General features: G+C 47.3%; 1 protein-coding gene and 1 pseudogene across 1 annotated transcript; one reads left to right on the top strand and one right to left on the bottom strand.

Moving 5' to 3' along the window:
• Positions 1-1,789: 1,789 nt before the first annotated feature.
• LOC140389323 (ATP synthase subunit gamma, mitochondrial pseudogene) lies at positions 1,790-2,809 on the top strand (annotated as a pseudogene).
• A 52,316-nt stretch (positions 2,810-55,125) lies between these two features.
• Positions 55,126-59,899, bottom strand: LOC140389904 (RING finger protein 228). The gene has a single exon (XM_072474538.1). The coding sequence runs from the start codon at positions 59,344-59,346 to the stop codon at positions 58,594-58,596; it is 753 nt and encodes a 250-aa protein (XP_072330639.1). The 5' UTR covers positions 59,347-59,899; the 3' UTR covers positions 55,126-58,593.
• Positions 59,900-71,476: the final 11,577 nt, after the last annotated feature.

The raw sequence follows: 71,476 nt of genomic DNA, 5'->3' as shown, positions 1-71,476 counted from the left end.
TATAAAGCTTTTTCCTTTTATGCTGTCCTTGTTCTCCCCTTAGCATGTTTCCTTCTCCTTGGGGTGAATTTCTGTTTTGCCCCCAAATAACCCAAAAAAGCTCCTGTCATTGCTGTTCCACTGTAAAGAAGACTGTCTTCCCTGCTGGGTTCTCCTTCCAATCAAGTCTGGCCAGCTCCTCCCTTATGTCTTTGTAGTTAGCTTTATTCAATTGTTACATCTGATTCCAGGGGCGGGATTCTCCGCCCCCCCCCCCGCCGGGTCGGAGAATCGCCGGGGGCTGGCGTGAATCCCGCCCCCGCCGGTTGCCAAATTCTCCGGCACTGGATATTCGGTGGGGGCGGGAATCGCGCCGCGCCGGTTCGCGGCCCCCCCCCCCCCCCCCCCCCGGCGATTCTCCAGCCCGGATGGGCCGATGTCCCGCAGCTGGAATGACTGTCCCGCTGGCGTGGATTAAACCACCTCTCTTACCGGCGGGACAAGGTGGCGCGGGTGGGCTCCGGGGTCCTGGGGGAGGGGGAGCAGGGTGATCTGACCCCGGGGGGTGTCCCCAAGGTGGCCTGGCCAGCGATCGGGGCCCACCGATCCACGGGCGGGCCTGTGCCGTGGGGGCACCCTTTTCCTTCCGCCTTCGCCACGTTCTCCACCATGGCGGAGGCGGAAGAGACCCCCTGCACTGCGCGGGGATGCCGTGAGCGGCCGCTGACACTCCCGCACATGCACCGCCCGGCAAAGTCATTTCCGCGCCAGCTGGCGGGGCACCAAAGGCCTTTCCCGCCAGCTGGCGGGGTGGAAATCAGTCCGGCGCGGGCCTCGCCCCTCAAGGTTAGGGCTCGGCCGCTCAAGATGCGGAGCATTCCGCACCTTTGGGGCGGCGCGATGCCGGACTGATTCGCACCGTTTTTGGCGCCGGTCGGCGGACATCGCGCCAATTGCAGAGAATTCCGCCCCACGTTCTCCCTCTCAAACTGCAGGGTGAATTCTATCGTATTCTGGTCACTGCCCACTAAGGGTTTAAACAAATCCATAATTGCTTGTTCCGTAGTAGGTTCTACCACAATCTACACCAAAAAAAATCTCGTAGACATTCCACAAATTACTTTTCTTGGGATCCGCTACCAACCTAATTTTCCCAGTTCACCTGCTTATTGAAGTCCCCTGTGAATATTGTAATATTGCCTTTCTTACATAACTTTTCTGTCTCCTGATTTATCTTCTGCCCCACATCCTGACTACTGCTAGGGGGCCTGTACATAAGTCCCATCAGGGTCCTTTTACTTTTCACAATTCTTCAACTCCACCCACAAATATGCTATGCCTTCCGACCCTATAATGCTTCTTGCTATCAATTTAAGTTCCTTTCTTACTCACAATGCCACCCCACCTCCTCTGCCCATCTGCCTGCCCGTTTGATAGGACACATATCCTTAGATATTTACATCCCAGCCCTGATCCTCTTGCAGCAATGTCTCTGTGATGCCCACAACATTGAACCCGCCAATTTCAATGTGCGCAACAAACTCATTTATCTTGTTTTGTATACTGCACACAGCCCTCAGCCCTGCGTTGACCGTCCCCCTTCTCATAATTGTCTCCATTTTTGCTGTGCCTGAAGTTGGATTCCTGCCGCTGTTTGTACTTTCTGTTCTATTACGTGTTCTGGAAACTTTACTAACCTCTCCTGAGCCCTCTGCCCCTTTAACTCATTTAAAATCCTCCTCATTAACCTTCTCCTTTAACTTGGTTTTCTAATTTTCCATACAACTGAACTCTCTCCGGAGGATTCACCATGTTTGCGCGAAGCGGCTTCGCTCTGCTCTTTGAGCCCCAATGGGACCAAGTCTGAAACATGGCAACTCTGAAGAACATCACCAGGAGCTTGAAATCCATCAAAATAATCCAAAAGATTACCCAATCCATGAAAATGGTGGCTGCAGCAAAATATGCAAGAGCAGAGAGAGAACTGAAGCTCGCAAGACTTTCTGGAACAGGAGCTCTTGCTCTTTATGACAAGGCAGAAATTCAAGCTCTTGAAGACCAAGCCAGGCACCTGATCATCGGGGTGTCCCTGACCGTGGTCTCTGTGGTGGTATCTATAGTAGTATTGCTAAGAATATAAGACATCAAATAGTGGAATTGACTGCTGCAGGAAAAGAGGTTAAGATTGCTACTATTGGGGAGAAGCTGAGAGCACTGCTGTGTAGAAACTATGGAAGTCATATGCTGGTGCTGTTCAAGGAAATTGGCTGGAAACCCCCAACATTTGGTGATGCCTCAATTATTGCCTCTGAGCTCCGGCTTTGAATTTGATAAAGGTACTGTTATATTCAATAGGTTTCAGTCCATGATTTCCTATAAGAATGAGGAGAAACCAGTCTTCTCTTTAGACACACTTACAAATTCTGAGAACAATAGTATTTCTGACGACATTGATGCTGATGTTCTGCAAAACCACCAGGAGTTCTCTCTGGGAAACATTGTTTATGTGAGCTTAAAGGAATCCACTACAAGCGAGCAGAGTGCGAGGATGACGGCTATGGATAGTGCCAGCAAGAATGCTTCTGAAATTATTGAGAAGCTGACATTGATATTCAATCGCACCCACCAAGCTGTCATTACCAAGGAGCTGATTGAGATTATCTCCAGTGCTGCTGCTCTGTAAACATGATGTTCCAGAAAGATGCCAGTGGAAATGAATAAAAATGTGTTTCTGTTTGAAGATGATGGACTGTATTTCAGTTAAATTCGTAGGATCTTCTGCAGTTTGTAAATCATAATACAATTAAAAACCTAACACAGGAAGAAAAAACGGAACCCTCTCCTCCCACTATTTAGTTTAAAGCCCTATCTGCAGCCCTAGTTAAGTGATTCATCAGGATTCTGGTCGAAGCTTGATTCAGATGAAGGTTGGCCCATCGGAACAGCTCCCTCCTTCCCCAGTACTGGTTCCAATGTGCCATGAATTCAAACTCATTGCTCCCACACTAACCTTTCAGCACGCATTTACCTCTTTTATCTTTTTGACCCTTTGCCAATTAGCTCATGGCTCAGGTATAATCCAGAGGTCATTACCTTTTGTATCTGCTTTTTAATTTAGTCCCCAACTCCTCATATTCCTTAAGCAGAATCGCTATTCTTGTTCTACCTATGTTGTTGTTATCTACGTGGACCATGACAATAGACCTTTTAAAATCTCCACTCTGACTCCCAGCTCCCGCTCTTTATAAATCTCCGCTCTGACTCTCGGCTCCTGCTCTTTTTAAATCTCCGCATTGACCCTCAGCTCTTGCTCTTTTTAAATCTCCGCTCTGACTCTCGGCTCCTTCGCTTTTTAAATCTCCACTCTGACACGACTCCCGCTCATTTTAAATCTCCGCTCGGATCTCTTCTCCCACTCATTTTAAATCTCTGCTCTGATCTCAGCGCCCGCTCAATTTAAATCTCCGCTCTGACTCTAGACTCACGCTCATTTTAAATCTCCGCTCTGATTCTCGGCACCCGCTCATTTTAAATCTCCGCTCGGATCTCTTCTCCCACTCATTTTAAATCTCCGCTCTGGTCTCAGCGCCCGCTCAATTTAAATCTCCGCTCTGACTCTAGACTCACGCTCATTTTAAATCTCCACTCTGATCTCAGCTCCCGCACTTTTTAAATCTCTGCTCTGTCTCTTGGCTCCCGCTCTTTTTCAATCCCCGCTCTGATTCTTGGCTCCCGCTATTTTTAAATCTCTGCTCTAGCTCTCGGTTCCCGCACTTTTTAAATCTCCGCTCTGACTCTTCACTCCCGCTCTTTTTAAATATCCGCTCTGACTCTCAGCCCCTGCTCTTTTTAAACCTTCGCTCTGACTCTCAGCTCCTGCTCTTTTTAAATCTCCGTTCTGACCCTCAGCTCCTGCTCTTTTTAAATCTCCGCTCTGACTCTTAGCTCCTGCGCTTTTTAAATCTCCGCTCTGACCCTCAGCTCCTGCTCTTTTTAAATCTCCGCTCTGACTCTCGGCTCCTTCTCTTTTTAAACTTCCACTCTGACACGACTCCTGCTCATTGTAAATCTACGCTCGGATCTCTTCTAACACTCATTTTAAAGCTCCGCTCTGATCTCAGCTCCAGCTCATTTTAATTCTCTGCTCTGACTCTAGACTCACGCTCATTTTAAAACTCCGCTCTGATTCTCGGTTCCCGCTCATTTTAAATCTCTGCTCTGACCCTCGGCTCCCGCACTTTTCAAATCTCCGTTCTGACTCTCAGCTCCCGCACATTTTAAACCTCTGCTCTGACTCTCGACTCTCGCTCTTTTTAAATCTCTGCTCTGACTCTCGGTCCCGCTAATTTTAAATCTCCGCTCTGACTCTCGGCTCCCGCACTTTTAAAATCTCCGCTCTGACTCTCGCCTCCTGCTCTATTTAAATCTTCGCTCTGACTCTCGGATCCTGCAGTTTTTAAATCTCCGTTCTGACTCTTGCCTCCTGCTCTTTTTAAATCTCCGCCCTGATTCTCCGCTCCCGCTCTTTTTAAATCCGCGCTCTGACTCTCGGTTTCCGCTGTTTTTAAACTCCACTCTGACTCTCAGCTCCCATTCTTTTTAAATCTCAGCTCCGACTCTCGGCTCCCACACTTTTTAAATCTCCGCTCTGACTCTCAGCCCCTTCTCTTTTTAAATCTCCACTGTGACTCCAGCCTCCCGCTCATTTTAAATCTCCGCCCAGATTTTCAACTCCCGCTAATTTTAAATCTCCGCTCTGACTCTAGACTCCCGCCCTTTTTAATCTCCGCTCTCACTCCGGGCTCCTGCTCTTTTTCAATCTCTGCTCTGATTCTCGGCTCCTGCTCTTTTGAAATCACTGCTCTAACTCGCTGTTCCCACTCTTTCTAAATCTCCGCTCTGACTCTCGGCTCCCGCTCTATTTAAATCTCTGCTCTGACTCTCAGCTCCCGCACATTTTAAATCTCCGGTCTGACTCTCGGCTCCCGCTCTTTTTAAATCTCCGCTCTGACTCTCAGCTCCCGCACATTTTAAATCTCCGGTCTGACTCTCGGCTCCCGCTCTTTTTAAATCTCCGCTCTGACTCTCAGCTCCTGCTCGTTTTAAATCTCCGCTCTGACTCTCAGCTCCCGCACATTTTAAATCTCCTCTCTGACCCTCAGCTCCCGCTCTTTTTAAATCTCCGCTCTGACTCTCAGCTCCCGCTCTTTTTAAGTATCCGCTCTGACTCTCGGCTCCCACACTTTTAAAATCTCCGCTCTGACTCTCAGCTCCCGCACATTTTAAATCTCCGCTCTGACTCTCGGCTCCCACTCTGTTTAAATCGCCGCTCTGACTCTCGGTCCCGCACATTTTAAATCTCCGCTCTGACTCTAGACTCCCGCTCTTTTTAAACCTCCGCTCTGTCTCGCAGCTCCCACTCTTTTTAAATCTCCGCTCTGACTCTCAGCTCCCGTTCTTTTCAAATCTGCGCACTGACTATCAGCTCCTGCTGTTTTTACATATCCGCTCTGACTCTCAGCCCCTGCTCTTTTTAAACCTTCGATCTGACTCTCAGCTCCTGCTTTTTAAAATCTCCGCTCTGACCCTCTTCTCCCGCTCATTTTAAATCTCCGCTCTGACTCGAGACTCCCACTCATTTTAAATCTCCGCTCTGATTCTCGGCTCCCGCTCTTTTTAAATCTCCGCTCTTACACTCGGTCCCGCTTATTTAAAATCCCTGCTCTGACTCTCGGCTCCCGCCCTTTTTTAATCTCCGCTACGACTCTGGGCTCCTGCTCTTTTTCAATCTCCGCTCTGATTCTCGGCTCCCGCTCTTTTGAATTCTCTGCTCTAACTCTCGGTTCACGCTCTTTTTAATTCTCCGCTCTGACTCTTGACTCCTGTTCTTTTTAAATCTCCGCTCTGACTCTCAGCCCATTCTCTTTTTAAATCTCTGCTCTGACTCTCAGCCCCTTCTCTTTTTAAATCTCCACTGTGACTCCAGCCTCCCGCTCATTTTAAATCTCCGCTCAGATTTTCAGCTCCCGCTAATTTTAAATCTCCGCTCTGACTCTAGACTCCCGCCCTTTTTAATCTCCGCTCTCACTCCGGGCTCCTGCTCTTTTTCAATCTCTGCTCTGATTCTCGGCTCCTGCTCTTTTGAAATCTCTGCTCTGACTCTCGGCTCCCACTCTTTTTAAATCTCCGCTCTGACTCTCAGCTCCCGCTCTTTTTAAATCTCTGCTCTGACTCTCAGCTCCCGCACATTTTAAATCTCCGGTCTGACTCGAGTCTCCCGCTCCTTTAAGTCTCCGCTCTGACTCTCAGCTCCCGCACATTTTAAATCTCCTCTCTGGCCCTCAGCTCCCGCTCTTTTTAAATCTACGCTCTGGCTCTCAGCTCCCGCTCATTTTAAATCTCCTCTCTGGCCCTCAGCTCCCGCTCTTTTTAAATCTACGCTCTGGCTCTCAGCTCCCGCTCTTTTTAAGTATCCGCTCTGACTCTCAGCTCCCGCTCTTTTTAAATCTCTGCTCTGACTCTCAGCTCCCGCACATTTTAAATCTCCGGTCTGACTCTCGGCTCCCGCTCTTTTTAAATCTCCGCTCTGACTCTCAGCTCCTGCTCGTTTTAAATCTCCGCTCTGACTCTCAGCTCCCGCACATTTTAAATCTCCTCTCTGACCCTCAGCTCCCGATCTTTTTAAATCTCCGCTCTGACTCTCAGCTCCCGCTCTTTTTAAGTATCCGCTCTGACTCCCGGCTCCCACACTTTTAAAATCTCCGCTCTGACTCTCAGCTCCCGCACATTTTAAATCTCCGCTCTGACTCTCGGCTCCCACTCTGTTTAAATCTCCGCTCTGACTCTCGGTCCCGCACATTTTAAATCTCCGCTCTGACTCTAGACTCCCGCTCTTTTTAAACCTCCGCTCTGTCTCGCAGCTCCCACTCTTTTTAAATCTCCGCTCTGACTCTCAGCTCCCGTTCTTTTCAAATCTGCGCACTGACTATCAGCCCCTGCTCTTTTTAAACCTTCGATCTGACTCTCAGCTCCTGCTTTTTTAAATCTCCGCTCTGACCCTCTTCTCCCGCTCATTTTAAATCTCCGCTCTGACTCGAGACTCCAACTCATTTTAAATCTCCGCTCTGATTCTCGGCTCCCGCTCTTTTTAAATCTCCGCTCTTACACTCGGTCCCGCTTATTTAAAATCCCTGCCCTGACTCTCGGCTCCCGCCCTTTTTTAATCTCCGCTACGACTCTGGGCTCCTGCTCTTTTTCAATCTCCGCTCTGATTCTCGGCTCCCGCTCTTTTGAATTCTCTGCTCTAACTCTCGGTTCACGCTCTTTTTAATTCTCCGCTCTGACTCTTGACTCCTGTTCTTTTTAAATCTCCGCTCTGAATCTCAGCCCATTCTCTTTTTAAATCTCTGCTCTGACTCTCAGCCCCTTCTCTTTTTAAATCTCCACTGTGACTCCAGCCTCCCGCTCATTTTAAATCTCCGCTCAGATTTTCAGCTCCCGCTAATTTTAAATCTCCGCTCTGACTCTAGACTCCCGCCCTTTTTAATCTCCGCTCTCACTCCGGGCTCCTGCTCTTTTTCAATCTCTGCTCTGATTCTCGGCTCCTGCTCTTTTGAAATCTCTGCTCTGACTCTCGGCTCCCACTCTTTTTAAATCTCCGCTCTGACTCTCAGCTCCTGCTCGTTTTAAATCTCCGCTCTGACTCTCAGCTCCCGCTCTTTTTAAATCTCTGCTCTGACTCTCAGCTCCCGCACATTTTAAATCTCCGGTCTGACTCGAGTCTCCCGCTCCTTTAAATCTCCGCTCTGACTCTCAGCTCCCGCACATTTTAAATCTCCTCTCTGACCCTCAGCTCCCGCTCTTTTTAAATCTCCGCTCTGGCTCTCAGCTCCCGCTCTTTTTAAGTATCCGCTCTGACTCCCGGCTCCCACACTTTTAAAATCTCCGCTCTGACTCTCAGCTCCCGCACATTTTAAATCTCCGCTCTGACCCTCGGCTCCCACTCTGTTTAAATCTCCTCTCTGACTCTTGGTCCCGCACATTTTAAATCTCCTCTCTGACTCTAGACTCCTGCTCTTTTTAAACCTCCGCTCGGTCTCGCAGCTCCCACTCTTTTTAAATCTCCGCTCTGACTCTCAGCTCCCGTTCTTTTCAAATCTGCGCACTGACTATCAGCTCCTGCTGTTTTTACATATCCGCTCTGACTCTCAGCCCCTGCTCTTTTTAAATCTCCGCTCTGACCCTCAGCTCCTGCTCTTTTTAAATCTCCACTCTGACTCTCGGCTCCTTCTCTTTTTAAATCTCCACTCTGACACAACTCCTGCTCATTTTAAATCTCCGCCCGGATCTCTTCTCCCGCTCATTTTAAATCTCCGCTCTGACTCGAGACTCCCACTCATTTTAAATCTCCGCTCTGAATCTCGGCTCCCGCTCTTTTTCGATCTCCGCTCTTACACCCGTTCCCGCTCATTTTAAATCCCTGCTCTGACTCTCGGCTCCCACCCTTTTTTAATCTCCGCTCCGACTCTGGGCTCCTGCTCTTTTTCAATCTCCGCTCTGATTCTCGGCTCCCGCTCTTTTGAATTCTCTGCTCTAACTCTCGGTTCACGCTCTTTTTAATTCTCCGCTCTGACTAGTGACTCCTGCTCTTTTTAAATCTCCGCTCTGACTCTCAGCCCATTCTCTTTTTAAATCTCTGCTCTGACTCTAGACTCCCGCCCTTTTTTAATCTCCGCTCTGACTCCGGGCTCCTGCTCTTTTTCAATCTCTGCTCTGATTCTCGACTCCCGCTCTTTTGAATTCTCTGGTCTAACTCTCGGTTCCCGCTCTTTTTAATTCTCCGCTCTGACTCTCGACTCCTGCTCTTTTTAAATCTCCGCTCTGACTCTCAGCCCCTTCTCTTTTTAAATATCCGCTCTGACTCTTGACTCCCGCCCTTTTTTAATCTCCGCTCTGACTACGGGCTACTGCTCTTTTTCAATCTCCGCTCTGATTCTCGGCTCCCGCTCTATTGAAATCTCTGCTCTAACTCTCTGTCCCCGCTCTTTTTAAATCTCCGCTCTGACTCTCAGCACCTGCTCGTTTTTAATCTCCGCTCTGATCTCAGCACCTGCTCTTTTTAAACCTTTGCTCTGACTCTCAGCTCCTGCTCTTTTTAAATCTCCTCTCTGATTCTCGGCTCCCGCTCTTTTTAAATCTCTGCTCTAACTCTCGGTTCCCGCTCTTTTTAAATCTCCGCCTGGCTCTTGGCTCCCGCTCTTTTTAAATCTCTGCTCAGACTCTCAGCTCCTGCTCTTTTTAAACCTGCGCTCTGACTATCAGCTCCTGCTCTTTTGAAATATCCGCTCTGACTCTCAGCCCCTGCTCTTTTTAAACCTTCGCTCTGACTCTTAGCTCCTGCGCTTTTTAAATCTCCACTCTGACTAGACTCCTGCCCTTTTTAAATCTCCGCTCTGCCCCTCAGCTCCTGCTCTTTTTAAATCTCCGCTCTGACTCTCGGCTCCTTCTCTATTTAAACCTCCACTCTGACTCGACTCCCGCCCATTTTAAATCTCCGGTCGGATCTCTTCTCCTACTCATTTTAAATCTCCGCTCTGATCTCTGCTCCCGCACTTTTTAAATCTCTGCTCCGTCTCTTGGCTCCCGCTCTTTTTCAATCCCCGCTCTGATTCTCGGCTCCCGCTATTTTTAAATCTCTGCTCTAACTCTCGGTTCCCGCTCTTTTTAAATCTCCGCTCTGACTCTCAACTCCCGCTCTTTTTAAATATCCGCTCTGACTCTCAGCCCCTGCTCTTTTTAAACCTTCGCTCTGACTCTCAGCTCCTGCTCTTTTTAAATCTCCGTTCTGACCCTCAGCTCCTGCTCTTTTTAAATCTCCGCTCTGACTCTCGGCGCCTTCTCTTTTTAAATTTCCACTCTGACTCGACTCCTGCTTATTTTAAATCTCCGCTCGGATCTCTTCTAACACTCATTTTAAATCTCCGCTCTGATCTCAGCTCCCGCTCATTTTAAATCTCCGCTCTGACTCTAGACTCACGCTCATTTTAAATCTCCGCTCAGATTCTCGGTTCCCGCTCATTTTAAATCTCCGCTCTGACTCTCGGTCTCGCTCATTTTAAATCTCTGCTCTGACTCTCGGCTCCCGCACTTTTCAAATCTCCGTTCTGACTCTCAGCTCCCGCACATTTTAAACCTCTGCTCTGACTCTCGACTCTTGCTCTTTTTAAATCTCGTCTCTGAATCTCGGTCCCGCTAATTTTAAATCTCCACTCTGACTCTCGGCTCCCGCACTTTTAAAATCTCCGCTCTGACTCTCGCCTCCTGCTCTATTTAAATCTCCGCTCTGACTCTCGGATCCTGCAGTTTTTAAATCACCGTTCTGACTCTTGCCTCCTGCTCTTTTTAAATCTCCGCCCTGATTCTCCGCTCCCGCTCTTTTTAAATCCGCGCTCTGACTCTCGGTTTCCGCTGTTTTTAAGCTCCGCACTGACTCTCAGCTCCCATTCTTTTTAAATCTCAGCTCCGACTCTCGGCTCCCACACTTTTTAAATCTCTGCTCTGACTCTCAGCCCCTTCTCTTTTTAAATCTCCACTGTGACTCCAGCCTCCCGCTCATTTTAAATCTCCGCTCAGATTTTCAGCTCCCGATAATTTTAAATGTCGGCTCTGACTCTAGACACCCGCCCTTTTTTAATCTCCGCTCTCACTCCGGGCTCCTGCTCTTTTTCAATCTCTGCTCTGATTCTCGGCTCCTGCTCTTTTGAAATCTCTGCTCTAACTCGCTGTTCCCGCGCTTTCTAAATCTCCGCTCTGACTCTCGGCTCCCGCTCTTTTTAAATCTCCGCTCTGACTCTCAGCTCCTGCTTGTTTTAAATCTCCGCTCTGACCCTCAGCTCCCGCTCTTTTAAATCTCCGCTCTGACTCTCAGCTCCCGCACATTTTAAATCTCCTCTCTGACCCTCAGCTCTCGCTCTTTTTAAATCTCCGCTCTGACTCTCAGCTCCCGCTCTTTTTAAGTATCCGCTCTGACTCCCGGCTCCCACACTTTTAAAATCTCCGCTCTGACTCTCAGCTCCCGCACATTTTAAATCTCCGCTCTGACCCTCGGCTCCCACTCTGTTTAAATCTCCGCTCTGACTCTTGGTCCCGCACATTTTAAATCTCCGCTCTGAATCTAGACTCCCGCTCTTTTTAAACCTCCGCTCTGTCTCGCAGCTCCCACTCTTTTTAAATCTCCGCTCTGACTCTCAGCTCCCGTTCTTTTCAAATCTGCGCACTGACTATCAGCTCCTGCTGTTTTTACATATCTGCTCTGACTCTCAGCCCCTGCTCTTTTTAAACCTTCGATCTGACTCTCAGCTCCTGCTTTTTTAAATCTCCGCTCTGACCCTCAGCTCCTGCTCTTTTTAAATCTCCACTCTGACTCTCGGCTCCTTCTCTTTTTAAATCTCCACTCTGACACAACTCCTGCTCATTTTAAATCTCCGCTCGGATCTCTTCTCCCGCTCATTTTAAATCTCCGCTCTGACTCGAGACTCCCACTCATTTTAAATCTCCGCTCTGATTCTCGGCTCCCGCTCTTTTTAAATCTCCGCTCTTACACCCGGTCCCGCTCATTTTAAATCCCTGCGCTGACTCTCGGCTCCCGCCCTTTTTTAATCTCCGCTCCGACTCTGGGCTCCTGCTCTTTTTCAATCTCCGCTCTGATTCTCGGCTCCCGCTCTTTTGAATTCTCTGCTCTAACTCTCGGTTCACGCTCTTTTTAATTCTCCGCTCTGACTCTTGACTCCTGCTCTTTTTAAATCTCCGCTCTGACTCTCAGCCCATTCTCTTTTTAAATCTCTGCTCTGACTCTAGACTCCCGTCCTTTTTTAATCTCCGCTCTGACTCCGGGCTCCTGCTCTTTTTCAATCTCCGCTCTGATTCTCGACTCCCGCTCTTTTGAATTCTCTGGTCTAACTCTCGGTTCCCGCTCTTTTTAATTCTCCGCTCTGGATCTCGACTCCTGCTCTTTTTAAATCTCCGCTCTGACTCTCAGCCCCTTCTCTTTTTAAATATCCGCTCTGACTCTTGACTCCCGCCCTTTTTTAATCTCCGCTCTGACTACGGGCTACTGCTCTTTTTCAATCTCCGCTCTGATTCTCGGCTCCCGCTCTTTTGAAATCTCTGCTCTAACTCTCTGTTCCCGCTCTTTTTAAATCTCCGCTCTGACTCTCAGCACCTGCTCATTTTAAATCTCCGCTCTGATCTCAGCTCCTGCTCTTTTTAAACCTTTGCTCTGACTCTCAGCTCCTGCTCTTTTTAAATCTCCTCTCTGATTCTCGGCTCCCGCTCTTTTTAAATCTCTGCTCTAACTCTCGGTTCCCGCTCTTTTTAAATCTCCGCCTGACTTTTGGCTCCCGCTCTTTTTAAATCTCTGCTCAGACTCTCAGCTCCCGCTCTTTTTAAATCTGCGCTCTGACTATCAGCTCCTGCTCTTTTGAAATATCCGCTCTGACTCTCAGCCCCTGCTCTTTTTAAACCTTCGCTCTGACTCTTAGCTCCTGCGCTTTTTAAATCTCCACTCTGACCCTCAGCTCCTGCTATTTTTAAATCTCCGCTCTGACTCTCGGCTCCTTCTTTTTTTAAATCTCCACTCTGACCCTCAGCTCCTGCTCTTTTTAAATCTCCACTCTGACTCTCGGCTCCTTCTCTTTTTAAATCTCCACTCTGACACAACTCCTGCTCATTTTAAATCTCCGCTCGGATCTCTTCTCCCGCTCATTTTAAATCTCCGCTCTGACTCGAGACTCCCACTCATTTTAAATCTCCGCTCTGATTCTCGGCTCCCGCTCTTTTTAAATCTCCGCTCTTACACCCGGTCCCGCTCATTTTAAATCCCTGCGCTGACTCTCGGCTCCCGCCCTTTTTTAATCTCCGCTCCGACTCTGGGCTCCTGCTCTTTTTCAATCTCCGCTCTGATTCTCGGCTCCCGCTCTTTTGAATTCTCTGCTCTAACTCTCGGTTCACGCTCTTTTTAATTCTCCGCTCTGACTCTTGACTCCTGCTCTTTTTAAATCTCCGCTCTGACTCTCAGCCCATTCTCTTTTTAAATCTCTGCTCTGACTCTAGACTCCCGTCCTTTTTTAATCTCCGCTCTGACTCCGGGCTCCTGCTCTTTTTCAATCTCCGCTCTGATTCTCGACTCCCGCTCTTTTGAATTCTCTGGTCTAACTCTCGGTTCCCGCTCTTTTTAATTCTCCGCTCTGACTCTCGACTCCTGCTCTTTTTAAATCTCCGCTCTGACTCTCAGCCCCTTCTCTTTTTAAATATCCGCTCTGACTCTTGACTCCCGCCCTTTTTTAATCTCCGCTCTGACTACGGGCTACTGCTCTTTTTCAATCTCCGCTCTGATTCTCGGCTCCCGCTCTTTTGAAATCTCTGCTCTAACTCTCTGTTCCCGCTCTTTTTACATCTCCGCTCTGACTCTCAGCACCTGCTCATTTTAAATCTCCGCTCTGATCTCAGCTCCTGCTCTTTTTAAACCTTTGCTCTGACTCTCAGCTCCTGCTCTTTTTAAATCTCCTCTCTGATTCTCGGCTCCCGCTCTTTTTAAATCTCTGCTCTAACTCTCGGTTCCCGCTCTTTTTAAATCTCCGCCTGACTCTTGGCTCCCGCTCTTTTTAAATCTCTGCTCAGACTCTCAGCTCCCGCTCTTTTTAAATCTGCGCTCTGACTATCAGCTCCTGCTCTTTTGAAATATCCGCTCTGACTCTCAGCCCCTGCTCTTTTTAAACCTTCGCTCTGACTCTTAGCTCCTGCGCTTTTTAAATCTCCACTCTGACCCTCAGCTCCTGCATTTTTTAAATCTCCGCTCTGACTCTCGGCTCCTTCTTTTTTTAAATCTCCACTCTGACTAGGCTCCTGCCCTTTTTAAATCTCCGCTCTGCCCCTCAGCTCCTGCTCTTTTTAAATCTCCGCTCTGATTCTCGGCTCCTTCTCTATTTAAATCTCCACTCTGACTCGACTCCCGCCCATTTTAAATCTCCGGTCGGATCTCTTCTCCCACTCATTTTAAATCTCCGCTCTAATCTCTGCTCCCGCACTTTTTAAATCTCTGCTCTGTCTCTTGGCTCCCGCTCTTTTTCAATCCCCGCTCTGATTCTCGGCTCCCGCTATTTTTAAATCTCTGCTCTAACTCTCGGTTCCCGCTCTTTTTAAATCTCCGTTCTGACTCTTGACTCCCGCCCTTTTTTAATCTCCGCTCTGACTACGGGCTACTGCTCTTTTTCAATCTCCGCTCTGATTCTCGGCTCCCGCTCTTTTGAAATCTCTGCTCTAACTCTCTGTTCCCGCTCTTTTTAAATCTCCGCTCTGACTCTCAGCACCTGCTCATTTTAAATCTCCGCTCTGATCTCAGCTCCTGCTCTTTTTAAACCTTTGCTCTGACTCTCAGCTCCTGCTCTTTTTAAATCTCCGCTCTGATCTCTGCTCCCGCACTTTTTAAATCTCTGCTCTGTCTCTTGGCTCCCGCTCTTTTTCAATCCCCGCTCTGATTCTCGGCTCCCGCTATTTTTAAATCTCTGCTCTAACTCTCGGTTCCCGCTCTTTTTAAATCTCCGTTCTGACTCTTGACTCCCGCCCTTTTTTAATCTCCGCTCTGACTACGGGCTACTGCTCTTTTTCAATCTCCGCTCTGATTCTCGGCTCCCGCTCTTTTGAAATCTCTGCTCTAACTCTCTGTTCCCGCTCTTTTTAAATCTCCGCTCTGACTCTCAGCACCTGCTCATTTTAAATCTCCGCTCTGATCTCAGCTCCTGCTCTTTTTAAACCTTTGCTCTGACTCTCAGCTCCTGCTCTTTTTAAATCTCCTCTCTGATTCTCGGCTCCCGCTCTTTTTAAATCTCTGCTCTAACTCTCGGTTCCCGCTCTTTTTAAATCTCCGCCTGACTCTTGGCTCCCGCTCTTTTTAAATCTCTGCTCAGACTCTCAGCTCCCGCTCTTTTTAAATCTGCGCTCTGACTATCAGCTCCTGCTCTTTTGAAATATCCGCTCTGACTCTCAGCCCCTGCTCTTTTTAAACCTTCGCTCTGACTCTTAGCTCCTGCGCTTTTTAAATCTCCACTCTGACCCTCAGCTCCTGCTATTTTTAAATCTCCGCTCTGACTCTCGGCTCCTTCTTTTTTTAAATCTCCACTCTGACTAGGCTCCTGCCCTTTTTAAATCTCCGCTCTGCCCCTCAGCTCCTGCTCTTTTTAAATCTCCGCTCTGATTCTCGGCTCCTTCTCTATTTAAATCTCCACTCTGACTCGACTCCCGCCCATTTTAAATCTCCGGTCGGATCTCTTCTCCCACTCATTTTAAATCTCCGCTCTGATCTCTGCTCCCGCACTTTTTAAATCTCTGCTCTGTCTCTTGGCTCCCGCTCTTTTTCAATCCCCGCTCTGATTCTCGGCTCCCGCTATTTTTAAATCTCTGCTCTAACTCTCGGTTCCCGCTCTTTTTAAATCTCCGTTCTGACTCTTGACTCCCGCCCTTTTTTAATCTCCGCTCTGACTACGGGCTACTGCTCTTTTTCAATCTCCGCTCTGATTCTCGGCTCCCGCTCTTTTGAAATCTCTGCTCTAACTCTCTGTTCCCGCTCTTTTTAAATCTCCGCTCTGACTCTCAGCACCTGCTCATTTTAAATCTCCGCTCTGATCTCAGCTCCTGCTCTTTTTAAACCTTTGCTCTGACTCTCAGCTCCTGCTCTTTTTAAATCTCCGCTCTGATCTCTGCTCCCGCACTTTTTAAATCTCTGCTCTGTCTCTTGGCTCCCGCTCTTTTTCAATCCCCGCTCTGATTCTCGGCTCCCGCTATTTTTAAATCTCTGCTCTAACTCTCGGTTCCCGCTCTTTTTAAATCTCCGTTCTGACTCTTGACTCCCGCCCTTTTTTAATCTCCGCTCTGACTACGGGCTACTGCTCTTTTTCAATCTCCGCTCTGATTCTCGGCTCCCGCTCTTTTGAAATCTCTGCTCTAACTCTCTGTTCCCGCTCTTTTTAAATCTCCGCTCTGACTCTCAGCACCTGCTCATTTTAAATCTCCGCTCTGATCTCAGCTCCTGCTCTTTTTAAACCTTTGCTCTGACTCTCAGCTCCTGCTCTTTTTAAATCTCCTCTCTGATTCTCGGCTCCCGCTCTTTTTAAATCTCTGCTCTAACTCTCGGTTCCCGCTCTTTTTAAATCTCCGCCTGACTCTTGGCTCCCGCTCTTTTTAAATCTCTGCTCAGACTCTCAGCTCCCGCTCTTTTTAAATCTGCGCTCTGACTATCAGCTCCTGCTCTTTTGAAATATCCGCTCTGACTCTCAGCCCCTGCTCTTTTTAAACCTTCGCTCTGACTCTTAGCTCCTGCGCTTTTTAAATCTCCACTCTGACCCTCAGCTCCTGCTATTTTTAAATCTCCGCTCTGACTCTCGGCTCCTTCTTTTTTTAAATCTCCACTCTGACTAGGCTCCTGCCCTTTTTAAATCTCCGCTCTGCCCCTCAGCTCCTGCTCTTTTTAAATCTCCGCTCTGATTCTCGGCTCCTTCTCTATTTAAATCTCCACTCTGACTCGACTCCCGCCCATTTTAAATCTCCGGTCGGATCTCTTCTCCCACTCATTTTAAATCTCCGCTCTGATCTCTGCTCCCGCACTTTTTAAATCTCTGCTCTGTCTCTTGGCTCCCGCTCTTTTTCAATCCCCGCTCTGATTCTCGGCTCCCGCTATTTTTAAATCTCTGCTCTAACTCTCGGTTCCCGCTCTTTTTAAATCTCCGTTCTGACTCTTGACTCCCGCCCTTTTTTAATCTCCGCTCTGACTACGGGCTACTGCTCTTTTTCAATCTCCGCTCTGATTCTCAGCTCCCGCTCTTTTGAAATCTCTGCTCTAACTCTCTGTTCCCGCTCTTTTTAAATCTCCGCTCTGACTCTCAGCACCTGCTCATTTTAAATCTCCGCTCTGATCTCAGCTCCTGCTCTTTTTAAACCTTTGCTCTGACTCTCAGCTCCTGCTCTTTTTAAATCTCCGCTCTGATCTCTGCTCCCGCACTTTTTAAATCTCTGCTCTGTCTCTTGGCTCCCGCTCTTTTTCAATCCCCGCTCTGATTCTCGGCTCCCGCTATTTTTAAATCTCTGCTCTAACTCTCGGTTCCCGCTCTTTTTAAATCTCCGTTCTGACTCTTGACTCCCGCCCTTTTTTAATCTCCGCTCTGACTACGGGCTACTGCTCTTTTTCAATCTCCGCTCTGATTCTCGGCTCCCGCTCTTTTGAAATCTCTGCTCTAACTCTCTGTTCCGGCTCTTTTTAAATCTCCGCTCTGACTCTCAGCACCTGCTCATTTTAAATCTCCGCTCTGATCTCAGCTCCTGCTCTTTTTAAACCTTTGCTCTGACTCTCAGCTCCTGCTCTTTTTAAATCTCCGCTCTGATCTCTGCTCCCGCACTTTTTAAATCTCTGCTCTGTCTCTTGGCTCCCGCTCTTTTTCAATCCCCGCTCTGATTCTCGGCTCCCGCTATTTTAAAATCTCTGCTCTAACTCTCGGTTCCCGCTCTTTTTAAATCTCCGTTCTGACTCTTGACTCCCGCCCTTTTTTAATCTCCGCTCTGACTACGGGCTACTGCTCTTTTTCAATCTCCGCTCTGATTCTCGGCTCCCGCTCTTTTGAAATCTCTGCTCTAACTCTCTGTTCCCGCTCTTTTTAAATCTCCGCTCTGACTCTCAGCACCTGCTCATTTTAAATCTCCGCTCTGATCTCAGCTCCTGCTCTTTTTAAACCTTTGCTCTGACTCTCAGCTCCTGCTCTTTTTAAATCTCCTCTCTGATTCTCGGCTCCCGCTCTTTTTAAATCTCTGCTCTAACTCTCGGTTCCCGCTCTTTTTAAATCTCCGCCTGACTCTTGGCTCCCGCTCTTTTTAAATCTCTGCTCAGACTCTCAGCTCCCGCTCTTTTTAAATCTGCGCTCTGACTATCAGCTCCTGCTCTTTTGAAATATCCGCTCTGACTCTCAGCCCCTGCTCTTTTTAAACCTTCGCTCTGACTCTTAGCTCCTGCGCTTTTTAAATCTCCACTCTGACCCTCAGCTCCTGCTATTTTTAAATCTCCGCTCTGACTCTCGGCTCCTTCTTTTTTTAAATCTCCACTCTGACTAGGCTCCTGCCCTTTTTAAATCTCCGCTCTGCCCCTCAGCTCCTGCTCTTTTTAAATCTCCGCTCTGATTCTCGGCTCCTTCTCTATTTAAATCTCCACTCTGACTCGACTCCCGCCCATTTTAAATCTCCGGTCGGATCTCTTCTCCCACTCATTTTAAATCTCCGCTCTGATCTCTGCTCCCGCACTTTTTAAATCTCTGCTCTGTCTCTTGGCTCCCGCTCTTTTTCAATCCCCGCTCTGATTCTCGGCTCCCGCTATTTTTAAATCTCTGCTCTAACTCTCGGTTCCCCCTCTTTTTAAATCTCCGTTCTGACTCTTGACTCCCGCCCTTTTTTAATCTCCGCTCTGACTACGGGCTACTGCTCTTTTTCAATCTCCGCTCTGATTCTCGGCTCCCGCTCTTTTGAAATCTCTGCTCTAACTCTCTGTTCCCGCTCTTTTTAAATCTCCGCTCTGACTCTCAGCACCTGCTCATTTTAAATCTCCGCTCTGATCTCAGCTCCTGCTCTTTTTAAACCTTTGCTCTGACTCTCAGCTCCTGCTCTTTTTAAATCTCCTCTCTGATTCTCGGCTCCCGCTCTTTTTAAATCTCTGCTCTAACTCTCGGTTCCCGCTCTTTTTAAATCTCCGCCTGACTCTTGGCTCCCGCTCTTTTTAAATCTCTGCTCAGACTCTCAGCTCCCGCTCTTTTTAAATCTGCGCTCTGACTATCAGCTCCTGCTCTTTTGAAATATCCGCTCTGACTCTCAGCACCTGCTCATTTTAAATCTCCGCTCTGATCTCAGCTCCTGCTCTTTTTAAACCTTTGCTCTGACTCTCAGCTCCTGCTCTTTTTAAATCTCCTCTCTGATTCTCGGCTCCCGCTCTTTTTAAATCTCTGCTCTAACTCTCGGTTCCCGCTCTTTTTAAATCTCCGCCTGACTCTTGGCTCCCGCTCTTTTTAAATCTCTGCTCAGACTCTCAGCTCCCGCTCTTTTTAAATCTGCGCTCTGACTATCAGCTCCTGCTCTTTTGAAATATCCGCTCTGACTCTCAGCCCCTGCTCTTTTTAAACCTTCGCTCTGACTCTTAGCTCCTGCGCTTTTTAAATCTCCACTCTGACCCTCAGCTCCTGCTATTTTTAAATCTCCGCTCTGACTCTCGGCTCCTTCTTTTTTTAAATCTCCACTCTGACTAGGCTCCTGCCCTTTTTAAATCTCCGCTCTGCCCCTCAGCTCCTGCTCTTTTTAAATCTCCGCTCTGATTCTCGGCTCCTTCTCTATTTAAATCTCCACTCTGACTCGACTCCCGCCCATTTTAAATCTCCGGTCGGATCTCTTCTCCCACTCATTTTAAATCTCCGCTCTGATCTCTGCTCCCGCACTTTTTAAATCTCTGCTCTGTCTCTTGGCTCCCGCTCTTTTTCAATCCCCGCTCTGATTCTCGGCTCCCGCTATTTTTAAATCTCTGCTCTAACTCTCGGTTCCCCCTCTTTTTAAATCTCCGTTCTGACTCTTGACTCCCGCCCTTTTTTAATCTCCGCTCTGACTACGGGCTACTGCTCTTTTTCAATCTCCGCTCTGATTCTCGGCTCCCGCTCTTTTGAAATCTCTGCTCTAACTCTCTGTTCCCGCTCTTTTTAAATCTCCGCTCTGACTCTCAGCACCTGCTCATTTTAAATCTCCGCTCTGATCTCAGCTCCTGCTCTTTTTAAACCTTTGCTCTGACTCTCAGCTCCTGCTCTTTTTAAATCTCCGCTCTGATCTCTGCTCCCGCACTTTTTAAATCTCTGCACTGTCTCTTGGCTCCTGCTCTTTTTCAATCCCCGCTCTGATTCTCGGCTCCCGCTATTTTTAAATCTCTGCTCTAACTCTCGGTTCCCGCTCTTTTTAAATCTCCGTTCTGACTCTTGACTCCCGCCCTTTTTTAATCTCCGCTCTGACTACGGGCTACTGCTCTTTTTCAATCTCCGCTCTGATTCTCGGCTCCCGCTCTTTTGAAATCTCTGCTCTAACTCTCTGTTCCCGCTCTTTTTAAATCTCCGCTCTGACTCTCAGCACCTGCTCATTTTAAATCTCCGCTCTGATCTCAGCTCCTGCTCTTTTTAAACCTTTGCTCTGACTCTCAGCTCCTGCTCTTTTTAAATCTCCTCTCTGATTCTCGGCTCCCGCTCTTTTTAAATCTCTGCTCTAACTCTCGGTTCCCGCTCTTTTTAAATCTCCGCCTGACTCTTGGCTCCCGCTCTTTTTAAATCTCTGCTCAGACTCTCAGCTCCCGCTCTTTTTAAATCTGTGCTCTATCAGCTCCTGCTCTTTTGAAATATCCGCTCTGACTCTCAGCCCCTGCTCTTTTTAAACCTTCGCTCTGACTCTTAGTTCCTGCGCTTTTTAAATCTCCACTCTGACCCTCAGCTCCTGCTATTTTTAAATCTCCGCTCTGACTCTCGGCTCCTTCTTTTTTTAAATCTCCACTCTGACTAGGCTCCTGCCCTTTTTAAATCTCCGCTCTGCCCCTCAGCTCCTGCTCTTTTTAAATCTCCGCTCTGACTCTCGGCTCCTTCTCTATTTAAATCTCCACTCTGACTCGACTCCCGCCCATTTTAAATCTCCGGTCGGATCTCTTCTCCCACTCATTTTAAATCTCCGCTCTGATCTCTGCTCCCGCACTTTTTAAATCTCTGCTCTGTCTCTTGGCTCCCGCTCTTTTTCAATCCCCGCTCTGATTCTCGGCTCCCGCTATTTTTAAATCTCTGCTCTAACTCTCGGTTCCCGCTCTTTTTAAATCTCCGCTCTGACTCTTGGCTCCCGCTCTTTTTAAATCTCCGCTCTGACTCTCAACTCCCGCTCTTTTTAAATCTCCGCTCTGACTCTCAGCCCCTGCTCTTTTTAAACCTTCGCTCTGACTCTCAGCTCCTGCTCTTTTTAAATCTCCGTTCTGACCCTCAGCTCCTGCTCTTTTTAAATCTCCGCTCTGACTCTTAGCTCCTGCGCTTTTTAAATCTCCGCTCTGACCCTCAGCTCCTGCTCTTTTTAAATCTCCGCTCTGACTCTCGGCGCCTTCTCTTTTTAAATTTCCACTCTGACTCGACTCCTGCTTATTTTAAATCTCCGCTCGGATCTCTTCTAACACTCATTTTAAATCTCCGCCCTGACCTCAGCTCCCGCTCATTTTAAATCTCCGCTCTGACTCTAGACTCACGCTCATTTTAAATCTCCGCTCAGATTCTCGGTTCCCGCTCATTTTAAATCTCCGCTCTGACTCTCGGTCCCGCTCATTTTAAATCTCTGCTCTGATTCTCGGCTCCCGCACTTTTCAAATCTCCGTTCTGACCCTCAGCTCCCACACATTTTAAACCTCTGCTCTGACTCTCGACTCTTGCTCTTTTTAAATCTCCGCTCTGAATCTCGGTCCCGCTAATTTTAAATCTCCGCTCTGACTCTCGGCTCACGCACTTTTAAAATCTCCACTCTGACTCTCGCCTCCTGCTCTATTTAAATCTCCGCTCTGACACTCGGATCCTGCAGTTTTTAAATCACCGTTCTGAGACTTGCCTCCTGCTCTTTTTAAATGTCCGCCCTGATTCTCCGCTCCCGCTCTTTTTAAATCCGCGCTCTGACTCTCGGTTTCCGCTGTTTTTAAACTCCGCACTGACTCTCAGCTCCCATTCTTTTTAAATCTCAGCTCCGACTCTCGGCTCCCACACTTTTTAAATCTCCATTCTGACTCTCAGCTCCCGCACATTTTAAACCTCTGCTCTGACTCTCGACTCTCGCTATTTTTAAATCTCCGCTCTGACTCTTGGTCCCGCTAATTTTAAATCTCCGCTCTGACTCTCGGCTCCCACACTTTTAAAATCTCCGCTCTGACTCTCGCCTCCTGCTCTATTTAAATCTCCGCTCCGACTCTCGGATCCTGCAGTTCTTAAATCTCCGTTCTGACTCTTGCCTCCTGCTCTTTTTAAATCTCCGCCCTGATTCTCCGCTCCCGCTCTTTTTAAATCCGCGCTCTGACTCTCGGTTTCCGCTGTTTTTAAACTCCACTCTGACTCTCAGCTCCCATTCTTTTTAAATCTCCGCTCTGACTCTCGGTCCCGCTAATTTTAAATCTCCGCTCTGACTCTCGGCTCACGCACTTTTAAAATCTCCGCTCTGACTCTCGCCTCCTGCTCTATTTAAATCTCCGCTCTGACTCTCGGATACTGCAGTTTTTAAATCTCCGTTCTGACTCTTGCCTCCTGCTCTTTTTAAATCTCCGCCCTGATTCTCCGCTCCCGCTCTTTTTAAATCCGCGCTCTGACTCTCGGTTCACGCTCTTTTTAATTCCCCGCTCTGACTCTTGACTCCTGCTCTTTTTAAATCTCCGCTCTGACTCTCAGCCCATTCTCTTTTTAAAACTCTGCTCTGACTCTCAGCCCCTTCTCTTTTTAAATCTCCACTGTGACTCCAGCCTCCCGCTCATTTTAAATCTCCGCTCAGATTTAAAGCTCCCGCTAATTTTAAATCTCCGCTCTGACTCTAGACTCCCGCCCTTTTTAATCTCCGCTCTCACTCCGGGCTCCTGCTCTTTTTCAATCTCTGCTCTGATTCTCGGCTCCTGCTCTTTCTAAATCTCCACTCTGACTCTCGGCTCCCGCTCTTTTTAAATCTCCGCTCTGACTCTCAGCTCCTGCTCGTTTTAAATCTCCGCTCTGACTCTCAGCTCCCGCTCTTTTTAAATCTCTGCTCTGACTCTCAGCTCCCGCACATTTTAAATCTCCGGTCTGACTCGAGACTCCCGCTCTTTTAAATCTCCGCTCTGACTCTCAGCTCCCGCACATTTTAAATCTCCGCTCTGACCCTCGGCTCCCACTCTGTTTAAATCTCCGCTCTGACTCTTGGTCCCGCACATTTTAAATCTCCGCTCTGACTCTAGACTCCCGCTCTTTTTAAACCTCCGCTCTGTCTCGCAGCTCCCACTCTTTTTAAATCTCCGCTCTGACTCTCAGCTCCTGTTCTTTTCAAATCTGCGCACTGACTACCAGCTCCTGCTGTTTTTACATATCCGCTCTGACTCTCAGCCCCTGCTCTTTTTAAACCTTCGATCTGACTCTCAGCTCCTGCTTTTTTAAATCTCCGCTCTGACCCTCAGCTCCTGCTCTTTTTAAATCTCCACTCTGACTCTCGGCTCCTTCTCTTTTTAAATCTCCACTCTGACACAACTCCTGCTCATTTTAAATCTCCGCTCGGATCTCTTCTCCCGCTCATTTTAAATCTCCGCTCTGACTCGAGACTCCCACTCATTTTAAATCTCCGCTCTGATTCTCGGCTCCCGCTCTTTTTAAATCTCCGCTCTTACACCCGGTCCCGCTCATTTTAAATCCCTGCTCTGACTCTCGGCTCCCGCCCTTTTTTAATCTCCGCTCCGACTCTGGGCTCCTGCTCTTTTTCAATCTCCGCTCTGATTCTCGGCTCCCGCTCTTTTGAATTCTCTGCTCTAACTCTCGGTTCACGCTCTTTTTAATTCTCCGCTCTGACTCTTGACTCCTGCTCTTTTTAAATCTCCGCTCTGACTCTCAGCCCATTCTCTTTTTAAATCTCCGCTCTGACTCTAGACTCCCGCCCTTTTTTAATCTCCGCTCTGACTCCGGGCTCCTGCTCTTTTTCAATCTCCGCTCTGATTCTCGGCTCCCGCTCTTTTGAAATCTCTGCTCTAACTCTCTGTTCCCGCTCTTTTTGAATCTCCGCTCTGACTCTCTGTACATGCTCGTTTTAAATCTCCGCTCTGATCTCAGCTCCTGTTCGTTTTAAACCTTTGCTCTGACTCTCAGCTCCTGCTCTTTTTAAATCTCCGCTCTGACTCTCAGCTCCCGCTCATTTAAATCTCCGCTCTGACTCTCAACTCCCGCTCATTTAAATCTCCGCTCTGACTCTCAGCTCCCGCACATTTTAAATCTCCGCTCTGACCCTCGGCTCCCACTCTGTTTAAATCTCCGCTCTGACTCTTGGTCCCGCACATTTTAAATCTCCGCTCTGACTCTAGACTCCCGCTCTTTTTAAACCTCCGCTCTGTCTCGCAGCTCCCACTCTTTTTAAATCTCCGCTCTGACTCTCAGCTCCTGTTCTTTTCAAATCTGCGCACTGACTACCAGCTCCTGCTGTTTTTACATATCCGCTCTGACTCTCAGCCCCTGCTCTTTTTAAACCTTCGATCTGACTCTCAGCTCCTGCTTTTTTAAATCTCCGCTCTGACCCTCAGCTCCTGCTCTTTTTAAATCTCCACTCTGACTCTCGGCTCCTTCTCTTTTTAAATCTCCACTCTGACACAACTCCTGCTCATTTTAAATCTCCGCTCGGATCTCTTCTCCCGCTCATTTTAAATCTCCGCTCTGACTCGAGACTCCCACTCATTTTAAATCTCCGCTCTGATTCTCGGCTCCCGCTCTTTTTAAATCTCCGCTCTTACACCCGGTCCCGCTCATTTTAAATCCCTGCTCTGACTCTCGGCTCCCGCCCTTTTTTAATCTCCGCTCCGACTCTGGGCTCCTGCTCTTTTTCAATCTCCGCTCTGATTCTCGGCTCCCGCTCTTTTGAATTCTCTGCTCTAACTCTCGGTTCACGCTCTTTTTAATTCTCCGCACTGACTCTTGACTCCTGCTCTTTTTAAATCTCCGCTCTGACTCTCAGCCCATTCTCTTTTTAAATCTCCGCTCTGACTCTAGACTCCCGCCCTTTTTTAATCTCCGCTCTGACTCCGGGCTCCTGCTCTTTTTCAATCTCCGCTCTGATTCTCGGCTCCCGCTCTTTTGAAATCTCTGCTCTAACTCTCTGTTCCCGCTCTTTTTGAATCTCCGCTCTGACTCTCGGCTCCCGCTCTTTCTAAATCTCCGCTCTGACTCTCTGTACATGCTCGTTTTAAATCTCCGCTCTGATCTCAGCTCCTGTTCTTTTTAAACCTTTGCTCTGACTCTCAGCTCCTGCTCTTTTTAAATCTCCGCTCTGACTCTCAGCTCCCGCTCATTTAAATCTCCGCTCTGACTCTCAACTCCCGCTCATTTAAATCTCTGCTCTGATTCTCAGCTCCCGCTCATTTTAAATCGCCGCTCTGACTCTTGACTCACGCCCTTTTTAAATCTCCGCTCTGACTGCCAGTTCCCGCTCTTTTTAAATCTCCGCTCACACTCTCGGCTCCTGCTCTTTTTAAATCTCCGCTCTGACTCTCAGCTCCTTCACTTTTAAATCTCCCCTCTGATTCTTGACTCCCGCTCTTTTTAAAATCTCCGCTCTGACTTTCGGTCACGCTGTTTTGAAATCTCCGCTCTGACTCTCAGCTCCGGCTCTTTTTAAATCTCTGATCTGAGTCTTGGCTCCCGCTCTTTTAAATCTCTGCTCTGACTCTAGACTCCTGCCCTTTTTTAATCTCCGCTCTGACTCCGGGCTCCTGCTCTTTTTCAATCTCCGCTCTGATTCTCGGCTCCCGCTCTTTTGAAATCTCTGCTCTAACTCTCTGTTCCCGCTCTTTTTAAATCTCCGCTCTGACTCTCGGCTCCCGCTCTTTCTAAATCTCCGCTCTGACTCTCAGTACCTGCTCGTTTTAAATCTCCGCTCTGATCTCAGCTCCTGCTCTTTTTTGACCTTTGCTCTGACGCTCAGCTCCTGCTCTTTTTAAATATCCACTCTGACTCTCAGCTCACACTCATTTAAATCTCCGCTCTGACTCTCAGCTCCCACTCATTTAAATCTCTGCTCTGATTCTCAGCTCCCGCTCATTTTAAATCGCCGCTCTGACTCTTGACTCACGCCCTTTTTAAATCTCTGCTCTGACTGCCAGTTCCCGCTCTTTTTAAGTCTCCGATCTGACTCTCGGCTCATGCACATTTTAAATCTCCGCTCTGACTCTAGACTCCAGCTCCTTTTAAATCTCCGCTCCTGATTCTCAGCTCCCGCACATTTTAAATCGCCTCTCTGACTCTCAGCACCCGCACTTTTTAAATCTCCGCTCTGACTCTCAGCTCCCGCTCTTTTGAAGTACTCCGCTCTGACTCCCAGCTCCCGCACTTTTTAAATCTCCGCTCTGACTCTCAGCACCCGCACATTTTAAATCTCCGCTCTGACTCTCGGCTCCCGCTCTTTTTAAATCTCCGCTCTGACTCTCAGCTCCTGCTCGTTTTAAATCTCCGCTCTGATCTCAGCACCTGCTCTTTTTAAACCTTTGCTCTGACTCTCAGCTCCTGCACTTTTTAAATCTCCGCTCTGATTCTCAGCTCCCGCTCATTTTAAATCTCTGCTCTGATTCTCAGCTCCCGCTTATTTGAAATCGCGGCTGACTCTTGACTCCCCTCCTTTTTAAATCTCCACTCTGACTGCGAATTCCCGCTCTTTTTAAATCTCCGCTCTGACTCTCGGTTCCTGCTCTTTTTAAATCTACGCTCTGACTCTCTGCTCCTTCTCTTTTAAATCTCCGCTCTGACTCTTGACTCCCGCCCTTTTAAAATCTTCGTTCTGACTCTCGGTCCCGCTCTTTTTAAATCTCCGCTCTGACTCTCGGCTCCCGCTCTTTTTAAATCTCCGCTCTGACTCTCAGCTCCTGCTCGTTTTAAATCTCCGTTCTGATCACAGTTCCTGCTCTTTTTAAACCTTTGCTCTGACACTCAGCTCCTGCTCTTTTTAAATCTCCGCTCTGACACTCAGCTCCTACTCATTTAAATCTCTGCTCTGATTCTCAGCTCCCGCTCATTTTAAATCGCGGCTCTCACTCTTGACTCCCGCCCTTTTTAAATCTCCGCTCTGACTGCGAGTTCCCGCTCTTTTTAAATCTCCGCTCCGACTCTCGGCTCCTGCTCTTTTTAATCTACGCTCTGACTCTCTGCTCCTTCTCTTTTAAATCTCTGCTCTGACTCTTGACTCCCGCTCTTTTTAAATCTCCGCTCTGACTCTTGGCTCCCGCTCTTTTTAAATCTCCGCCATGACTCTCGGTCCAGCTCATTTTAAATCTCCGCTCTGACTCTCAGCTCCCGCTCTTTTTAAATCTCCGCTCTGACTCTTGGCTCCCGCTCTTTTTAAATCTCCGCCATGACTCTCGGTCCAGCTCATTTTAAATCTCCGCTCTGACTCTCCGCTTCCGCACATTTTAAATCTCCGCTCTGACTCTAGACTCCCGCTCTTTTTAAATCTCCGCTCTGACTCTCGGCTCCCGCTCTTTTTAAATCTCCGTTCTGACTCACGGCTCCCGCTCTTTTTAAGTATCCGCTCTGACTCCCGGCTCCTGCACTTTTTAAATCTCCGCTTTGACTCTCGGTCCCGCACATTTTAAATCTCCGCTCCGACTCTAGACTCACGCTCTTTTTAAACCTCCGCTCTGTCTCGCATCTCCCACTCTTTTTAAATCTCCGCTCTGACTCTCAGCTCCCGCTCTTTTTAAATCTGCGCTCTGACTATCAGCTCCTGCTCTTTTTAAATATCCGCTCTGACTCTCAGCCCCTGATCTTTTTAAACCTTCGCACTGACTCTCAGCTCCTGCTCTTTTTAAATCTCCGCTCTGACCCTCAGCTCCTGCTCTTTTTAAATCTCCGCTCTGACTCTCGGCTCCTTCTCTTTTTAAATCTCCACTCTGACACGACTCCTGCTCATTTGAAATCTCCGCTCAGATCTCTTCTCCTGCTCATTTTAAATCTCCGCTCTGACTCTCGGCTCGCGCTCTTTTTAAACCTCCGCTCTGACACTCAGCTCCCGCTCTTTTTAAATCTCTGGTCTGACTCTCAGATCCTGCTGATTTTAAATCTCTTCTCTGACTCTCGGCTCTCGCTCTTTTTAAATCTCCACTCTGACTCTCGGCTCCCGCTCTATTTATATCTCCGCTCTGACTCTCGGCTCACGCTTTTTTTAAACCTCCGCTCTGACTCTTAGCTCCCGCTTTTCTTAAATCTCCGCTCTGACTCACTCACCAACTACCATCTACTCTCAATCATCAGCAAAGTGATGAGGATTTAAACACTGCTATCAGGTGGCACATACTCAGCAATAACCTGCTCTCTGTCACACAATTTGAGTCCCCACCACATTTATTAAGCTCAGTTCCTCATTACAGCCTTGGTCCAAAAGAGCTGAATTCAAGGGATGAGGTGAGAATGACTTCCTTTGACATTATGATAGCATTTGATCAAGTGTCACATCAAACAACCCTAGAAAAACTGAAATAAGTGGGTATCAGGAGGAAACTCATAACTGGCTGGAGTGATACCAAGTACAAGGAAGATAGTTGTGGCTATTGGAGGTCAATCACCTCAGTTCCAGGACTTCACTTCCTTAGGATGGTGTCCAAGGACCAACCATTTTCCATTGCATTATCCATGATCTTCCCTCCATCATAATGTCAAAACTGGGGCTATTCGCTGATGATTGCACAATGTTCAGCACCATTGTGACTCCTTAGATAATGCCCATAAGACCTGAAAAACATTTAGGCTTGGGCTGACAAGTTCAGCAAAGTGCCAAGCAATGACCATCTCCAACTAAAGATAATCTGTTCATCTCCTTTGACGTTCAATGGGATTACTCTCTGATGGAAATACCTACATCTTGAACATCCATGGGGGCACGATTCTCCGTCGGCCGATGCCAGAATCGCGAGATGCGATTGGGCGGAGAATTGGTTTTGATGCCAAAATCGTGGTTTCACGACAAATCACAATTCTCCGGTGCCTGCGCAATCCTCCCCCTCCACGGTGTGGGGGGGGGGGGGGGGGGGAATTCCCAACGGTGAGGTTCACTTGTGCTTTCAAAAATCGTGAAGCAGGCACCATGGCTGATGAGGGGGAGAGAGGGGGTACGGAAAATGTCCAACATCGCCATAATGCGCTGACAGTTGTGCCATTGACCGGGGGGGTGGCTTTTGGCAGCGCCACTGGGGTAGCAGGGGGCAGTCAGGAGGTGGGCCATGGGGTCTACGTGGCACTTGTGCTAGCCCCTCAAAAGTCGCTGAATCGATCCACCAAACTCCAACATTAAAGTCTAGAACAAGGAAACGTTTTCTTTTTTTTGAATTTAGAGTACCCAATTCAATTTTTCCAATTAAGGGGCAAATTAGCGTGGCCAATCCACCTACCCTGCACATCTTTGGATTGTGGGGGCGAGACCAACGCAAACACAGGGAGAATGTGCAAACTCCACACGGAGAGTGACCCAGAGCTGGGATCGAACCTGGGGCTTCGGCGACATGAGGCAGCAGTGCTAACCACTGCGCCACCGTGCTGCCCTAGGAAACATTTTCAATTGGATTCATATAATTTTTATTCGGGTAGCTTACATTATTATTGACTTTATTCCGAAATAATTAATCACAAGTTTACATACCTGTGGTAAAGATGGTAGCAAAAGTAGTACTTGTGTTGTCACCACTATGGGGTAATATGTATGCCTTAATGAATTATGGGAAAATTACTGTTTTCCTTTAATGGCACAATCAAAATTACACCAACTTACAAATGTATCTTCTGAGAATCTGATTTTGTAAATCACCAATATTGAGCAAACCAGGCATCCTCAAATTTTAAAATTAAGGATTTTACCTTCTTTATTTGCAGAAAGGTAATGAAGTAGATCATTGTTGTAACCCTCTGAGAGTCATGAGGTGTGGACTGTCATGTTCCTCATGACCTCGGATGGATAAGAGCTTCCGCATTAAAGGGTTGGGGCTTTCCCTTAACAAGGGAAGTCAGCCACACATAAAACCCCGACCCAGATGTGGGTCAGAGCAGGAGATCTTTTTGGAAGTGGAGTTGTATATTGTAGTTTATCGTGTAATTAAAACTTCTGTTGCTTTCATCATTGCTTCCTTGTGGTCGCTCTGTCTGGATCTAACAGTCATTAATGATGATACATTAACACACCTTGCACAGCAATGGCCAACCAAGACAACAAAATGCTTGAGATATTTTTATGGATTTATAAGTGATAACAACTGATTTGCAAACAAGTGTCTCCTCTGTACCTTAAACATCTTGCTTTCAGTTATAACGATATTCAACAATAGTGCGCAACAGTATAACCCAGTATAAAAATACACAAGGTGAATTGTATGTTGTTTTCTGCATAAATCAAACTAACCTAAATTATTTCTTTCCAATTCCTTCAGACTTTCGGGAATTGCCATTGTGTTAAATTGAAATTAGTTGAATAATTTTGCCTGTTTTGGTCCGCAGGAAAAATTTAATGGTTAGCGATTTTCTAGTCTACATAGTAATAATTTTAGTTTAGTTGTTTCTTAAAAGAAACCAGATGCATATACAGTAGAAACCACTTAATAGAATTCCCCGGGCAAACCAAACTTCTCCTTGTTCAATTAATCGAATTAAGGGAATGCTCCAGGGAAGGATCACAGAATAAAATCTTGCCCATATATCTGACAGCTCCTTAGGCAAAAAAAAAGTTCCTGCAATCTATCTTTTAGTTTTAAACATATAAGCGTCCATCCCAGGCATTGGGATGATTACAGTCATTAAACCATGTTCTTTTGTGGAACAACATGTACTGCTTGGAAATGACAGAAGATAGAAAAGTACTGGACCCCAAGACGGCACTCTGAATTTCAGCATTAAGCCAGGTGCTGAAATGAATACAAGATGGATGAACTGACCTCATATTGGATAGATCGTTTACAGTATCCATAAGATACACATTGACCATAAAATCTTTTCCATCAATTTCTTTTATACCACTCAGAGGTGACAGCCCCTAGGATGGTAAACGCTAAAGGGGGACCACTACTCACCAATGCCTATTTGGACCTTGCATGAAAAAAGGTTAGGATTATATAACAAGTATGTTGTTTGTCTTTCCCAGCATAGAGTTTGAGAGTCGTGTGCAAGATTTCAAACTGTGCATCCATTTTTTCTAATGTTATTCAAGAAATGGCTATGGAATCTCTTTTTCTACAGGATCTCAATGCCAGTTTAACATTTCTTTTATTTTATGACCCATATGTCAGGAGGTCATTTTTGTAATGTTTACTGTTCTTCAACATGAGTTCAACAGCAAAAATGATTTTACACTGAATAGTTCATTTGCCCTCTCCTGCAGACAACAACACTCAGAACATCTGAGGTTATGCTACATCTAAAGGCCTGTCAGATTAGAGACCCATAGTCATGCTGCTCAAATTCTTTACACAAATAATGTCTCATACATACTATACATTCACTGTAGTCCCTCTGTAGGGCAGCTGGATACAGACTAGACTGCATGTCCTTAAGGCAGACTTTCACATCTATACTAGGAATATGAGCTGTGCAGCACCATTTTAACATTCTGTATCAATCAAAAGGTCCATACGGAATATGAGACGTACACTCCATACACAGCTTCTTCTGTCTGTGGAAACATCTCCCAGCTGGTCTTGTTACCTGAAACTTTATACAGGTCAAATGTAGAGTTAATCATAATGTGGTGAACCAGAATGGTTGCAATATACATCTACAAATAATTTGTGATTTGCACATTCGTACCCTTATTTTTGAAAATCTTTTTATTGGCTTTTCTCGAATTTATAAACAGTTGTTACTTACATACATTACATTTTTCTTGCCCGCTCTAATTTTGCTTTATTTTACAGAGAGGTTTGTTTTGTCCTTCATTTGACTAACTGTACGTACATTTTGCTGCCCTCTGGATCGGTCTATGATATCCCCCATCCTCCAGATGGAGAAATTCCGAGAGGTCTGCGAGCCAGTCTGCAGCTTTGGGTGGTGCTGCCGATCGCCAGCCGAGCAGGATTCTCCGGCGTGCGATTAGGGAAGCGAAAGCAAGGGCGTTGGCCCCCTTCCCCATGTGTAACTCTGACTGCTCCGATACCCCGAAGATTGCCACTATTGGGCATGGCTTCACCCTCACCCCCACAACTTTGGACATTGCCTCGGAGAAGGCTGTCCAGAACCCTGCAAGTTTGGGGCAAGCCAAAAACATGTGGGTGTGGTTGGCCGGGCCCCTCTGGCACCGTTCACATTTGTCCTCCACCTCCAGGAAGAACCTGCTCATTTGGGTTCTGGTCAGGTGCGCTCTGTGCACCACTTTGAGCTGCATTAGGCTTAGCCTTGTGCAGGAGGAGGTGGTGCTCACCCTGCTCAGTGCTTCGCTCCAGAAGCCCCATCCTACCTCTATCCCCAGTTCGTCCTCCCATTTTTGCCTGGTCTCGTCCAGTGGTTTTCGGGCTCTGTCCAGTAGCTGTCCATATATTTTCCCACATAGCCCCCCCTTCTCACTGCTTGTGCCTATCAGGTCCTCTAGTAGTGTGCTTTCTGGAGCCTCAGGGTACCCCACTGTCTCTTTGCGGGGGAAGTGCTTCATTTGGAGGTGTCTCAATTCCTGTCCTCTTGCTTGTTTCCACTTCCTCGTCAGTTCGTCCAGTGTCGCCAGTCTGTGCCCTATGTAGAAGTCCCCGCCCATCAGTATGCCCCCGTCCCACCTCCAACTTTTGAAAGTGGTATCTAGCATGGCTGGGGAGGAATCTGTGATTGCCGCAGATGGGGGCCATAAGGGACATTTTGGTTATCCCGAAGTGCTGTCTCAACTGGGTCCACGTTCTCAGCGTGGCTGTTACCACAGGGCTCGTTGTGTATCTTGTTCAGGAGGATGGGAGTGTTGCTGTGGCCAGGGCCAAGAGGGTTGTTCCTTTACAGGATGCCTCCTCCATTTGTACCCAATCTGTGTCGGGTTCTTGTACCCATCCCCTCACTTTTTCGGGTATCAGTGAAATTGTGGCCTGCGCTAGCGTGGAGGGCAGGGTGCCCCCTGCCAGTGAGTCCGCGAACATGTCCCTTAGGTGTGGGGCCAGGACAGGTGCAAATTTTTTGTAGAGGTCTGCCGGGAACCCGTCGGGTCCCGGTGCCTTCCCCGTTGCTGTGCAGTGGTTGTATTGTAGGTTCGGTAGAGTCTGGCCCCCTCTGACTTTCCCTCTTTGCAGTGTCGGCTTGGGAATTCTCGGGTTCTTGCCCCCCCCAAATAAACGCCATGATTAGCTTGTCTACGTTTTGGAAAAAGGCTTTGGGGATGAAGATCGGGATGGATCTAAACAGGAAGAGGAACCTTGGCAGTACGTTCATCTTGATCGTCTGCACTCTTCCCGCCAGGGAGAGTGGGAGTGAGCTCCACCGTTGAAGGTCTTTTCTTACTTCCTCCACCAGGCTGGTCAGGTTCCACTTGTGGATCTGTGTCCAGTCTCTGGCTATTTGGATCCCCAGGTAACGGAATCTGTTCTGGGCCGTTTTGAACGGGTGCCCCTCAGCTCTGACCCTCCCCCTTTTGGGTTCACTGGGAATGCCTCTCTTTTGCCCAGGTTAAGTCTGTAGCCCGAGAAGGTTCCAAACTCTTTCAGTATTTGTAGTATTGCCTTCAGTCCCTCCTGTGGCTTTGAGACATAGAGGAGCAGGTCATCTGCATAGAGTGAAACTCTGTGCTCTCTGTCTCCTCTCCAGATTCCCTTCCAGCTTTTTGCGTCCAGCAGGGCTATCGGCAGGGGTTCGATGGCTAGCGCGCACAAGAGTGGGGACAGGGGGCAGCCCTATCTTGTTCCTCTCTGTAGCTGGAAGTATTCAGAGCTGGTGGTGTTAGTTCAGACGCTCGCTTTGGGAGCATTGTACAGGAGCCTCACCCAGGCGGTGAACCCCGCTCCTAGCCCAAACCGTTCCAGTACCTCGAGGAGGTAGCTCCATTCGACTCTGTCAAAGGCCTTTTCTGCGTCCTGGGAGACGATCACCTCTGGTGTTCTCTCCCAGGGAGTGGGGGTGGGGGTGGTCATTATCACATTCAACAGCTGCCTGATGTTCGCTGTGAACTGCCTACCCTTGACAAAGCCCGTTTGGTCCTCTGAGACTACCTTTGGTACACAGCCCTCCAACCTTTTGGCCAGGCCTTTGCGAGTATTTTCGCATCCACGTTCAGCAGTGAAATGGGTTGGTATGATCCACATTCCGTCAGGTCTTTATCTTTTTGGGGTATTAGTGAAACGGTGGCCTGCGCTAGTGTGGGGGGCAGGGTGCCCCCTGCCAGTGAGTCCGCGAACATGTCCCTTAGGTGTGGGGCCAGGATTGGTTTGAATTTTTTGTAGAAGTCCACCGGGAACCCGTTGGGTCCCGGTGCCTTCCCCGCCTGCATGGAGCTGATGCTCTCCCTGATTTCTCCCAGGTCTATTGGTGCTTCCAGCTCCCCCCGCCTGTCTTCCCCCGCCACTTGTAGTTCCAGTCTGTCTAGGAACTGTTTCCTTCCCGCATCCCCGTCGGGGGGCTCAGAGGTGTATAGTCTCCGGTAGACGGTCTCGAATGCCCGATTGACCTCTTTGGCTCTGTTACCAGTCTGCCTTTGCTATCCTTAACCTGCGCTATTTCCCTTGTGGCTGCCTGCTTTCTCAGCTGGTGAGCCAATAGGTGGCCAGCCTTGTCTCCGTGTTCGTAGAAAGTCCCCTGTGTCTGGCTGAGTTGGTACACTGCTGTCCTAGTGGATAGCAGGTTAAAGTCCATTTGCAGCTTTTTCCTCTCCGCCAGCAGCTCTACAGTCGGGGCCTCGGAGTATTTTCTATCGACTTCCAGAATGGAGTCCACTAGCTGTTGCCTGGCCACCCTCTCTTCCCTATCTCTACTTGCCTTGTAGGCTATGATCTCTCCTCTGATCACGGCATTCAGTGCCTCCCAAAACGGGGAGGCTGAGACCTCCCCGTTTTGGTTGTTACTAACGTAATCACCTATGGCCTGTGATATTTTTTGGCAGAAAGCCTTGTCGGCCTGGAGATTCGTGTCCAGCCTCCATATGGGGCGCTGGGCCCAGCCTGTCTCCAACCTCACATCCATACAGTGTGGAGCGTGGTCGGAGATAACAATGGCGAAGTAGTCCGTTCCCGTGATCCCTGGAAGTACCGATTTCCCCACTGCAAAGAAGTCGATACGGGTGTATACCTTGTGCTCCTGCAAAAAGAACGAGAACTCCTTTTCTCCCTGGTGCAGGAACCTCCATAGGTCCACTGCCCCCATCTGTTCCATGAAGGCCCCTAGCTCCCTAGCCATGCCAGACGTTTTCCCCGTTCTGGGGTTTGATCGGTCGGTCAGTTCGTCCAGCACACAGTTAAAGTCGGCCCCACGGTGTGTGGCAAGGTCGGGGATTTCTGCCATGGTCTTCTTTATGAATTCTGAGTCATCTCAGTTGGGAGCGTACACATTTACCAGTACGGCAGGTGCCCCTTCCAGGATCCCGCTGACCATGACGTACCTGCCCCCTGGGTCCGTAACTGTCTTGGTTCCTGTAAACCTCGTCCTTTTACTAATTAATATTGCTACCCCCCCCCGAGCCCTCGTCCCGTAGCATGAGTAGTACGTCTGTCCCACCCAGCCCTTGCTTACCAGCAGTCGGTCCTTCTCCCTCAGATGCGTCTTTTGTAGGTAGATTATGTCTGCTTTTAGGTTTCTTAGGTGGGCGAACACTCTGGATCTTTTCACTGGGCCGGTGAGTCCCCTTACATTCCAGGTAACAATCCTGGTGGGGGGTTTCTGACCCCCACCGCCCTGTGGGATTACCCATACTTACCTGGTGGACGCGCCCCTGCACTCCGGGGTTTCCCTTTGCTAGGGGGCCGTCCAAAATAGCCAGGGTCACCGCTCTCACCATGGGGTCAGGCCCCAGCGCTCAGGGGTTTCCCTTTGCCCAGGGGGTACCCAATGCAGCCACCAGCTGTGTGTACGGCACACGGATGCGCCCCTGCGCTCCGGGGTCTCCCCCCGCCCTGATGCCTGTTGCGTTATGTACTCTGGGATAACACAGGCTGCAACTCAATGCAGCTTTGACCAAAAGATACTCCAGACTTTGAGGTAAGTTCAATGTGATTTATTGAACCATTAGCACAGTTCTCTATGAGTTCGACTCTCCTGCTAATCTTGCTGTAGTAACTCAGTCTAACTAACCAGTCTGCTCTAAGCCACGTGGTGGGTGTGATGCTTCTGATCTGCTCCTGCCCTACTCTCTAAATGTCGCCTGTGGAAAGAGACAGAGCATGTGTGCCCTGTTCCAAATATATGTGTTGTGTAATGCCCCTTTGTGGTAGTGTCACCTCTGGGTGTCTTGACTGCCCATTGGGTGTCCTATCCTATGTGTTCATTAGCTGTATGTCTGCATGTCATGGCATCTCTGGTGCTCCCTCTAGTGTTTACTTAGTCATAGTGTATTTACATTAACCCCTTGTGTATTTCCAGTGATGCATATCACCACATCCCCCCTTTTTTCATGTTACATATTTTATGTACAGTGTTAAAGAAAAATGAACAAAAACAGCTAAATAATGTTGCTAACTTTGGTTGGCTCTTAATTCGTTGCCTGTTGGGTCTTTACTGAATTTGCTCTGTTTCTATAACCTTTGCTCTAGAGTCGCCAGATATCTTTATGATACCGCTACGAGGTTCAAGTTCAAGTACTGATCAATAACTCAACACACCAATTAGTACGATTCAAATCAAAACACATTTATTATACACAGTAAATCACTACTCATGCATATAACTCTACTTTCTCGACTATTTCTATAGCTAAAAGGCCTACACTTAGCTTCGGAACTGGCCCACCAGGTATGGGGAACAAATGGCCCTTTGTTCGATTCTGAGTCTGCAGGATTCCAAAGCTGGTATGGACTGGTAGCTAGGAGCGCCTATCTCGTAGCGAGCGTTGACTGGAGACTTACTTGGTTGTTGCGGCAGCTAGGCAGTTCACTGTCAAGGGTTGGTTCGAGTTGCTGAGTGACCCTGCCAAGAAGACCGATTTGAACTTGGGGGCTCTACTTTATAGTCCCCAGGGGCTTCCCGCCGTTCGGGGCGGACCCCGTATCTGGTTCCAAGTGATTGTACTACGTTTCGATCACTTGGATCGATTTCTCCAAAACTGGAGTTGTTCCCTGATCACTGGGCGGTCCCTGAGTGTCCGTTGGCCTTCCTTTGTCTTGGCTCCTGCTGGCGCCGAGGAGTCTGGCTTGGCTTTATTCACCTTAAATGTTTCCATTGTACCCGGGGATCGCTCATCAATATGCAGATGGCTGTGAGTTTCAGTGCTGTCTGGGCTTTTGCAAGTTCTAATACACAGGATTTCTGCACTTGCTAGTTTTTGCCTGTGTTGGCTGAATTTCCCTGTAGTCTTTGCGGACCTCCATTTTAAGTCGGGAAGTGGCCAAACCAGGTGGCTACAATAAGCGATGACATGCACAAGTTATGATGACGATACAAGATCAAAGAATAGTTATGATGACATTGAGGATTATACAATACCAAATAATAGTTATGAGTCCAAAGTTCATGAATTTACATGGTCGAGTGGCTTTCTTGTGCTCTTATGAAAGTGTCGATGTTGTTGTCATTCCCTTGTCCTGATGTTGACGTAACCAAGAAGTCATCAGGAGATGTTCAAATGGTCAAATCACTTCGTTGTCTGAGGTGGACTCTTTTTTTTAATGCTTGTGGTAGCAATTCTTGATGACATCTTTCCTGAAAGCTGGTTTGCTTGTCCGTAGTGTAGCAAACGTGAATTGGTAAGATGCGTTGACATGCCATGGTATGTTTGCACTCTCGCCATTGTTCTGAGCTGAGCAGTAAAATTGTCCTTCATGGGCAGAGTTGTACCATGGCGTACCAGTTGTTGTTCTATTGTTGTTGTCATTTTTGTTATTGAACTACTTGTTATTGTGTTTGTTGCACTCAATGACCACACCGAGTGGAGAATTCGAGTCCTTCACAAAGTTACCTGTGTCAGTGTCCTTTGTGGCATCTGCTGTTTCATTGAGTGTGCCGTCTCTGATTCCTCAGCGCTCCCCGTCTGGAGTCATGTCCGGTTCACTGGAATCATCTTTGGCTTCTCGATGCTCCCCGTCTGGAGCCCTTTCTGGTTCACCTGAATCACCTTTGGTTTCTTGATGCTCCCTATCTGGAGTCATTTCAGGTTCTTGTGGAGAGGCTCGAGTAGATGAGGTTTGAATTAACGTGGTGTCACTGGAGTCACTAGTAGCCTCACTTTGATTGTCGAGTGCCTCTGTACATACTCGCTAAGATCTGTCAGTCTCGCTGAGATGTCGCACATCTTGTATGGGAATTGTGAAGCCTTTCTCACTTGTCACACATACAGTGGGTAGACCTACAGTGTCTTCTTGTTGGTTAGATAAGCTGGGTAGACTGTCAGAGTCTTCTTCTGGTGGCGCAAATAATCTGGGTAGACTGTCGTCTTGCTGTGCACTTGAGCATGGCAGACTTGCATCGTCTGCTGCTGGTTGCTCAGATAAGGCTGCTGGATCTTCATGGTCTTGTTCATGCAAGGACTGCGCTCTGGAGTCTTGCGTTGCTTCCATCGTGGAATCTGTCAACAAGCTCGCTGTAGAGGCTTGTATCGCTCTCTCTGTGGAGTCTGGCATCGTTCCCTGTGTGGAGTCATGCAGTGGTCTCGCTGTGGAGTCGATCTGTGCGCTCTCAACGGAGTCGTGCAGTGGTCTCGCTGTGGAGTCTGTCATCGCTTTCTGTGCGGAGTCGGGGACTCTTCGTGGTCAGGCCGCTCTCTGTGGGCTTGTATCACTCTCTGTCTCTTGGCGTCAGGCCGCAGCAGAATCCTGTATTCATGGGTCGGGATGTCGTCTATGCTGGGCTGAGGATCCTCAAATCTGAAGAACTCGTCCATGACTGTGCTGGATGCTTCAATGTACAACACATCTCGTTGCGGTTCAAAGAACAAAGAACAAAGAAATGTACAGCACAGGAACAGGTCCTTCGGCCGTCCAAGCCCGTGCCGACCATGCTGCCCGCCTAAACTACAATCTTCTACACTTCCTGGGTCCTTAACCCTCTATTCCCATCCTATTCATGTATTTGTCAAAATGCCCCTTAAATGTCACTATCGTCCCTGCTTCCACCACTTCCTCCGGCAACGAGTTCCAGGCACCCACTACCCTCTGTGTAAAAAACTTGCCTCGTACATCTACTCTATACCTTGCCCCTCGCACCTTAAACCTATGCCCCCTAGTAATTGACCCTGGGGAAAAGCCTCTGACTATCCACTCTGTCTATGCCCCTCATAATTTTGTAGACCTCTATCAGATCGCCCCTCAACCTCAGTCGTTCCAATGAGAACAAACCGAGTTTATTCAACCGCTCCTCATAGCTAATGCCCTCCATACCAGGCAACATTCTGGTAAAAGAAATAGAATCGGATTTGGTACTGAGGTCGCCACATCCAGTGATGAAATCATCGTCTGAGTCGTAGTCTTCAAGGACTAAATCATCTCTTAGGGTAGTGCTAACTGCTTGTTGCAGGGTTCTGCGGAGGTTACTTTCAGATACTGGTCGAAGTTCAGGCATTGTGCTGTCTTTTGTGGTGACAGGATTGTGTTTTCTGGCTTTAAAACTCTTCTTCACTATTTTCCGACATTTCCCCTATAAGTGGGCGTGGTCTAGGGCCTCTTGACGTCATGGCGCTTGTGACGTAGAGCGTAGGAATGGATTGCGCATGCGCAAATCGCTTTTCCTTCACTGTGCGCTCTTTTCGCAACTGCGCATGCGCAAAACACTGTTTCGCCGGTTCGCATCTTCTCGGGAACTGCGCATGTGCGGCTCCTTGCGCAAGATGGCTGCCAATCAAAATTGCCGTTTGCTTCTGTTGCAAGCCTACCTTTGCCTCGTGGTGTGTATAGGCGCCAATTTTACCGATTTCTGTTGAGTTCACCTCGCAGTAATTTTCAATCTTGTCCAGGACTATCTGAAAGTCTCTCTTGTCCTGCCCTTTGGAGTACCTGAAGGAGTTGAAGATTTCTGTTGCACTTTCACCCGCAATGGTGAGCAGAAGATCTATCTTCTCAGCATCGGCCACGCCATCTAGGTCGGATGCTACCATGTAAATCTCAAACCTCTGCTTGAATGCGCGCCAGTTGGCACTGAGATTGCCGTGGTACCTGAGCTGCTGAGGAACCGGAATCTCAATTATCTTGCCTGGGTGCTGTTGCTGGTAGTCACGGATCTTGCTGAGTTGAACTATATAGATTCAACAGGCACTACTGGTACCATGTTGCGTTATGTACTTTGGGATAACACATCGAGGCGGCAACTCGATGCAGCTTTGACCAAAAGATACTGCAAACTTTGAAGTATGTTCAATGTGATTTATTGAACCATTAGCACAGTTCTCTATGAGTTCGACTCTCCTGCTAATCTTGCTTTAGGATTCTCTCCCAGTCTTGGAACCAGTGCAGCGTCGCAATACTTGCTCTGGGCTGGTCCCCGGCTTTGGGCTTGGGTCGGAGCGACCTGTGGGTTTGGGTATACTTCCTTTCCCATTAGCTTGCCCATCATTTGGGTGATGTAGCCTGTTGGGTCTCTGCCCTCTGTCCCCTCTGGCAGACCCACTATTTTAATGTTCTGCCGCCTCGACCTATTTTCCTGGTCCTCAACTTTCCCTCTTAGGCTCCCCTGGGCCGTTACTAACTCAGTCTAACTAACCAGTCTGCTCTAAGCCACGTGGTGGGTGTAATGCTTCTGATCTGCCCCTGTCCTACTCTCTAAGTGTCGCCTGTGGAAAGAGACAGAGCATGTGTGCCCTGTCCTTATATATGGGTTGTGTAATGCCCCCTTGTGGTAGTGTCACCTCTGGGAGTCTTGACTGCCCATTTGTCGTGTCCTATTCTATGTGTTCATTAGCTGTATGTCTGCATGTCATGACGTCTCTAGTGCTCCCTCTCTGTTTACTTAGTGTGTTTACAGTGATGCATATGACCACAATGCCCTCTCGAGTGGCTGTTTGCGGCCACTTGGTTCCTCGCCCTGCTCCATGCCCACCGAGGCCTATGTCTGTACTGCTTCGCTATCGCACCCTTCTCTTTGCTTCTCTTTTGTTCTGCGTTCCCCCCCAGACTCATCTCCCACGCCCTAGCCCCTGTACCATTGTCCCCCCCCTGCATTCTGCCCCCCTTCTTCCCCCCTCCCCTCCTTGTGCCAGGCGCTCCCCCTCCCCTGAGAGTACAGTGGCTCCTCGCTAGTACAGTGGCCCTCCTCCCAGTATTCTCCCAGTTCTGGCCCTGTTTAACCTTTCTCCTACTGGCCCTTGTCTCGCCCTTCTGTTTGCTTTCCGCGCCCTCAATTTCCCTCGCTCCACTCCCCACCACCCCCCCTCCCCCCCCCCCCCATTGCATTGAGAGAGGAGACAAACTCTGAGACAAGACAGCATAGTCCCACGCAAGGCATAACACACATGTGCACAGTTCATGAGTCCATTGTCCTTGTTTGCGGTCTGTCCTCCGCTCTTTGTTCTGTCCTTTTCTTTCCCCATGTCTTTCATTGTGGTTGCGTGTGCTCCTCTCCCAGCTTGTTCGCTCTAACAAACTCATCAGCCGCCGCTGGGGTGTTAAAATACAGCTCTTTCCCCTCAAATGTTACCCAGAGTTTGGCCGGGAATAACATCCCAAATTTTAGCTTGCTTTTGTGCAGTGCTGATTTTGCCTTGTCGAATTCAGCCCTTTTTTTGGCCAGGTCCGCCCCACTGTCCTGATACACCCTTATGGTCTTCCCTTCCCACGTACTCTGTTCCGTTTGCCGGGCCCACTTTAGGATTCTCTCCCAGTCTTGGAACCAGTGCAGCGTCGCAATACTTGCTCTGGGCTGGTCCCCGGCTTTGGGCTTGGGTCAGAGCGACCTGTGGGTTTGGGTATACTTCCTTTCCCATTAGCTTGCCCATCATTTGGGTGATGTAGCCTGTTGGGTCTCTGCCCTCTGTCCCCTCTGGCAGACCCACTATTTTAATGTTCTGCCGCCTCGACCTATTTTCCTGGTCCTCAACTTTCCCTCTTAGGCTCCCCTGGGCCGTTACTAACCTTTTGACCTCGGCTTCTAGGGTTACCACCCTGTCACTCTGGTCCGAGGCAGCCCTCTCCAACTCCAGAATCGTTTTTTTCTGCTCTTTCACTTCCCTTTCCAAGCCTTCGATGGTCTGCTGCATTTTGTGCGTCTTCTCCTTCATCATTGCTTGGAGTTCCGACCAGAGCGCCTCCTTTATGCTGGTCGCTGCGTCCTGCTCACGCTCTGCTGCTTGGTCCGCCATCGATTTCCCTTTCAGGCTCGCCTGTACCTCCGTCTCGTCTTGTGGGGCCGCCTGCCTGCGCGTCCGCCGCTCATGCGCCTTACCCTCGCTGCTGCTGCTTGCGTCTCGCTGTCCCTTCCCCTTGGTGTTTTTCTTTCCTCCAGCCATCTGTTTGTCTCGCTTTCTTTCCCCGCTGCTGTTCCTTATCCTGAGGTTGCTCTCACTTCCCCCGCTCCTCTGCTCTCGCTGGGTCTCTCTCGGGCTTCGGGTTTCCTTTTTTTTGTTGGGGGGTGGGGTTGTGGTTGGTTCCCTTCCTCCCTTCCTTCCATTCTCTCTTTCCTTGTTTCTTTCTTTCTTTATTTACTTATTTACTCTTATTTTTCCTCCTTCTCTTTTTTTCCCCCTTCCTTCTCACTGGGCCAGGAGGGTTCGGAAGAGGAGTTTCCTGGTGCAGACGGGAGTCCCTCTTTGCCTCGCCACTCACCACGTGGTCGCCGCCGGTCCCGTTGGGGAGGGGGGGGCGGTTCTCTCTCTCTCTCCTGGCCTTTGGCCCCGCTGGCTCCGCTCCCGAGTGCTTGTGTCTCTGGCTTCGCGGTCCGGGCTGCCGCTTCTCTTCTGCCGCCCACGCTCTACGATCTACGCTCTGCTGTGCGGGGGTGTGGGTGGGGTTGCTCGGTCGGGCAGGCACATTCATACCTTTTGTGTGATTTTGCAAGTCTTTACAGCTTTACGTCTTAACAGCCTTGTTAAATTGTGAGTCATTCATGGCCTAAACATTTATTGACGCTCTTCCCTGTTTTTCTGGTGTCAAGTTGGCACCGGGCAGTACAATGGTGGTGGTACATCAGATGGCCACATCAGAAATCCATATAGGATCAGGTTTCCATAAGCTTCCATTGAGTCACAGAATTGTTACATTGCAGAAGGAGGTCATTCAGCTGACAAGTGTCAAAATGATCCAGGAAGCTAATTAAACATTTTCCATTGTTATATATGTATATTGTGTTTAAATTCTGGAACGTCTAATGCAGTAGGCCATCATTTCCTGCGTTTAATTTTAAAACACATATTTGTGGCACAGTAGATGGACGTTTACTTTGCTATTTCAGGTTTAGCTTACCTTATGCTGAAAATAGATGCTGAAAGCAGAATAAGCTTCTTTTTTTTCAGTAACATCTATGATTTTGACGAGCCTAAGCTTTCAGCACAAAAGAAAATCAAGCAATTAGCCTGAGACATAAGGGGTACTTTTAACAGAGAAGGTGGGGCCAGTTTAGGCTCACGCAGGGATTTAAATCACCTTGAAGTGATGTTGGGTTGGCATCCCATCAACATCCAGGTTTCACCCAGCTAGGTTTGCAGGTGAATGGGGAATCCCCTTGGGGCATTTAAATAGCAGCTAGCACACTTGGTTCATGAGCTGTCAGCAGCTCACCAGAGTCAATCATAGCTGGAAGTGCTTCTTTAATGAAACTGAGAGGCCAGCAAGGTCTGAACAGAGAAACTGAAGAGCTCCAGTCATGCGCAAGTGAGAGGTTGGTGCTCACAACACTCCTTCTGAGAAAGTCCAAAGATGCGTAGGTTATGTGGCTTGACAAAGCTAAACTGACTCTTAGTATCCAAGGGTTAGGTGGGGTTACAGGGATGGGGCAGAGGAGTGGGCCTAAATGGGGTGCTCTTTCAGATGGTCGGACAGACTCAATGGGCCGGGTGGCCCCCTTCTGCATTGTAGTTATTCTATTCTATGATGCTAAGCGTTATCTTCTTAAAAGTCAATACACCCGCACTTCACTCCACCACCTTAAGAGTTGCCCTTCCCTGCTGTGAAGCATCATCATGTCATAAGAGTAGCTTATGCGGCTCTACTGTGCATCTGTGATGAAGAACACAAGGAGCAGCACCAACATTCCCAGCTGCAGTAGCTGTAGAAGCATGAACATCCTTCTCCTGCAGCTCCACAGGTCAAGGAGATGGGCAAAGAGATCCAGTTACAAAGAGGAGAGACTCCCAATGCAGGGTCCACAGGCAGAGGATCAGTTCCCTTGACATGCCTGAGCGCCAGTACCTCAAGAGGCTCAGGCTTTCACAGCAGGTTGCTGCTGATATCTGCAAACTCCTGGAACAAGACTTGCTTCCCAGTGGACAACTGGGTACAGAATGCCAGTGGTTGTCAAGTTGGCTATCACTGGAGGTGGAAGAGGGCAATAGGATAAGGATGAGTGTGAGCTGTTCAGAAGAGACAAGCACCTAGAGAGAGGTGAATGAGTGAAACTACACGATATATTGTTCTGAAAGATGTAGTTTGGGGAATACTAGGAAGGCCAGAGTGCAAGGCTTGGCACCTGAAAGTGGCACTCCATCCACCTTTCTCACCCTTTCAGAGGTCCTGGATCCGCTTCGTGCTTTGTCTCCAGGTTGGAGATATCACATTTCTGCTCCTGAATTCTTCAGCCTCTTCTATTGCCCCCCAGTTTGGTTCGAGAGGCTGGCCTCTTCCTCTTGGGAAAGATCATCTGATTGCAGCCCCTGAGACCCCACAACAGGACTTCCAGGTTCAAGTGAGAATTCCAGCAATATGCGGAGGGCAATTATCCGAGGAATCCTCCTCAATCTGCATCAACAAGAACCTATTCATTGAGCCATTCAGATCCCCGAGAGGACTTTTTAATTAAAAGCCCTTCTTTAAACAAAATCCACAAGTAATCCCACCCACCTTCTCTGGCTGATCAGGAAACCTGGAAGAAGAATGTTCATGCTGTGATTTAGTTAAAGAGGCACATCAAATCTCACCTCAGATTCCAACAAGTTCTCCACCGACTAAAGATACCATTGTTTCAATAGCATTTATCAATTATTTTTTTTAATTTTTTTTTATTCTCCTCCATTTTCACATTTTCTCCCACATTTACATCCATCAACAATAAACAATAATCAGCAAGATATGTCAGTCCCAATAATAACAACAACGATCCCATCTACCCACCAACCCCCAAACCGCAACTCGCATGTTTACATAAACAAATGACAAAAATAAATCAGGGATTACCCATAGTCACCCTTAATCTTACACAGCTCCCCCCCCCCCCCGCCCCCCCCCCCCCCAGGTCTCCAGCTCCTCCCGTCCACTGCCTCTTGTAAAACTCCTCCCCCTACCCTCGGTTCCTTTCCCCCCAACTTTCCACCCCGGCTAGACCACTCGGACCCTGTTCTGCCAGGTTCCGATGGCCGCAGCCCCTCCCCCCACCTCACTCCCGTTCACTGGCCGGCACAAACCGGCCAGCATGGAGGCCCCCGCCCGGGTCCCTTTCCCACTTGCCCGCCCCCAGGAAAGCCCAAAGATCCCCTTTTAGCACACAAACCCCGCCTATCCACCTACACCCCAAAGAACTCTCATTTTGAGTGAAAGTCCCGTCCCTTCCCTTGTCCAAATATATACCACCTTGGCTCCTTTAATCTCTACACCCGCACGCAGTGATGCATAAAAGAAGAAAATACAGTCATGAGGTTACATCGGCACATGGCCATTCCTCAATTTGTCAGTTCTGCCACAGTCCTTCTGCTTTTGCAAACTCCTCCGCTGCTTCCGCCGTTAAAAATAAAAGTCCCTGAGCTTGTAAGTCACCCTCAGCTTAGCTGGATATACAATGCCGCACCGCACCTTGCTAATGTACAGTGCCCTCTTCACCCGGTTGAAGGCAGCCCGCCTCCTTGCCAGCTCCACCGTAAAGTCCTGGTATATACGTATACCAGCTCCAGCTCACTGCACCACCCGCTTCTGCTTGGCCCAGCTCAGGACCTTCTCCTTCACCCTGTACCTACGGAAGCACAGAGTCACTGCCCTTGGCGGCTCACTCGCCTTTGGTACAGGCCTCCACGACCGATGAGCCCGATCCAGTTCATATCGGGAGGGGTCTCAAGAGTATTGAAAGTCAACTCAAGAGTATTGAAAGTCAAAGAGATCTAGGAGTACAGGTCCACAGATCACTGAAAGGGGCTACACAGGTGGAGAAGGTAGTCAAGAAGGCATACGGCATGCTTGCCTTCATTGGCCGGGGCATTGAGTATAAGAATTGGCAAGTCATGTTGCAGCTGTATAGAACCTTAGTTAGGCCACACTTGGAGTATAGTGTTCAATTCTGGTCGCCACACTACCAGAAGGATGTGGAGGCTTTAGAGAGGGTGCAGAAGAGATTTACCAGAATGTTGCCTGGTATGGAGGGCATAAGCTATGAGGAGCGATTGAATAAACTCGGTTTGTTCTCACTGGAACGAAGGAGGTTGAGGGGCGACCTGATAGAGGTATACAAAATTATGAGGGGCATAGACAGAGTGGATAGTCAGAGGCTTTTCCCCAGGGTAGAGGGGTCAATTACTAGGGGGCATAGGTTTAAGGTGAGAGGGGCAAAGTTTAGAGTAGATGTACGAGGCAAGTTTTTTACGCAGAGGGTAGTGGGTGCCTGGAACTCACTACCGGAGGAGGTAGTGGAGGCAGGGACGATAGGGACATTTAAGGGGCATCTTGACAAATATATGAATAGGATGGGAATAGAAGGATACGGACCCAGGAAGTGTAGAAGATTGTAGTTTAGTCGGGCAGTATGGTCGGCACGGGCTTGGAGGGCCGAAGGGCCTGTTCCTGTGCTGTACATTTCTTTGTTGTTGTTGGGTCCTCCCCCTCCCCCAGTAGTTTTGCCAGCATCGCGGCAAAATACTCAGTTGGCTTTGGTCCTTCAACTCCTTCGGGCAGCCCCACAATCCTCAAGTTCTGTCACCTGGATCTATTTTCCAGGTCTTCCATTTTTCCTTGCAGATCCTTGTTAGTATCCATCACCTTCCGCATCTCTTTCCCCATCGAGGCAAGTTGATCACCGTGCTGCAATAATGTCTCCTTCACTTCCTTCAGCGCCTCCCCTTGCTCTCGCACCTCCGCCATTGCGCTCGCCACCTCCGTCCTCACCGGGGAAACCGCCTCCTCCACCAGCACACTCAAGACCTCCCTCATCTCCTTCCTCACCGTCTCCATGCATTTCGCAATCTGCGCCAACTGCTTTTCAAATTCCGTAGCCATCACCTTGGTTATTTCTTCAGCCGTAAGCAGTGCGGCCTTCCCTGGTGCACCAGCCTCCATTTTTCCTGGTGACCCCGCGGTGACCTTTCCACTCCCCGACGGACCTCCAGCTGGGTTTTTTTTCGGCCGTTTGTCTGCTCACCCGCGACATTTTTCTTTGTTCTTTTTTCCCTCCTGTGTCTTCTCAGTGCCTCCTCCGTGCGTTCTCCCTTCTTTTGCCGCCTCCGCGGACCCTGGGACCGGGCTTAAAGCCCCGAAATTGCCGTTCCCGAGCGGGGGCTCTCCATTGTGCGGCCGCCTCCCGCCCGCCGTCACCGGAAGTCCCAGCATTTATCAATTTACATTTATTTATTCTTCCTCAGGATGTGGGCGCCGCTGGCTAAGCCAGCATTTATTACCCATCCTTAATTGCACTTGAGAAAGTAGTGGTGATCCACTTTCTTGAACCACTGCAGTCCATGTGGTGTAGGCAAACCCACAGGGATGTTAGGGAGGGGGTTCCAGGATTTTGATCCAGTGTCAGTGAAGGAAAAGCCATATAGGTCTGAGTCAGGATGGCGAGTGGCTTGAAGGGGAATCTTGAGATGGCGGTGTTCCCATTCCTCTGCTGCCCTTGTCCTTCTAGGTGGTGGAGGTTGTGGATTTGGAAGGTGCTGTCAAAGGAGCCTTGGTGAATTGTTGCAGTGCACCTTGTAGATGGTACACACTGCTGCCACTGAGCGTCAGTAGTGTAGGGTGTGGATGTTTAAGGTGATGGCTGGGGTGTCAGTCAAGCGGATGACTTTGTCCTGGATGGTGTTGAGCTCCTTGAGTGTTGTGGGAGCTTATCCCCACCAGGAAAGTAGAGAGTATTCTATCACACTCCTGACTTGTGCCTTGTAGATGGTAGCATTTTTCCCTCTCCCTCACTCGCTTTCACAGACATGTGCATAGAGTTCGGTTAACTTGCTACAATTAATAAAACAGTGGTTCTCAAATATTTTTGACTGAAGGATCCTTTTTCAAATGGATTATTACTGACGGAAATTGTCCCCCCCCCCCCCCACAATAAAATGATAACTATCCAATGCTGCTCCTAATATGGAAATACTGCATGTGAAGAATAATGCTTTTAAGAAAATAGGTATTTACTTAAAAGTATCAGTGAGATAGGTGTGTCTGCTTCTCACAGCACAGAATGTAGTATTTAGATGTTTTTTAAAAAGCTTCCCTCACTTTAACAAGGTCTTTGTGAGGCCACTTGCAGCATCTTCATGCTGATCTCAGTGTTTCTCTGTACCATGTCCTCACCCAAGTGGAACAGCCATCCCAATCCGTGCTGCATATATGATATATATATATATATCTTAACTCACACCAAGCCTGGACCACTGGAAAGAACCTAAGTTCCAGAAGCACTAGAATGGAATGGCAACTGGAAACAGACTACTACAAAACGGAACCCAGTCAGAATTTTTTTTTTTTTTTTTAAATATATATATATACAGGATCTTCAGCTAAAATTCACAAGTGAGCAACAAACGCCAGCCAAAGGATAAATATCTTGAAGGAAGTTCTGAGTATGCACTTAAATGGTATGGGAGGGTCCTAACTGAACAAATATTTTTTTCATACAGAACTTGAGTACTGTTGAAAAAAGAGACATACTATCAAAACTTTCCCTCTTGCACTCATCAGGGCAGCTTGCAAGAAATTACCAACAGTAAAGGGAAACAATAATTAATATATCATGAGAAAAGAGTGCTGATTGGTTGACCAATGAATTCTGATTTGTGGAAACAATGCCTTTGAGAATGCAGTATGGAACAGTTATCTGCTCAGATTTGATCAAATTCAAACCAGGCAGGTCGACTCTGATTGGGAATGAACCAGGCACAGCAGACTCTGAGCAATTTGGAAAAGGCATAATAGGTGGACATGCTCCTTCTGCAATGGATAGGGCCCTGTGTGTGAAAATATGTGTCTTCTTGCATGCATAAGTGAGCCGCACTGTGAGCCTAACTGACAATCTTAAATTGGTTTTAAGCATAATTGTTAGCACAATCAGGATGTGGCAAAAGGTGGCACAGTGGTGCAGTGGTTAGCACTGCTGCCTCACGGCGCCAAGGACCCAGGTTTGATCCTGGCCCCGGGTCACTGACCGTGTGGAGTTTACTCATTCTCCCCATGTCTACGTGGATCTCACCCCCACAACCCAAAAGATGTACAGGATAGGTGGATTGGCCATGCTAAATTGACCCTTAATTGGAAACAAAGGGTACTTTAAATTTAATTTATTTTTTAATGAAAATGAAAAGGATTGTTTAGCAAGTGTTGTCCAATCACAGAATCACATCTAATTCTGGATGCTATTTTTTTTGATTTTTGTAAGCACGGGCTGGTTAAGCACAGTCAGGTGAACAGCGGAAAGGACATGCTGATTGATATGATCCACCAGTCACTGGGACATACGGCCTACGTACCTGGCATTACACCAACACTGAAATTCAAGTACCACATTACACATTTGTATGCTAAGCAGAACATTTTTATGGCTTGATGGCAGCATGCTATTAGTGGAGATTACCCCTCGTGCTGCCACTGCATATTAAAAGCGTGTTGCTCACAGTTTTGAGACACTGTACCCTCCCAGGCTAATCGGGGGTAGACTGGGCAGAAGTGCGGCCTTAAGCCCATTCATCGCGATATACAGGACGTGATGATCTGATCCAGGTAGCCATTATAAGGGCGACTTTAATGTACCTTTTTTAAGAATGGGCATGAAATTTTGGCTATTTGCCTCCAAGACATAGAATCCTGCATAGTCAGACGTACAGTCAGGCCTACAGTAAATTGCTGAATCACCAAGTTAGGTTTGTAGCAGTGGGGAGATGCATAGATGCATTGAGAGAAGTTGGCCAGTGATGCATCAGATTGAATCATCATCAGTCTGGCACCTCTAATCAGCTGATCCAAGAAGCCCAGGACCAGCCATCCACCCTCTCATTGGAGGTGCAAATGACCAGAATCATCAGAAAATTGTGGGTGGTTATTATCATTTTGTGGGAACAGTTAACTTCCATTGAGGTTAAACTTCACACCTTGCAGTAAAGATGCCTCACCGATATGAAGCTAAACTGGCCTCATTTGTCAACAAACCTCTATCAAAACACGATTTTGAATCACAATATAAGGACTTTGACGTACGGAGCTGACTCTGGATGTTTGACAGGCCACAGAGGAGGCAATTGATCCAAAGGCAAAACATAACAAATACAAAAATCCTCGGCGATGTGTACAGAGGTCAGATGATTTTCCTCGAAGAATGCCACATGTTGGTAGTCCACAGCAATTGCATACAGGCCCTGCAGCAGTTCAAGAAGGCAGCTCACCACCACCTTTTCAAGGGCAATTGTGGATGGGCAATAAATGCTGGTCTAGCCAGCGACGCTCACATGCCACAATGATTGTTTTAAATCAGGTCTCCGGGTATTCTGCCCTATCAATCAGCCATTCACTGCAATTCTGCAGTATGGTGTCAGCTGCAAAAATGGACTGAGGAGAAAGAACTCATCAAAACCAATAGATTAATCTTTTAATCCACCAGATGCAGTTCTCCTTCCTCTACATGGTCTGATTTCCTTAAAAGAAACATACACGAGGTTTCCTCTATTTTCTGTAAAATGTCAGCTTTGAGAAATATATAACTCCACTCTGTTCTTCACAATATAGCTATGAAAATGAAATCTTGCAGTGTTCTACAGTGTGGGATGAGTTTTCAGATGATGCACTGAAAATGGAGGCAAGTTCCCAGCCAAAGCTTGACATTTTGACTTGGCTATTAAGATTTCTTTTTAAAAAGATGAAATGCTGGAACAGAAATATTGTGTGGATTCTTACCACCTTTGAAAATATTCCACTTTCAGGTAATGGTCTGTGAGCACTTTCAGTCTGCAAGATCTTCCCAGAAGCAACCAACAAGTAGGCCACCTCCAATTAAGGATGGTGTCACTGGGGCATGCAAGCTCCAGATCTGATTTGCCCCCCCCCCCCCATCCACCTTAGCCTCCTCCACTCAGCAGGAAGGTCGCTCCGATACTGGCGGAGATCCTGGCGGAGTCCTCTTCTTCCCCCACATGAGCCTCCTAATTGTTCATTATTGGCCAGCCACCACTACTGGGTGTCAGCCGCTTCTGTTGTTCACCCGCCCCCCGGCGAGCTCACCCAGAGGCAGGAGGAATGTCACGACTCATTGACCAGCCCCACTAATCTGTAAATTAACAGCTGCCTTTAAACCCAGCTCCATGAGCTGGGCCGATGAAGATTTTGCGCAGACCATTCAGGAAATATGCGGCAGGTTCATCATAATATGAAAAGACAAACAATATTGTTTTGGGTAAAGACTTCTTATGAAAGATCTAAACCTAAAGCTGTTTATTTCCAGCAACTTTTTTGAGCTTTGGATACTTTTCAACTTTTGCCATGTTTGGACCAAATTGATTCTCACCAATTTGCATGTCTTTCTCCCTCCATCCCCAATCCTTCATCATATTTTGTCTCTATTTTCCTCAAACTGATTCTTTGTAACCCGTACAGTAATTAGCTCTTTATAGACACAACAGTATATTTTATTTCCACTAAGGTTTAGCATTCGGTGTGTAAAATGCAGCGAACTGCCTTTTTGGCAAGTACCAACTTAAATTGGGGAAAATTTGTAAACAAAATGCATCTTAAAAAAGAACAAATAACCTTTGAACTGCACAGACATTTGCTGAGGCATAGTATCTGTTTGAATCTTTTTTTTTAATAAATAAAAAAGCTTTTTATTGAACCGAATATATATTTTGCTGGGGTGCTCGAAATTATGCATGCAAATAAATAAGTGTTTAGCCAGTTAATTAAAGCAAAAGAGAACATTGTCCTGGGTGCCATGTTTAGCAATGTTGTAAATACAATTTTTAATGTTTGCAATGTCACTACACCTAGTAGCCAGCTCTTCTCTGTATTGATATCTTATCTCATGTGCCTTGCTTCATGTGAAGTTAAGATGTACCAAATCCCATTTACAATGACAAACAGTTGTGTCCTAATTAACTTGTGTGATTGAACAGAATAACTGTCCCAATATATTATTGCTTATGTGCAGTGAAATCAAAGTGTCGATCTCCCATTGATTAATTCACAAGGTGCAGTGAAATGTGCCTCACAGATCAATGGAAACTAGTGACTCCAGACATGAAGCACTTAAGCTGCATTTAGTATTTAAATTGACATTGGGCACAGCAGAATTTACACACAAACTTGGCGTCGGCAATCCTGCAGGCTTGTGAAACTTTGTCAAAGAGGGAAAATGTTTACTGTTGCCCCTGGCCTCTCGTACTATCTCTCCCTTCAAGGCAGTAGATTTTACTCCCACCTGATTTAGCCACTGTGCCCCAGCTGCTTCTTGCAGCGGTAGATACTCCTCTGTAGCAAGAAGCCGGTTGAAGAAAGCTAGCACTGTCTTTGAAAGACAGTGTGTGCACACACACACACCCTATAATATTTCACACAAAGCTTTTCTCAATGCCAAATGTATTCAGCTTTCTGTATAGCAAAATTAGCTGTTTTCCAGGAAGCACCGGATGTTAAATCTGAAGGAAATTGCATACTACTATTATTAATAAATGCACCAATTAACTTTGGGGAGTGTTTTCTCTGCCGTTACCATTTGGTGTTATACAACCCAGATGGTTTTCAATGTGTAAACCCTCTCATTAAAATAGCAAAGGAAGTTAGCATCCTTAACATCAAGGAGCCTGCTTTCAACCACATGGAGATTTGGAAATACACCAGGGCTCTAGATACACCTCAGAAGGGGGATGGGGTGGGGGAAGAGATACATTCTGATGAAGTGTCATGACAACATGAAACATTAGCTCTGTTTCTTTCCACTGACGCTGCCTGACCTGCTGAGTATTTCCAGCATTTTCTATTTTCCTTATTTTGAAACAGCCATCTACGTTAATTGTAGAGTCCAGCTTGTCCCTCGCCACTATTCCCGCCCTGCACAACCCTACAAATTAGCCACCAACCACTTTTGGTGTAATTGGTCCCTAGGTTTACATGATCAAATCAAGTTATCTTATCGCAGTGGTAGAATCGCAGGCTTATTCATAGAGTGAGAGAAAGGAGCTGGAGTTAAGAGTGCAAATTCAAGAAGTCAAAATTGCCTGAAATGTGAATTAAATGAGAATCAGTGTAAGTAGAGCTTTGTTTTCATACCTCACCCTCAGCTGAATTCGGAAGTGTGCAGTCTTTCACTTTGGTCTTAAGAATATACAATTAGAATATGCTTGAAAGGTATGAAATTTGTAAGGGCTGATTTTCAGAGAGACTTGCGTGTGCTCGTACAGGAACCCAAATACGAGTACAGTAAATGGCACGCTGGCCGTAATTGCAAGGGGATTGGGTTCAGCAATAAAGAAGTCTTGTCACAATTGTACAGGGGTTTGATGCGATTGCACCTGGAATACGGTGTGTAGTTTTGGCCTCCATATGTAAGGAAGTTGTACTTGCATTGAAGGCACCGAGTGAAAGCACACGAAATGGATCCCTGGGAAGGGGACTGGTGTCCTCTGATGAGAGGCTGAATAAATTCGGTTTATATTCTCTGGAATTTAGAAGAATGGGATGTGATCTCCGTGTATTGCACAAGATTCTGAAGGAGCTTGATAGGGTCGTTGCTGAGAGATGTTTCTGCTGGTTGATGAACCAACACATCAGGGTATGGTCTCAGAAAAAAGAGTTAGTCATTTAGGACCGAGATGAGAAGAAATAACTTCACTCAAAAGGTTAGTGAATCTTTACGATTCTCTACCCCAGAGGGTTGTGGATGCTCCATCCTTGATTATATTTAAGGGTGAGATAGGCAGATATTTGGCCACTCCAGGGGGGGGGGGGGGGGTGAATCGAGGGATAGGGGGAAGAGGTAGGAACGTGGAGTTGAAGCCCAAGATCAAACCAGATTTTATAGAATAGCAGAGCAGGTTGGTTAGGTTAGCACCTCATTGTCTACTCCGATCCCTGTTCCTTGTGTCCTTGTACACCAGGCAGAAGTTTTGGTAGAGTTCAGAGTATTTAGTGTTCCAAATTAACGTCAAATTTAGGAAAATACTATAGACGTTTGCACACTAGTTGACTGTGAATAGCACTTTCTCAATTTGTATTCCTGGTTAACGACAGGAAATAATCTTTAGTTTTGAATATTTTAGGCTCAGCGGACCATCAGTTTCAGAAATGCAGATTGAGCCTGACCATTCTCAGAAACAGAAAGTAAACTTCTTCAGAAATCATTTTCAATTCACTTCTGCGCAATGCTGTAAACATAGCAGTAACAATTTCAAAGTTGGCAGTTTGTTCGTGGTAACTTTCTAAATGTCATTCAATCTACTCAATATTATTCAACCAAACCTGATAGGTGTAAACATTGGGGGAATGCCCTCTCTAAAATGATTTTACTATAAAATTATACGTAGGTGTTAAGTTTAACAATTATTACTTAAAAGGCAGTGGCAATTATTTATTATTTATTGTGACTAATATGTGTCTGTATTAATCCTGCTGAATTCATTTTTGCTAATATCAAACGCTAAATAACTGTAATTCTGCCAGAATTCCTACTTAAGGGCTCCCTTTACCTCATTCCTGCTCATTGTTTTAAAGACCATAAAGATCAAAGTTTGCCACACATGGATAATAACATTGAAATAAATAAGTTTAATACTATCTTGCATTTTCTGGCGCACAATTGATTCCAGGCTGGCCATTTGAGCTATCGGTGTATTCACTTTGACGAAGCTAATTGGGTTTAAACTGAATGTACTAATTTGGTATCCGCTTTACACAAGCCAGACCCCGCGATAAACAATTGACATCACCACTTGTCATCCTTCAGTCTAATTTATAGATTTTAATGTTCCAGCAACAGTTGAGTGTAGTTGAAAGTATCCAAGCATTACAGTTTCTTCTTGCTACTTCTGCAGTTTCCAGTTACTTTGGCGAACTGAAAGAATAATACAAGCAAAACAAAACCCTCATACAATTAGCAAAGAGGGGAGAACACTTTTTTTAGAAAGCCATCTAGGCCAGCCTAGATTCAATCCGTAGAGTTGAACTGTGTTGTTTCTGGATAATACATTACACAAATTTGACATTCATACTTAGAAATTGAAAATATCTAATATGTGCAAGTTATACTTATTTGACACAATGTGTTGTCTTTTAGTAACACCCATTTCTATACTTAGATTGAAAAACAGAGTGAAAGCGGTGTGTACTATCTCAAACACATCCCAATGCTTTTGACCCATTTACAAATTAGAAAGAGTTAATTGTGCTAATGTCAAAATATAAATACACGAGTAAATCTCAGCAGGATTCTGAACGAAACCATTGACCTTTCCTAACAAAATTCCAGAAGGGGTTGCTTCAGGTTTCGCTGTTTCGATCGTTTAACGAAATAATTCTAAACCCTTTAAAGTATCGAAATCCAACTAACATGTTGCGAAAACTGCGTGTACAATGGTATAATACTGCCACTTTATAAACCTCACAACCCCTCTATTCATCATATATCCGGAATATGGGTTTGGCTAATATCTAACAATCACATATTACTTCATTGATTATAATCCACATTGAGAACAAAGGTGGTAATGCTGTTATTTCGATGTGGCAAAAAAGTATGAGAAACCGAGAAAACGTTTTGCATAAATATCGCATATAATCCAGTGCAATTACAATATTTAAATAAAGGCGTTTCCGTTGATGTCACTAACATTTATTTGATGGCAATGGAAATACCAAACGAAGGCTCAGTTGGTCTGGAAAACAAAGTTTAGTTTTCGACAGCAAACTTTCGAATTTTATCATCGCGGTTCTGCAAAAGGCATATTTTCTTTAGACTTCCAAAAAGAAGTTCCTGACCTTGAAACTATGTCGGATACCCGCCAGCAAACGTTTAACGCACCCCCGGGAAATTGCTCTTTCCACTACTTTTAAGGCAAAGAACGTGCATTTATTTTAAACTGTTTTATTTGTCCGCCAAACTAGCAGAGGGAATCCAATGCGTTAACCATTCGTGCGTTAATTTCTCCACAGCGGGGCTTAATTTCAAAACTAGTGTGATTTCGAACACCTCAGGCACTGGTCGGAAATACAGCTACTGTCTCACTATCTCCTCCTTCCTAGAGAGCATGCATTCTTTGTTATATCGTGGCACTGGGCTCCCTTTTGCACCTGATCCAAATGGACACCTTGCTATCTTTTTGGTAGATTCAATCGCGGAGATATCATTGCCCAGCTCACTACCCTCTTCTCTGTCACACGCACACGCTATTTCGGCAGGAGGGATAGTAAACAACAATTGAAGTGAAAGGGCAGCAGGACCATTGGCTCACTTCTCTGACCTTCACCCAGGAATACCAGTTGTTCTCCGAGTTAAACTCGGTTTAGCACAGGGCTAAATCGCTGGCTTTGAAAGCAGATCAAGGCAGGCCAGCAGCACGTTCAATTCCCGTACCAGCCTCCCCGAACAGGCGCCGGAATGTGGCGACTATTTCGCAGTAACTTCATTTGAAGCCTACTTGTGATAATATGCAATTTTCATTCATTCATTCATTCAACCGAGAATACTGCTTGTAAATATCTGATCCTCTGTATGGAATCTGGATGCCTTTCTCAACCATTCGGGAAACCAATCTTAACGTCATATTAAGAAAAGTAGAAAGCTAACTGGTTTGGCCTTAATCCTCCCACAATGGGTCATTTTGCACAGTTTATCACAAGCGCCCTGGATCATCTTGTATTTATAAAATAATCATTTCCAAGGCCACGGTTCAGAGACCGTGAACACGTTCGGTCAGTGCAGCTCCCCACCAGTCCGATTGGCTCCTTTTCGTCACGGTCTTCAACCAATGACCCAATCCCAGCCACGTGGTCTTGTGTTTGCTTCCAGAGGTTATTGGTTAATTTGTGCACATTTCGTAGAGGGGATGCGTCAGTATAACTTGCACTTGAGCTCAATTTTCCACTTTGGCTCCATGTAGAAATTCAGGAAGGAGTAATGTTTGTCCACGCGGCCCAACGGTCGATTCAAAAAAACTGACCCCAACTCAATAGATTGCAAAGCACAGATCCGAAAGGCGATGTAACTATTCCCGAAATTCAGACAAGTCCTTTACGTGGTGACGGGCCGCACTTTCGCTCTCTAAAGACCCGGAAGAACGAAGCATCACTGCAACTTCGAAGTTACTTTCAATTGAATTGTCAGGCACTCGAAAGCAATTTGTAGTTGGCAATTTCCCAGGCTTGTTTTGAAATTACACACTTGAATTTAAATCCACCTCGATGTGTTAAAGGGCAATCCGAACATATCTTCAAGCTTCCATTGTATCTGCATTATTTCCATAATTTTATCAATCTACATTTTTGCTGTCTTACATTTTGAAAGCTCCCTGTAGGGGAGGGGTAATTTCTTACATATTTATTGCCCTCTCTGGTGAAAACTGTGGTTACCCAGAGATGATAGATTTATGGAGCAACATTACCAAATAATACTTACTGGTGACTAATACACATCACTGGATGGATCCCGACATGTGAATAATGCTCTTGTGACGCATGTGGCCCTTGGTATTCTGTGTAACCACTTCTCAGATGTTTCAAGCCACTGGCTCCATTCGACTGAACTACAGCACGTCTATTTATATATTTTCCCTCTGATTTTAAAAGGCCCTCCTGGCCAGCATTAGCCCTGAATAGTCTGCAATCTTTCGAAAAAGAGGCATTGTCTCCCAGGGATATCGATGGCCGGCGATCTAATCCACGAAATCCTTTTATCTCCCAAGACTCCCGGACCGCCCCCCCCCCCCCCCCCCTCCGACTTCTCCATCCAGGAAACCACAGTGTAGTGACTTTAAACCACGGCTATCCCCCCCCCCCTTTTTTTTTTAAACTGTACATATATTATATTCTTTCATGGTCAAAATCTAATGATGCATATTTCACTTATGGACATGTACATTTCCACACAATACAACGCACGCAACATCCGTTATTAGCACAAAGCATAGCCAGCCTTTGGGATACACATATCTGGAAGGGGGATTGGTTCGCCCACAAGCTCAAACATCGGTCATTGTAAATTAAGTTTGTCGTCTGCTGGATGCATATTTATATATAATGGGGTACGGTGTTGAGTGATGGGATTCAGGAACCTTTCGTCGGAGCATGCAAGCAGTATTGGATGGCAGCACATAGATGGGAAGGTCGGGGGGGGGGGGGGGAGAGGAGGGGTGGGGGGGGGGGTTTCTTTGTTCCCCAGTTGGTCATGTTGCAGCCATCCTGGGTGCTAGGTGTCACTCCTGGTTGAAGAGGACGCGGGGCGCTGTGTTATTGACTTGCCCATTGCTCTCGGGGCGGTATTTGAGCCAGCAGATGACCCACGTGACAACCACTGAGAACAAGGCTAAGATGCTGGCCACCGACAGGCAGATGGGGCCGACAGGCGAGGGGGAGCTGTTGTAATGATTGACAAAGATCAAGCCGGTGAAGAGCAGCACCACCATGGAGAGGAAGGAGAAGACCACACACACGCAGCCGGCGGTGAGGGCGGCCCGCTTGCAGTTCTGGCAGCTCTCGTAAGGCGCCGAGGGGCCCGGCGACTGGCGGCTGCCCGCGGTTGCGGACGGCGCGGCGAGCTGGGCTGGCAGAGCAGCAGCGCCGGGCCTGGAGGGCGGCTGAGGCTGCTGGTGGCGCGGAACCTGGGGCCGCTGCGGCTGGGGAGCCGGAGGCAGGACATCCTGGGGCAGGGGGTCGGCCCCCACGTACAGCGGGAAAGCCTCGGTGACTTTGGTGTTATTGGGCAGGTTGTGAATCCTGTAGTCGGGCACAGCCGTCCTGTGCCGGCAGATGGGGCAGGCGATTCGCCATGGCCGCTCCTCCCTGACGTGCAGTGTGGTCAGACACTCCTCACAAAACGTGTGCAAACACTCCAGCATCTTGGGCGCCCTGCGATCCAGGTCGAAGTAATTGTAGCAGATTTTGCACTCGTATTCTTCGTAAGGGGTTGTTGCATCCGGTGCTGGTGGACTTGCCTCCGCCTCGGCCATGACATCTTAAAAACAAATCTTTGCTGACTGCAATGAAGGCACCAAAAAATCACTCACGCCAGCATTATTCCTCTCTCCCTCTCGTTAATACCTCACATGCCAGCCCGCACAGCCCTGCATTTTGATCTGTCCCCGTTCATAATAAAACCAGCCACTCGGCTTTGACGCGAAGACGGAGCAGCGATGATGTAATCCGGCGGCTCCAATGCGAGATTTCTGAATCGTTCAGCCTCACACCGGTCGCAAAAGGAAAAGAGGGGAAATGGGAGAGAGAGAAAAAAAATCCTGTAACCTCTCTTTGTTGTTTTTGTCATCGGTGTTGCTCAAGGACGCTGGGTTAGGAGCCGGATCAGCAGGCAAAACGGAATCGAGACAACACAGGGAGGGAGTGGATTAAAGAAATTTCCCCATTCAATGTATAAACCGCCTGGAAAGAGTTCATTCCAATACATTCTTTGCCGAATGACTAAGAAAGCGGCCCCGAGTGGACACGCTGACAATGTCTGACACAATCCCATTTCATTTACTGTCCTTAATTGACAATAATATACGAGAAAACGTCAACAGACAAACATGTTGGGCTGAAACGTATATATATCAAATGATGGTCAGTCATTGAAGATATAAAGGAATAATATACTGAGAGCTGAATGAATACTGGTCGATTTTCACACAATGGGTACCCCTAGTGTTCCAATTAGTTCAACTTGGATTGACTGAATTGCACTAACCAAGAGTTAACAGGGTTTTTAAACCGTGATAAGCGAGCTAAACCATCACCATCTTTAAAACAAAATAAAGATTTTTCAGCTGCGGTGACCTTCAGGAATAGGTCATTTCATCTCCATTTTTAACTCGCTCTCCAAATCACTGGCTATCACAAAGCTAACGGCAGAAATGAGTAATGTCAGTGGACAATCCGTGTCATTCTGAAAGTCGCCAATGCTACAACAAAACTTACACAGGAATTTCACCTGGTCAAGCCTCCCTTAAATGTCCCAAAGTATTCCGCAATTAATTTCTTTGAAGCTTTTGTTATGCAGGCAAATCATTGAAAGAGAATCATAGAATTTACAGCACAGAAGGAAGCCATTCAGTCTATCGCGCCCGTGCTAGCCCTTAGGAAACAGCAGCTGTACTTAGTCCCACATCCCCATTTTACTCCCCGAACTCCCTCATCATCCAGTCCCTGTCCATCTCTTTAAAGTTAGTGGTAGAATTAATTTCCACGACCTTTTTAAACAGAACATCCCAAATTCCAATTGCTCTGTCATTAAAAATGCTTCTCTTCACCTTCCCTCTAGATTTTTTGTCAATTAATTTGAATCTTTGGTTATTGATCCAATTGCTAGAAGGACTAGGTTTTCCACTATCTACAATATCAACACCATTCGCCATCTTGGAACCATCAATTTGGTCACATAGAACAGTACAGCACAGTACAGGCCCTTCAGCCCACGATGTTGTGCCAACCATTTATCCTAATCTAAGATCAACCTAACCTACACCCCTTCAATTTACTGCTGTCCATGTGCCTGCCTAAGAGTTGCTTAAATGTCCCTAATGACTCTGACTCCACCACCTCTGCTGGCAGTACATTCCACACACCCACCACGCTCTGTGTAAAGAACCTACCTCTGACATCTCCCCTATACCTTCCTCCAATCACCTTAAAATTATGTCCCCTCGTGACAGCCATTTCCACCCTGGGGAAAAGTCTCTGGCAATCCACTCTACCCATGCTTCTCATCACCTTGTACACCTCTATCAAGTCACCTCTCTGCCTTCTTCGTTCCAGTGAGAAAAGCCCTAGCTCCCTCAACCTTTCTTCATAAGACATGCCCTCCAGTCCAGGCAGCATCCTGGTAAATCTCTGTACCCTTTCCAAAGCATCCACATCCTTCCTATAATGAGACGCCCAGAACTGGACACAATTTTCCAAGTGTGGTCTAACTAGAGTTTTATAAAGCTGCAGCAAAACCTCGCGACTCTTAAACTCAATCCCCCTGTTAATGAAAGCCAACACACCATACGCCTTCTTAACAACCCTATCAACCTGGGTGGCAACTTTGAGGGATCTATGTACGTGGACCCCAAGATCCCTCTGTTCCTCCACACTTCCAAGAATCTTGCCTTTAACCCTGTATTCAGCATTCAAATTCAATCTTCCAAAATGAACCACTTCACATTTATCAAGGTTGAACTCCATCTGCCACTTCTCAGCCCAGCTCTGCATCCTGTCAATGTCCTGTTGTAACCTGCAACAACCCTCAACACTATCTACAACTCCACCAACCTTCGTGTCATCGGCAAACTTACTAACCCACCCTTCCACTTCCTCATCCAAGTCATTTGTAAAAACCACAAAGAGTAGAGGTCCCAGAACAGATCCTTGTGGGACACCACTGGTCACCGACCTCTAGGCGGAATACTTCCATCCACTACCACTTGCTGTCTTGTTTCGGCCAGCCAATTCTGTATCCAGACAGCCACTTTTCCCTGTATCCCATGCCCCCTAACGTTCTGAATGAGCCTACCATGGGGAACCTTATCAAATGCCTTACTGAAATCCATATACACCACATCCACTGCCCGACCTTCATCAATGTGTCTCATCACATCCTCAAAGAATTCAATGGGGCTTGTGAGGCATGACCTGCCCCTCACAAAGCCACGCTGACTATCTTTAATCAAACTATGTTTTTCTAAATAATCATAAATCCTAGCTTTCAGAATCCTTTCCAATATTTTGCTCACCACAGACGTAAGACTGATGGGTCTGTAATTCCCAAAGATTTCCCTACACCCTTTCTTGAATAGGGGAACAACATTCGCCTCCCACCAATCATCCGATACTACTCCAGTGGAGATGAGGATGCAAAGATCATCGCCAATGGCGCAGCAATCTCCTCCCTCGCTTCCCGTAGTGACCTTGGGTATATCCCTTCAGGCCCAGGGGACTCATCTATCCTGATGCTTTTCAAAATTTCCAGCACATCCTCCTTAATATCAACCTGTTCCAGTCTATTAACCTGGTTCACACTTTTCTCATGGGCAACAAGGTCCCTCTCTCCAGTGAATACTGAAGCAAAGTATTCATTTAGGGCCTCCCCATCTCTTCAGACTCTCGGCACAAGTTCCCTCCACTATTCCTTATTGGCCCTATCACTCTGATCATCCTCTTATTTCTCATATAAGTGTAGAACGCCTTGGGGTTTTCCCTAATCCTTCCCGCCAGGGCTTTTTCATGCCCTCTTCTAGCTCTCCTCAGTCCACTTTTGAGTTCCTTCCTGGATACCTTGTAACCCTCTGGAGCCGAGTCAGATCCTTGCTTCCTCAACCTTACGTAAGCTTCCTTCTTCCTCTTGACTAGAAGCTCCAAGACTCCTTCACCTTACCATTCCTTCCTCGTCTCAGTGGGACAAAACTATTTAAAACTCGCAGCAAGTGCTCCATAAACAATCCCAACATTACTGTTGTGCATTTCCCCAAGAACAATTGTTCCCACTTTATGCTCCTCAGCTCCTGACTAATAGCAGTATAATTTCCCCTCCCCCAATTAAATACCATCCCATACTGTGTGTTCCTATCCCCTCTCCATGACTATGGTAAAGGTCAAGGAGTTGTGGTCACTGTCGCTGAAATGCTCTCCCACTGAGACATCTGACACCTGGCCTGTTTCGTTGCCGAGCACCAAGTAAAATATGGCCTCCCCCCTAATCGGCCTATCTACATATTGAGTCAGGAATCCTTCCTGTACACACCTGACATATTCCAGTCAATATTAGGGAAGTTGAAGTCACCCATGACAACAACTCTGTTTCTGACTTACACCCATACTGACTCGGTAGACAAACCCTCCTGAACGACCTCCTTTTCTGCAGCTGTGGTGCACTCCCTAATTAACAGTGCCACTCCCCCTCCTCTTTTACCTCCCTCCCTATTCTTCTGAAAACATCTAAACCCTGGAACATCTAACAACCATTCCTGCCCCTGTGAAATCCATGTCTCCATAATGGCCACAACATCATAGTTCCAAGTACTGATCCATGCTCTTAAGTTCATCTCCCTTATTCCTGACACTCCTTGCATTGAAACAGACACACTTTAACCCATTCCACTGAGTGCAACTTTGCCCTATCAACAGTATATCCTTCCTCACAGACTTACTGCATACTATTTCTGCCTGTTCAACAGCTACTCTATCCTCTAATCCATAGCTCTGGTTCCCAACCCCCTGCCAAACTAGCTTAAACCCTCCCGAAGAGCTCTAGCAAACCTCCCACCCAGTATATTGGTGCCCCTCCAGTTTAGGTGCAATCCGTCCTTCATGTACAGGTCCCACCTTCCCCAGAAGATATCCCAATGATCCACATATCTGAAGCCTTCCCTCCTGCATCAGCCCTGTAGCCACGTGTTCAGCTGCACTTGCTCTCTGTTCCTTGCCTCACTTGCACGTGGCACCGGTAGCAATCCTGAGATCACGACTCTGCTTGTCCTGCTCTTTAGCTTCCAACCTAACTCCCTAAAATCACTTCTTAGATCCTCATCCCTTTTCTTAGCTATGTCGTTGGTGCCTATGTGCACCACGACTTCTGGTTGCTCCCCCTCCCCCTTAAGAATCCTGTAGACATGAGCCAAGACATCCCTGGCCCTGGCACCCGGGAGGCACTATACCTTCCGGGAGTCTCACTCGTGACCACAGAATCTCCTATCTATTCCCCTAACCATTGAGTCTCCTATCACTATTGTTTTTCTATTTTCCCCCTTCCCTTCTGAGCCACAGAGTCAGACTCAGTGCCAGAGACCTGGCCGCTAGGACCTTCCCCCGGTACGTCATCACCTCTTAACCTTTTCTGTTCCAAGGAGAACAGTCTTAATTTTTTCAATATAGGGTGTTGAGATCACATCTGGAGTATTGTGTTCAGATTTGGTCTCCTTATTTGAGGAAGGATGTGCTGGCATCAGAGGCAGTTCAGAGGAGGTTCACCAGATTGGTTCCAGGGATGAAAGAGTTGATGTACGAGGTGAGATTGGACAGTTTGGGCTTATACCCACTGAAGTTTAGAAGAATGACAGGGGATCTGATTAAGCTATATAAAATACAAAGAGGGATTGATAAAGTAAACATTGTGGGGCAATCTAGAATGAGAGGTCACAGATATAGGTTGAGAGGAGGTAGATTTAAAACTGAGATGAGGAGGAACTACAGGAGGAATGTGTTGACCAATGAACAGCCCATTAGGCAGCAACTAACCAGTTTGGATCCAAAAGAGAATTACACATGAACTCTTTCACAAATTGTATTCTGTATGTAATCTCCTGAAAAGTCCCACACAAAAGCAATCAAGAAATGAGACAGAATATAAGTATGGACAGGGAGCACTCAAGAAAGAAGACAGAAGATATGTATCAATGGGAAGCAAGACCAAGCAGGGAGATCACAATCAAGGATAACTCATAAGTGACGTACAATCACCTCTGATTGAACCCCTGAGATGAAACTGACTTAATTTAAACGGTGTACGTATCGATAGGAAGCAAAGTAAATCAGTCAAAGACCACCTGAGGGGTAACCGGATTCTTTAATTAAAATTTTGATTCAAAATTCTCAATAAAGGTGTTAGATTTAGTTTAAGATGTTGTCAATCAACCTCCTAACTTAGGAAATAGGTAAAATCACCTACAACCTTGATTACCTGTCAAAGAATTCAGTCAAGTTAGTCAGGTATGATCTTCCTTTAACAAAAGTCCAAGATGGTTGTCCTTGATTAACCCAGGTCTTTCCAAATTAAGTTTATGTTTCCCTAATAATGGTTTCCAGTAACTACCACGTGGCCAATGTTATGCTGACTGACCAATGATATCCTGGCTTATCCCTCTCCCCTTTTTTGAAGCATGGTATAGCAAACTCCCAGTGCTCCTCCACTACTATCCAATGGGGATTGAAACATTATGACCAATGTCTCTGCCATTTGTACCTTTGCTTCTTTCAGCATTCCTGGATGCATTCCATTTGTACCAGGTGACATATCCAATTTTCATAATGCTAATCTTTTTGATAATCCTTTTTATCTGTTATTATCTTGTCAATAACTCTCCACTCTTTTATTCTAACATTTACATCTTCTATATCCTGTGTGAAGACAGATACAAAGAGCACATTTAACACTTTTGCCATGTCCTCAGCCTAAAGAGCCAGTACAACCAATGGGCAAACTATGCAATCACCTGGAGAGGCAAAATCTGCTAGGCGGCTGAAAAACTGAATGAACTATTCATGAAATTATATAAGAAAACAAATAGGCTATAATAGTGGAATTTAAAGGTGTAGAACTACTGATATACAACCATATATTGACATAAATATAGATTTCCATGTATTTACATTGCAGTCTTCCCCAAAATTTCATATCGTATTCCTCATTCTGTTTATGTAAGATTTACAAATGTGTACATCTATATGACAATTTAAAAATGACAAATCCATAAATACTATCTAAGAACAGTATTTAATCTAGTCCACTCTGTCATAATTTATGCACATAAATTGAGCATAGATTAACTGGTAATTGTTGCAGGAACACAAAGCATTTCATTACATGAGCCATATTATACATCATAACGTGCTTTTCTTCCAGTACCGATCCTGTGAAAAGTGTGGAACAATGAGAATGGACAATCAGTATCGGGATATTCTTCTTTTTCATGCTAAATAAATCTGTAATTATAAATGCAGAATTTTAATTCATACTAATGCATAATATTCATTTCAAAAGTTAATTGTGGGGAGGGGTGCACAAGGCTGAAGGTTCACCTAACACTCTTGCATCAGCCCTGTATGCCTCGACATGATGCTCTCCTTTTTGGTCCTTATAAAGCCAACCTTCCTGCTACAGAGGGGAGGGGGTTTGGGTCTTCCGAACCTGATGTATTACTACTGGGCGGCGAATGTGGGGAAGGTGCGGAGGTGGGTCAGAGGGGTTGATTCCCAGTGGGTCAGAATGGAGGAGAGTTTGTGCAGGGGGTCGGGATTGAAAGCACTAGCAACAGCGCCGCTCCTGATAGCCCCGGGGAAGTACTCAGGGAGTCCGGTAATAATAGCTTCATTGAGAATTTGGAGGCAGTTTCACCAACACTTCGGGTTGGGGGCAGGGTCAAGGGAAATGCCGATTCGGGGGAACCACAGATTTGAGCCAGGGAGGTGGGATGGAAATTTTCGGAAATGGGAGGAGAAGGGGATTAAGACACTAAAAGATTTGTTTCTTAGGGGTCGGTTTGCAGGGCTGAAGGAGCTGGAAGCAAAGCATGGGCTGGAGCAGGGCGAAATGTTTAGATACATGCAGGTTAGATATTTTGCCAGAAAGTGGGTACAGAGCTTCCCGGTGGAGCCGGCCTCCACATTGCTGGAGGAGGTGCTGACGACAGGGGGATTGGAGAAGGGGGTAGTGTCGGCGGTTTACAGAGCTATTTTGAAAGAAATGAAGGATCAAAGCAAAGTGGGAGGAAGAGTTGGGAGAGGATAAGGAGGAGGGGTTCTGGAGTGAATGCCTCCACCTCGTGTGCGAGGTTGGGGCTGATCCAGCTGAAGGTGGTATACGGAGCAAACCTCACGAGGGCAAGGATGAGCCGATTCTTTGAAGGAGTAGAAGATGTGTATGAACGTTGCGGGGGGTGGGGGGGGGGGGGGGGGGGGGGCTGCTAATCACGTTCATATGTTTTGGTCCTGTCCAAAGCTAGAGGATTACTGGAAGGAGGTTTTTAGGATAATTTCTAAAGTGGTGTACGTGAAACTGGACCTGAGCCCCCGGGTGGCCATATTCGGGGTGTCAGCCAGGGTTGGAAACGGGAGCGGAGGCAGATGTTGTAGCCTTCGCCTCGTTGATCGCCCAAAGGCGGATCCTGATGGGATGGAAAGCAACCTCTCCACCCTGTGCCCTGGCGTGGCGGGGGACTTGTTGGAATTCTTGACTCTTGAGAAGGTTAAGTTTGAACTGAGGGGAATGATGGAGGGGTTCTACAATTCATGGGCATTATTCATCATGCACTTTCAAGAACTGGATAACATCGAACATTAGTTGGGGGGAGTGGGGTGGTGTGTTGATGGTGACTGTGGGTGATTCCTGATTCCTTTTTGTCATTTGTTTATGTGAACATGCGGGCTAATGTTTGGGGTTTGGTGAGAGGATGGGATCGTTGTTATTGATATGGGGATTGACATATGTGTTACTGTTTATTGTTTATTGTTGGTGGGTGTAAATTTGGGAGCAATTGTGAAAAAGGAGGAGAATAAAAAATATATTTTTTTAAATTAAGCCAACCTTCTCCCTTGCTGTGATAAATTCAGGGACTGCTAGAAAAGCTCAGCAGGCCTGACAGTATTTGCGAAGAAAGAAACAGTTAATGTAATGAGTCCAAAATGACACTCCTTCCAAAACTGTATCTCTCTTCACAGATGCTGCCGACCTGCTGATCTTTTTTCCAGCAGTTTCTGTTTTTATTTCAGGGCTGCAGCATTTTACATTTTAATGTTTCATTCACTGTCACTTCTCTGCTAGGAATGTCTACCTTGAAGAAGTTCTGCTCATATCGTCAAATTTCTGTTTGTCTCTTTCGCTGTCTTCACCTTCAGAGCTTCCTATTCCGATCCCCCCCCCCCCGCCCTGGTGTTTGTTAAGGTGATCACTAGACTTGCTGTTACAGCTACATTCCCTTCTTCAGTGACTATCCCCGTCTCTGACTTACTCCCTGTGGATTCCAACAGAAGTTCCATCTTTCATGTCTGGAATCCACCTAGGATTCCAAGAATCTCCAAGATAAATATTGTTTCACGGACTGCTGTCCAACTGAATCCTGAGATCCTCATTCACTGCCACACTCCGCCATATGTACACACTTGACCTCTCCCTCCAAGCATAAGCTCCAACTCTTCCTATCTCAAAGCTGCCTTGTCCCCAGCAGGTCCTAAGAAAAGTCATATTGACCTCAAAATGGTAACTCTCTTTCTCTTTCCATTGTTACTGCCAGTGCCACTGAATATTCCCTGCATTTCCTGTTTTTCGTTTCAGATTTCCAGCATCCACAGTACTTTGCTTTCCCTCAATAATTGCTTCCACTTTATATGTTTAGAAACTGTTCAGGGTTCAATTTAATGGTATTTTTATTCAAAAAAAATTCAACATTTTCACAATACAAAAACAACCCCAATCAATCAAAACATCCCACAAACACCCCCTGAAACCCTTCCCCTTCCTCAGCAGTCAACGGTAACCAACTCCCCGAAAGTGGATGATGAACAAACCCAACAATTGTAGAACCCCTCCACTTACTTCACCTTTATCAGGCTCAAAAACTCTGGTCCCCCCGCCACGCCAAGTCACAGGGTGGAGAGACTGACCTCCACCCCAAAAACGCACGCCTACGAGCAATCAGCGAGGTGAAGGCTAAGACATCTGTCCCTGCACCCTCCTGCAGCCCAGGCCGGTCCGACACTCCGAATAAGGCTGCCAAGGGACCGGGCTCCTCATCCACATGCAAGACCCCCGAGACTGTACTGAACACCCGTCTTCCAAAACCTTTCCAGCTTCGGGCAGGACGAAAACATATGAACATGGTTCGCGGGGCCCCTCCCACATCGCTCACAACATCCTCCACTCCCTCGAACAGCTAGCTCATCCTTGATTTTGTGAGGTGCACCCTGTACACAACCTTCAGCTGTATCAGCCCCAACTTTGCACATGATGTTAAGGCATTCACTTTCCGCACACATCACACCACAGTCCCTCTTCCAGCACCATCACCAGCTTTTCCTCCCACTTTGCCTTAATCCCCTCCATTGACACCCTATCCTCCTCCAGGATCTTTCCGTAAATTGGCAAGACAGCTCCTCCCTCCAACCCCCCCCCCCCGCCTCCATTAACGAGGAGGCCGGTGCTATCTGGAAGGTCTGGAAAACCTTCCTCGCAAAGTCCCGCAAGTGCATGTACTAAACCCTTCCCCCCGCGCCAATCCACACTTCTCTCCCAGCTCCTCTAAACTCGCAAATCGCCCCCCCTACTAACAAATACTTCATTTCTTTAATCCCCCTCTCGTCCCATCCCAAAACCTTTCATCCTTCCTCCCCAGCTCGAACCTATCATTCCCCCTAATCTACAACCGCCCCCCCCCCCCCGACCCAGCTCGTGCTTAAAGTGCTGCCGAAACTGCCTCCAAATCTTCAATGTGTCTACCACCACCGGGCTCACCGAGTACCTTCCTGGGGCCATCGGGAACGCCGCCATTTCCAGCACCCATAACCCCGACCCCCTATAAGAGCCCGCCTCCATCATCATCCACAGAGCACCCCGTCCCCCCCACTCCTTGCACCAGCCCCACACCTTCTCCGCATTTGCCGCCTAGTTGTAATACAGCAAGTTTGGAAGACCTGCCCAATCCCAGGCCACCTGCACCACCAAATATCTAAAGTGGGTTGCTGCCGATAGGAATGGCAGCCCACCCCCACTCCTGGCGGGAAGACCATAAAATACTCACTTTTCCCTAGACTCAGTTTATACCCCAAAAACGTCCCGAATCTCTGGAGCAGTTCCATTATACTCCCCATTGGAGCGCTCGATTCTGAAATATACAACAGCAGATCATTAGCATATAGGAACACTCTGTGTTCCACTCCCCCCCCCCCCCTTACAATCCCCTTCCACAACCCCGAGCTCCTCAGCGCAATGCCCAAGGGTTCGATAGCCAATGCAAACAGAAGGGAGGACATGGGACATTTCTGCCTCATACCCCAGTGTAATGCAAAATACTCTGAATTTGTGTTGTTAGTGTGAACACTCACGATCGGCTCCTTCTACATCAGCCACACACATGCCACAAACGTCGGCGCATTCCCGAATCTCTCCAGTATCGCCATCAAATAACTCCACTATACGTGATCAAACGCCTTCTCCGGATCCAGCACCATCACCACCTCCGTCTCCCTTTCCTCCGCTGGAGAAAGGACCACATACAACAACCTCCTCATGTTCGGGAACAACTGTTTTCCCTTCACGAACCCTTGGATCCTCCCCAATCACCTTTGGGAGACACCCTTCGAACCTTAACGGCAACACCTTTGCCAGTATCTTGGCAGGTAAATTCAGCACAGATATGGGCTTATACAACCCACACTCCACTGGTTCCTTGCCCTTCTTTAACAACAACGAGATGGAAGCCTGCCCATCATTTGCGGCAAGACTCCCCTACCCATCGCATCCTCAAACATTCTCGCCATCAACGACGCCAACTTGTTCTTAAACTTCTTCTAAAACACATTGAGCATCGCCGCCTTCCCTGCCTGCATCCTCCCAATCGCATCCTTCGCCTGCCGCTCTCCCACCAGCTCCTCCAACCCTGCTCTATCCTCCTCTCCCAGCCTCGGATACACCAGCTCATCCAGTAATTCCCTCATCCCCACTCCTCCTCTGGCGGATCTGACCTATACAGGTCCCTATAAAATTCTTCAAATATTTTAATAATATGCTCCGGAGCCACCACCACCTTCCCTGTCCTATCCCATATCCTGAACTATCCCCCTTGTCGCTGCCTCCCTCCAGAGCTGGCCGTCCAGCATACGTCCTGCCTCCTCCCCATACACGTAGACAGCCCCTCCTGGCCCTTCTCAACTGATGCACCGCTTTCCCCATGGACAATTGGCCTGTAACTCCTTCCTCTTTGCCAGGAGACCCGGGCCGGGTCCTCCGCATACATTCTATCCACTTCCAAATTCTCCTCTATCAGTCTTTGAAGTTCCTTCCTCTCCTCCCTGTCCACCTTAGCCTTGAACGAGATCACCTCCCCCTCTCACTGCCACCTTCAGAGCCTCCCAAACCACTGGCAGCAAGACCTCCCCCATGCAATTAAATCCCACATATTCCTCAATCACCTTCCCGATCTTGTCACAGAAGCTCCGGTCCGCTAACAACCCCACTTCCATTTTCCGCCCCGGCCTCTGGGCTCCCCTTCTCTCAAACCACATCCATCCAATGTGGAGCGTGATCCAAAATCATGATTGCTGAGTACTCCGACCTCTTAACTACAGCCAATAGCGTCTTTCCCACCACAAAAAAGTCAATCTTCAAATACACCTTGTGTA

This window comes from Scyliorhinus torazame, chromosome 14 (genome assembly GCF_047496885.1).
Source record: "Scyliorhinus torazame isolate Kashiwa2021f chromosome 14, sScyTor2.1, whole genome shotgun sequence".
Classification (NCBI taxonomy): Eukaryota; Metazoa; Chordata; class Chondrichthyes; order Carcharhiniformes; family Scyliorhinidae; genus Scyliorhinus; species Scyliorhinus torazame.
Note: the sequence above shows the minus strand (reverse complement) of the source record. Positions and strands in the feature narration are given on the sequence as shown.

Coding starts and splice junctions, on each gene's coding strand:
- LOC140389904 (XM_072474538.1), bottom strand. CDS start 59,346: ATGGCCGAGGCGGAGGCAAGTCCACCAGCACCGGATGCAACAACCCCT.